This window comes from Lycium barbarum, chromosome 1, assembly GCF_019175385.1.
Source record: "Lycium barbarum isolate Lr01 chromosome 1, ASM1917538v2, whole genome shotgun sequence".
Taxonomy (NCBI): Eukaryota; Viridiplantae; Streptophyta; class Magnoliopsida; order Solanales; family Solanaceae; genus Lycium; species Lycium barbarum.
Window position 1 is genome coordinate 60940716 of NC_083337.1, and position 72089 is coordinate 61012804.

A 72089-nucleotide genomic window follows, 5' to 3' on the forward strand; every position below is an offset into this window, starting at 1 on the left:
TCCTTCTGGAAGTGTTAGAACAGGCGCTGAAGTCAACTTGTCCTTCAACTCTTAGAAACTATGCTCACAAGCATCTGTCCATTGAAACTTAGCTGCTTTCTGAGTCAGCTTCGTCAGTGATGCTGAGAGGGAGGAAAAGGCCTCTACGAATCTTCTATAATTGTCACGACCCAACCCCGTGGGCCGTGACCAGTGCCCTAGCTGGGCACCTATACGTACCCGATACCCAAATTAGCATATTATCAGAATAATAATATAATAATATTAGTGGATGCTACAGAATTTATCAGAAAAAGCAGACTTGGCACACATAGGCCGATAAGGCCATCATAGAACAAAGTATCCCAAACATGTGTACAGAAGAACCCACACAGATGTATCCACAGACCTCTACAGAACATATCATAATCATAAGACGGGACAGGGCCCCGTCATACCCTGAACAAAGTACATATCCAGATAGCAGTGACAGACTGTACCAAAAGATGGGCTCTGTAGAAGAGAGCGCCCCAAAATAGCAGAAATGGGATCCTAAACGTGCGGATCAGCAAACCTGTCGTCCGTACCTGCGCGGCATGAAAACGCAGCCCCCGAAGAAAGGGGGGTCAGTACGAAATATGTACTGAATATGTAAAGCGGAATCACAAAAGTCAAATCATAATGGTTACAGAAAATGAGTACAGAATCCAGAGTGTCAAATGCATATTTCCAAAATAGACAGAATGCGTACAGAAACATATGTCATATCATATCATATCATATCCGGTTCCTGCCACGAGACTCGGCAGACAGAATGTAGCCACCCTCCCGACGCTGGTGCCACTATACAGAGGAATCAGAAAAAGGGGCGTGGCCCCGTATCATATAATGTCATATCAAAATTGCCATAACAGATCAGAACAGAATAGGCGGACATGGAACATCATACTCCACAGACCCATGTACGCGTATACCTGCCCCCTCACATCGGGACGCGACGAACAATGCAGAGAATTACGCTTGACAACATATCCTGGCCCGGGCTCAGTGTGGGAAACATTGGGACATCCACGAATGGAGTAGTGAGAGACTAATGCAATTTAAAAATATAATAAATGTTTTCAAAGACTCGATGAAGCGTATCAAAGACAAACAAATCCAATAGGGTCGGACGGAATCATAATAAATGTATTTCGGATATCATAATAAATTACAGAAGTATAACTTTCCCGAAGTCATTCCAAGTGTCAAAATAATTTATAATATTTAAGAGAATATTTAAAATAATATTCGTTAAGCGATTAGTAGGGTAATTAAAACATTTCTTTCAAAAATCGCTTAAAAAGGAAGCTTTAACACATTAGGGGCAAAACCGTAAATAGTGGGCCCGCCACAGAACAAATAAGGCGGCGGGCTCAAATTGTGCCCTCTAAACATATAATATCATCTACGAAGGTTATACAGACATTCTATGACTCTCTGAGTAATTTAGAGCACAATTGCATAATTTCAGAAAAAGCGTATCAAAATGGTTCAATTCTACTGAAGGAAAAACTGAAATTTTGTCTTGCGGATTCCGAGGGCCAAGAGGTCCTTCGAGGCCCGGATCCGACCCTAATACACTAAGGGCATGCCAAGGGAAGAATTGGGTTTGCTTTACATACCTTTCGCGCTCCTTAAGCCTTTCCAAACTCACTTCCCGATTCGTCGAAAAACTGCAGTTGGTCAAGTTTACCAATTGTGAATTATTAATGCCATTATTTCAACTTTAAGCATATTTGGCTACCGAAATTTCGGCAGCACTTCCCCTATACATATGACACCCCGAGAATTCAACTCGGCTATAAATCATCAACAACAACCCAAACGACAACAACAATATCAACAAAGAACATTAAGAACACAAATATCCTTCAACTAGACATTTTTCTCACAAGTTGACATAACCTTCATTTCAATCCAAACTTTCACTAATATCAATAATTTCACATTCATCAACAATCAAGATCATCACCATATAGTTCTAGATACATTTCATATCGTTTGCCTTAAGATATACACTCAATATACATAATATACAACTTTCCGACAAAATCATAACTTATGCAAAACATCAAATCTTTGGCATCCAACTTCATAACAAGTTTCCAACTTCCAAATTCATCTATGGTCATCACAACTAACAACCAAACAACTTCATTTCCTTAATGTCGGAAAAATCATACTAAAACAACATAAGTTTCTACATTCCAATTCAATACAAACTTATATCATTCTAACTTCATTTACATTACAAACATCACAACAACACTCTAACACATTAAACAAACTTAATCCATCCCATTCCATACCACTCCATACCACACGGCCAAATGCTATTTTCATCAATTCATCCAATTTTATTCAACTTTCATTCTCAATATGAATTCCACCATACTTACAACTAGAATACAACATAATTTCAATTCTTCATTAGCATACAATGCATGCATATACACGGCCATACATATATACTACATACCCACTTTGCAAACTTCCATTTTTCCATACAATCAACACATTTCTACATACTACAACACAAACAAAACTCAACAACACAATAAAAAGGTAGAAATTCTTACCTTTTCCTCAAGTCTTCTTCACTTGGAGATGTAATCACTTTGGTGATTCTAATGCTCCCCACTCCAATCCAACTATACCAAGTTACAAAGGAACCTTGACTTAGTAGGAAATCAACAAGAAATGAATTTTTGAAGCAATATTTTTGGTACCTATTTTTTCCTCCCAAACCCGAAACCCCCTATCTCTTTTGCTCTTGCTCTTGATTTTTTTCTAAGTCTCTTAATGTCTTGAACCTTCTAATATGATTAATATAAAGACTTGGTCACATGACTAAGCACATGACCAAGGAAATTGGGCTTGGATCAAGGCCTTGGTGGCCGGCCATGACCCCTATTTTGGGCCTCCATTCCAATTAAATTTTTGAGCCCAATTACTTATGAATCATATTTTGTAATTCCCGAAACTAATTTCCAAAATTCCAAAATTTCCCTTAGCCTTGTCCCACACTTTCATGACTTTATTCTTTCATGCATAACTTCTATGTTCAACAAAATATCAAATTTGACCTTATATCTCAGAAATCCAATATATGACAAGTTTTTCCAAACGTGTGAAAACACGGGATATAACATCCTCCCCCTCTTTAGAACATTCGTCCTCGAATGTAAAATTAATCTTATAGGGTTGGAAAATACTGTGGGGGAGTTTTGTGATTGTAGACAACACATAGGACATACGATTGATATTGAAATAAAATTAAGCAAGAATTTAAGGTTACTTGTGGGCATAGGGAACAGATGAGGATATTTCTTCTTCATTTCCTCTTCGGCCTCCCATGTCATTTCCTCTCTATTATCGTTCCGCCACAGTACCTTAACAGAGGCTACATCTTTATTCCGGAGCCTCCTTACCTGACGATCCAAAATAGATACGGGCTGCTCCTCGTACGATAACTGCTCCGTCACCTGAATATCATCTGCAGGGAATATTCTGGAAGGGTCACCGATGCACTTACGAAGCATAGAGACGTGAAACACCGGATGAACCGCTTCCAAATCAGATGGCAAATCTAACTCATAGGCGACATTTCCAACCTTCCGAACAATCTGATAAGGCCCAATATAACGCGGACTGAGCTTACCCTTTCTGCTGAACCGCATCACGCCTTTCATAGGCGATACCTTCAGAAATACCCAATCGCCTACCTGAAACTCCAACGGTCGACGCCGTTTATCCGCGTATGACTTCTGTCGACTCTGGGCTACCAACAGTCGCTCTCGAATAAGTTTTACCTTGTCCACGGCCTGCTGGACCATATCTGGGCCAATCAACTCTAACTCGCCAATATCAAACCAGCCAATCGGCGATCTGCATTTCCTGCCATATAGAGCCTCGTACGGAGCCATCTGGATGCTGGAATGGAAACTGTTATTATATGCAAACTCAATCAACGGCAGGTGATCATCCCAGCTGCCACCGAAATCAATAACGCAGGCCCGCAACATATCCCCCAGCGTCTGTATAGTGCGCTCGGCCTGCCCGTCGCTCTGAGGATGAAATGCGGTGCTCAGACTCACCTGAGTCCCTAGTCCCTCCTGAAAAGATCTCCAGAAATGCGCCGTAAACTGGGCGCCTCTGTCAGAAATAATAGATATAGGAACTCCGTGAAGCTTCACAATCTCCTTAATATAGAGCCTGGCATAATCCTCGGCGGAATAGGTAGTCCTGACGGGAAGAAAATGGGCTGATTTCGTCAGCCTATCAACGACGACCCAGATGGAATCATACTTCCGTGGAGTGCGAGGCAATCCTGTAATGAAGTCTATATTAATAACCTCCCACTTCCAAGTCGGGATTTCCATCTCCTGCAACAGTCCACCCGGCTTCTGATGCTCAATCTTGACCTGCTGACAATTAGGGCACTGGGCGACGAACTCTGCAACATCTCGCTTCATACCGTCCCACCAGTATAAGCATCGGAGATCATGGTACATCTTCGTAGACCCAGGATGGACCGAGTATCGAGCATAATGTGCCTCGCTCATAACCTGATGCCGAAGGCATGCAATATCCGGTACACACAACCTGCCTTTGTATAACATAGTGCCGTCCGGTGAAAACCCGAACGGAGTCCTCTCCTTATCATAGGCTGTGTCCCTGTACCGAGCTAAGACAGGATCCTCGAACTGATGCCGCTTAATATCGTCCCTGAGGGATGACTCAGAAACCCCTCGAACAGAAATCTGTGTATCTCCAGAATCGGCCAGACGAACCCCGAGACTAGCCAACTGCTGAATATCACGGGCTATCTCTCTCCTGTCTGGCTGTAAATCGGCCAAACTGCCCATAGACTTCCGACTGAGCGCATCGGCAACAACATTAGCCTTACCCGGATGATACAGAATATCCACGTCATAATCTTTCAGAAGCTCCAGCCACCTCCTCTGCCGCAAATTAAGCTCTCTCTGCCTGAAAATATACTGGAGACTCTTATGATCAGTATAGATATCCACATGAACGCCATATAAATAGTGTCTCCATATATTCAGAGCATGAATTACCGCTGCGAGCTCCAGATCGTGGGTAGGATAATTCTTCTCATGCTTTTTGAGCTGCCGGGAAGCATACGCTATAACTCTGCCGTGCTGCATCAATACACAGCCTAACCCCATGCCAGAAGCGTCACAATAAATAACATACCCGTCCGGTCCCTCTGGAAGAGTCAGAACTGGGGCTGTAGTCAGCTTCTCCTTCAGCAACTGGAAGCTCCGTTCACAAGCGTCAGACCACTGGAACTTAGCTCCCTTCTGAGTCAGCCTTGTCAAAGGCGCTGAAATCGAAGCAAACGTCTCCACAAACCTCCTGTAATAACCTGCTAACCCCAGGAAACTGCGTACCTCTGTGGGCGTCGTAGGTCTGGGACAATTCTTCACGGCCTCAATCTTCTGTGTGTCCACCCGGACACCATCAGCTGCAATAATATGCCCCAAGAAGGCCACTGAAGACAGCCAGAATTCGCACTTAGAAAATTTCGCATATAACTTCTGATGCCGGAGTACCCCTAATACCAATCTCAGATGATCTGCGTGCTCCGCCTCAGCCCGAGAATAAACCAGGATATCATCAATGAATACAATTACAAACATATCCAAGAATGGCCTGAATACCCGGTTCATCAAATCCATGAATACTGCGGGAGCATTTGTCAGCCCAAAAGACATAACCCTGAACTCGTAATGCCCATATCGGGTCCGGAAAGTTGTCTTAGGGATATCAGCCTCTCGTACTCGCACCTGGTGGTAACCGGATCGAAGATCTATCTTCGAAAAACACTTAGCGCCCTGCAGCTGATCAAACAAATCATCAATCCTGGGGAGGGGGTATTTATTCTTTATAGTTACCTTATTCAGCTGCCGATAATCAATACACATATGCAGCGACCCGTCCTTCTTACGCACAAATAATACCGGGGCTCCCCAAGGCGAAGTACTGGGTCTGATGAAGCCCTTATCCAACAAATCTTTCAGCTGCTCCTTCAACTCCTTTAACTCTGCAGGCGCCATTCTATACGGAGGAATAGAGATAGGCTGAGTGTCTGGGAGTAAGTCAATAGAGAAGTCTATCTCCCGCTCTGGAGGAAGACCTGGAAGCTCGTCGGGAAAAACATCTGGAAACTCATTAATCACGGGGACTGACTGAAGTGTCGGCGTCTCGGCGTCCAAGTCTTGCACCCGAACCAGATGATAGATATAACCCTTTCTGATCATTTTCTTTGCCTTAAGGTATGAAATAAACTTACCTTTTGGCGATGCTGTATTACCAGCCCAATTTATAACTGGCTCCCCGGGAAACTGGAAGTGAACTACCTTATTCTGGCAGTCAACATTAGCGTAACAGGAAGCTAGCCAATCCATACCCATAATAACATCAAATTCAGTCATATCTAACTCTACCAGATCTGCCTTAGTGTCACGGTCACAAACGATCACAGAACAGTCTTTATAAACCTGTTTCGCTACAACAAAATCCCCTATCGGTGTGGCTACCTCAAATGGCTCTATAGGTTCAGACATAATACCAATTTTACCGGCAACAAGGGGTGAAATATATGATAAAGTCGAACCTGGATCAATTAGTGCATACACAGATCGAGAGAAGACCAATAAAGTACCTGTGACGACATTAGGAGATGCCTCCTGATCCTGGCGGCTGGCCAAAGCATAAATGCGGTTCGAAGGACCGCTAATACCAGAAGCTCCACCACGGCCTCTGCTGCGACCCGCTGGTGCCGAAATACCCTGCCCCGTAGGGCGCATAGCCACTGACGAAGATGAAGACCCAGCGGCTGATCCGGTAGGCTGCGCTGCACCACCCGAACTACCCTTATACGAGCAATCTCTCACAGAATGGCCCTGACGGCCACAAGAAAAGCATACACCGGTGGCTCTGTGGCACTCTCCCGTATGGTATCTGCCGCAAAAAGAACACTGAACCCTGGGTGGTCTCATCTGACCAGAACCCCTATCTGTCCGTGAACCTGAAGCCCTGGAGCTCTGGCCTGCTCCTGAATACCCTGGGCTATCAAATCTGCGACCGGTAGGCTGGGGAGGCGCGCTCTGCACCGGCTGAGATGAAAATCTGCTAGGCTGCTGCGGCTGTTGGGGCTGTCTGCCCCGAAAATCTCCAGATGACCTGGCCCTCTTGGGCTGTCTCCGATCCTGGCCCCTGTCAGGCTGGTGTCCTCCTCTGCCCCGATCCTCCATGCCCTGGGCATGGGCCTGGATACGGGCAATGTCCATACCGGGCTGAGCAGCCAATACTAAGCAGCTATCAACAAAATACCGATCCAGCCCCATAATATATCTGTGCATCCAATCCGCCATAGTAGCCACCACAGTAGGTGCATATCGGGCCAAGGAATCAAACTCCAAACTGTAGTCCCGGATACTGCGGCCCTTCTGCCTCAATAATAATAATCTATCAGATCTGGCTCGTCGCAACTCTGGGGGCAGAAAATGTCCAAGAAATGCCTGAGAAAAATCGCCCCAAACTGCTGGAGGAGCGTCGTCCCCCCTGGATAGCCCCCATGACTCGTACCAGTTTGCCGCCACATCATATAACCGGTACGAAGCTAACGCGACTGACTCTGTCTCGGAAGCATTAATCAAATCTAGAGTGCGTCGCATCTTCCTGATAAACTCCTCAGGATCCTCCTCGGGCTTTGTCCCAAAGAACTCTGGAGGGTTACAAGTCAAAAACTCACGGGCTCTCGAACTATCACGCCTGACTGCCCGGTCACCTGCCAGTCCATGCCCCTGAACCTGCCCTGCCACAAGTCTCGTCAGCAACTGGACTGCCTCCCTCATAGACTGATCCTCAGTGCCTGGCCGTGGAGCTGGAGGCTCAGGTACTGGAACTGCGGGAGCTGGCGGTGGAGCCGCCCCCCGATCTGCGGCTGCGGCCGCCCCAATCTCCTCCACGAGTGGCGGTGTAGAATAACCCTCTGTCTGGGGCAAAGTCTCCGGAGCAATATTTGCCTGGGCCTTGGTAATCCTCTGGACCCGGCTAGTCTCTCCCAAGGCTGCTGACTTGGCCTTTTGGGCCGCTGTTGCCTTTTTTGGAGGCATATCTGCAAATATAGCCACTCGTTAGGGAGGGGTCATCCTGATAACACAGCTCTATCGCACGATCTAAGACAGAAAGAAGGGTAGTATCCTAAATGCCCTGTAGACTCCTGTCTATAGGTGTGGTGCACAACACACCGATAAACAAGACTCTACTAGACACGGTCTGTGGACAATCCGAGGACGAACCGCTCTGATACCACTTTTGTCACGACCCAACCCCGTGGGCCGCGACCAGTGCCCTAGCTGGGCACCTATACGTACTCGATACCCAAATTAGCATATTATCAGAATAATAATATAATAATATTAGTGGATGCTACAGAATTTATCAGAAAAAGCAGACTTGGCACACATAGGCCGATAAGGCCATCATAGAACAAAGTATCCCAAACATGTGTACAGAACCCACACAGATGTATCCACAGACCTCTACAGAACATATCATAATCATAAGACGGGACAGGGCCCCGTCATACCCTGAACAAAGTACATATCCAGATAGCAGTGACAGACTGTACCAAAAGATGGGCTCTGTAGAAGAGAGCGCCCCAAAATAGCAGAAATGGGATCCTAAACGTGCGGATCAGCAAACCTGTCGTCCGTACCTGCGCGGCATGAAAACGCAGCCCCCGAAGAAAGGGGGGTCAGTACGAAATATGTACTGAATATGTAAAGCGGAATCAGAAGTCAAATCATAATGGTTACAGAAAATGAGTACAGAATCCAGAGTGTCAAATGCATATTTCCAAAACAGACAGAATGCGTACAGAAACATATGTCATATCATATCATATCATATCCGGTCCCTGCCACGAGACTCGGCAGACAGAATGTGGCCACCCTCCCGACGCTGGTGCCACTATATAGAGGAATCAGAAAAAGGGGCGTGGCCCCGTATCATATAATGTCATATCAAAATGGCCATAACAGATCAGAACAGAATAGGCGGACATGGCACATCATACTCCACAGACCCATGTACGCATATACCTGCCCTCTCACATCGGGACGCGACGAACAATGCAGAGAATTACGCTTGACAACATATCCTGGCCCGGGCTCAGTGTGGGAAATATTGGGACATCCACGAATGGAGTAGTGAGAGACTAATGAAATTTAAAAATATAATAAATGTTTTCAAAGACTCGATGAAGCGTATCAAAGACAAACAAATCCAATGGGGTCGGACGGAATCATAATAAATGTATTTCGGATATCATAATAAATTACAGAAGTATAACTTTCCCGAAGTCATTCCGAGTGTCAAAATAATTTATAATATTTAAGAGAATATTTAAAATAATATTCGTTAAGCGATTAGTAGGGTAATTAAAACATTTCTTTCAAAAATCGCTTAAAAAGGAAGCTTTAACACATTAGGGGCAAAACCGTAAATAGTGGGCCCGCCTCAGAACAAATAAGGCGGCGGGCTCAAATTGTGCCCTCTAAACATATAATATCATCTACGAAGGTTATACAGACATTCTATGACTCTCTGAGTAATTTAGAGCACAATTGCATAATTTCAGAAAAAGCGTATCAAAATGGTTCAATTCTACTGAAGGAAAAACTGAAATTTTGTCTTGCGGATTCCGAGGGCCAAGAGGTCCTTCGAGGCCCGGATCCGACCCTAATACACTAAGGGCATGCCAAGGGAAGAATTGGGTTTGCTTTACATACCTTTCGCGCTCCTTAAGCCTTTCCAAACTCACTTCCCGATTCGTCGAAAAACTGCAATTGGTCAAGTTTACCAATTGTGAATTATTAATGCCATTATTTCAACTTTAAGCATATTTGGCTACCGAAATTTCGGCAGCACTTCCCCTATACATATGACACCCCGAGAATTCAACTCGGCTATAAATCATCAACAACAACCCAAACGACAACAACAATATCAACAAAGAACATTAAGAACACAAATATCCTTCAACTAGACATTTTTCTCACAAGTTGACATAACCTTCATTTCAATCCAAACTTTCACTAATATCAATAATTTCACATTCATCAACAATCAAGATCATCACCATATAGTTCTAGATACATTTCATATCGTTTGCCTTAAGATATACACTCGATATACATAATATACAACTTTCCGCCAAAATCATAACTTATGCAAAACATCAAATCTTTGGCATCCAACTTCATAACAAGTTTCCAACTTCCAAATTCATCAATGGTCATCACAACTAACAACCAAACAACTTCAGTTCCTTAATGTCGGAAAAATCATACTAAAACAACATAAGTTTCTACATTCCAATTCAATACAAACTTATATCATTCTAACTTCATTTACATTACAAACATCACAACAACACTCTAACACATTAAACAAACTTAATCCATCCCATTCCACACCACTCCATACCACACGGCCAAATGCTATTTTCATCAATTCATCCAATTTTATTCAACTTTCATTCTCAATATGAATTCCACCATACTTACAACTAGAATACAACATAATTTCAATTCTTCATTAGCATACAATGCATGCATATACACGGCCATACATATATACTACATACCCACTTTGCAAACTTCCATTTTTCCATACAATCAACACATTTCTACATACTACAACACAAACAAAACTCAACAACACAATAAAAAGGTAGAAATTCTTACCTTTTCCTCAAGTCTTCTTCACTTGGAGATGTAATCACTTTGGTGATTCTAATGCTCCCCACTCCAATCCAACTATACCAAGTTACAAAGGAACCTTGACTTAGTAGGAAATCAACAAGAAATGAATTTTTGAAGCAATATTTTTGGTACCTATTTTTTCCTCCCAAACCCGAAACCCCCTATCTCTTTTGCTCTTGCTCTTGATTTTTTTCTAAGTCTCTTAATGTCTTGAACCTTCTAATATGATTAATATAAAGACTTGGTCACATGACTAAGCACATGACCAAGTAAATTGGGCTTGGATCAAGGCCTTGGTGGCCGGCCATGACCCCTATTTTGGGCCTCCATTCCAATTAAATTTTTGAGCCCAATAACTTATGAATCATATTTTGTAATTCCCGAAACTAATTTCCAAAATTCCAAAATTGCCCTTAGCCTTGTCCCACACTTTCATGACTCTATTCTTTCATGCATAACTCCTATGTTCAACAAAATATCAAATTTGACCTTATATCTCAGAAATCCAATATATGACAAGTTTTTCCAAACGTGTGAAAACACGGGATATAACAATAATAACCTACCAAGCCCAGAAAACTACGAACCTCGGTGGGTGTTGTGGGTCTAGGACAAGTCTTCACGGCCTCTATCTTCTGCGTATCAACCCTGATGCTCTCATCTGAAATGAGGTGACAAAGAAAAGCCACAAAGTTCAACCAGAACTCATATTTAGAGAATTTGGCATACAACTTTCGAGCCTGAAGAACTCTAAGTACAGCACACAAATCATCCACATGTTTAGTCTCTGATCGAGAATACACTAGAATATCATCGATAAACACGATCATGAACAAATCTAGGAAGGGCCTGAATACAGTGTTCATTAAATCCGTAAATGCTGCCGGGGCATTAGTCAAACCGAAAGACATCACCCGAAACTCTAAATGACCATATCTCGTTCTGAAAGTTATCTTCAGAATATTTTTCTCTCTAACCCTCACCTGGTGATATCCTAATCTTAAATCTATTTTTGAGGAACAACTGGCACCCTGTAACTTATCAAATAAATCATCAATCCTCCAAGGCGGATACTTATTCTTTATTGTTACTTCATTCAGTTGTCTGTAGTTAATACACATTCGCAAGGAGTCGTCTTTCTTTCTTACAAACAACACAGGTGCTCCCCATGGTGACATACTAGGCCTGATAAAGCCTTTCTCAAGAAAATCCTTCAACTGCTCCTTCAACTCCCTTAAATCAGCCGGTGCCATCCTATAAGGAGGAATAGATATTTGTTGGGTATCTGGTAAGACATTGATAGCAAAGTCAATCTCCCGCTCTGGTGGGAGATCCGGAAGTTCATCTAGAAAAACATATGGGAACTCATTAACTATTGGGACAGACTGAAGAGTTGGTGACTTTGCTTCTGCATCCTCAACTCGGACTATATAATAGATACAATCTTTGGCGATCATCTTCCTTGCCTTGAGTTACGAAATACACCTACCTCTCGATAAGGCTGTTTTACCCGTACCTTATAAAACTGTCTCTCCTAGAAAATGAAATCGAACCATCTTTGTTCTATGAATAACATTAGCATAACAAGAGGCCAACCAATCTATACATCGAAGTCTACAATATCTAACTCGATTAAATCTGCTACAGTATGATTATTACAAACTACAACTACACAATTCCTATATACCCGTATAGCTATCACTGGGTCCCAATGTGTGTAGACACTTCAAATGGCTTAATCAACACAGGCTCTGCCCCAAACTTACCAGCAATAAAATGAGTAACATAGGACTACGTAGAACCTGGATCTATCAATGCATATATATTATAGGAGGAGACTGATAGTATACCTATCACAACATCAAGCGAAGACTCAAGATCCTATCAACCAGCCAATGCATAAATGAAGTTTTAAGGATCGCTCGAGCTAGATGCTCCGCCCCTACGCCTACTACGACGAGCTGATGTCTAAAAACCCTGCCCAGGAGGGCGTACAGATGATAACGAACTAGCTACAGATCCTGTGGGCTGAACTATACCTCTACCACCTCTCGACGAGACACTCCCGCATAATGTAGTCTGGTTGGCCATAAGCATACCAAGCATTTGAACCCACGCTGTACTGTCCAGCGTACATCTTACCACACTGGGTACATCGTGGCAAAGGCGGCCTCATCTAGCCTGACTCACCCCTATACTGAGAACCTGAGGCTCTGGAACCCTGACCTGGTCTTGAATACGTAGATCGATCAAACCTTTGGCCTGTGAACTACGGAGGTGCCCTAGCCACTGAATGGGCTGAATGCCTATGATACTGTTACCTCTGACCACCGCTAAACTTACTAAAAGGCCCTAAATATCTAGCTCTCTTACCCTGGCCTCTATCATGCTCATGCTCAGCCCTCCACTGTTGCTTACCCTCCTCGAGGCCCTGAGTGTACGCATGAATACTAGAAATGTCCATACCTGTCTGAAAGGCGGCTGTCATACAATCATCAATCAGTTGTGGTCCCAACCCAATCACGAACCGATGAACCCGATCCTTCATCTCAGCTACAACAGTAGGTGCATACCTAGCTAATGAATCAAAGTGAAGACTAAACTCCCGAACAATCATATTCCCCTGTCTAAGGATTAGGAATCTATTGCCTCGAGGCTGTCATATCTCTGGTGGTAAATAATGACGGATAAAGGCCTCGGTAAACTCCTGCCATACTTCTGGAGGGGCATTTTCTCCCCTAGACAACTTCCAAGTCTCATACTATTGAATCACAACATCCCGCAGTCTATGAGAAGTCAACTCTACCGACTCAATATCAGTAGCATGCATCACCCTCAGGGTTCACTGCATCCGATCTATAAAATTCTGCGGGTCCTCCTTAGAGCTCTAGAGGGTCTAAATTAAAAAAATCCCTGACCCTCTCCCTATCAGTAAAATCAACACCTGTGCCCTTGCGTAGGGCCCGAGCAGCCACTAACCGAGTCAACAACTAAATAACATCTCATATCTCCTGACCAAGTGCATCAAGTGGAGGAACTGGAGGTGTTGGAGCTAGAGCTGGAGCTCCTCTACGCTCCTCTGGATAGGGCGAAGTATGAGAGGTGTTACACCTCAAAAAAATTTGGTTCATTTGCATTGTGATTAAAGTAACGTAAGCCGGAGAGGTCATGAAACCCTTATAAGGTTAAAAAATACTTTAAACAAGTGTATAAAGGTTTCGGGATCAAGCGAATCGAAAAAAATTAAGTTTGTAGAAATTTTGGAAAACTTGGCAAAATTTTGGAAAGGAAATTCTGGTCCAATTTGAGGGAGGTGTATCTCCTAGAATATGAGGAGTTATGGAATGTATAACTGATGTAAATTGAATTTCATTGAGTCTAGTTTCCAATGCAACAAACCGTTTGTCGATACGACATTGGAGTAGAATTGAAGTTCATCTTGACTTTGATATTGAGTTGTTTTTGAAGGATTTTAATGGTTTAAAGTGAAGGAAAACATAGTATAAAGGTCGTAGTTTGATATGTTGATGTTGTTGGCTAATGGGATGATTGTCGAAGGAAGTTTTGGATGGATTTGTATATGTTGTTCATGTTGCATCATGATTATGTTATTGTTGATGTTTTTATTAATGTTTAGCAGCTGTTTTGGAATCGGTTGGAGTAGAAAATATATGGGAAATGCTGGCCGAATTTTGTTAACTTATTAACTAGCTAAGTTTGAGTGTGAAAGTGTTCCTATAGTCTGATTGTTGTATAAATCATCTTGGATGTAGATTTGCAAGGTCAAAAGGTAGATTTTGAGTGGCTAAGTAAGCAACAAGGTATGTTAAGGTCGTTCCTTCTTTTCTTGGCATTATTCCATTTATAGTAAGAGCGTAACGAACCTTATGACTAGAGAATTGTCAATGTAGAGCTCGTTCTATTCTGTCATAGCTTCTGAATGTTATGTTATTCTTTCGGAGGGCTCATATTCCCTCCCTATGTCCTTGAGTTTATAGAGACACAAAAGAGATATGTTACAGTATCAGTATTTTTCAGCATATGCATGATATATATACATATATTTTCTTTAGCCTGGCCACTTGGTTAGAGAGACGGATATGCCTGGCCTACGGGTCAGTGAGACAGATTTGCCTGGCCTTATGATCAGTGAGATTTTTTAAAGTAAGAGCTTAACGAACTTCATAAAGAGAGATTATAGATTAGAGCTTGTCTTAGAAGCGTATAGACTCCCTAGTGTTATGTCGTATTTCCAAGAGACTCTTATCAACTTTTTGTGTTCCTGATCCTACAGAAAGGTATAAAGAGACATGTCGTCATCTTCATACTTGACATGTTCCGAATCAGAAACGACTAGCAAAAGAACTTGTTTTCCAAAAGAATTCCACTTCCATTTCATTAGAATTATATTGCCATTATCAAATTGGTCCCTAGTCAGGAATATTTTCAGTATTAGCTCTCGTGATTGTGTAATGGAATTATGATAGTTTGGTATAGATGTTGTTCATAACATGTTGGGTTGTCATTAAATAATGGCACCGAGCCTCCGACGGCCAGGTAGAGATTGCACCGAGCCATCTATGGCCGGCTAGAGATGCATCAAGCCTCCGACTGTTACACCTCATAGTTTTGGACGTTGAGGTTCGTTAGGTGTTAGTTGTTTTAATTGCAATCCAGAGTGATATGCGCCTATATTACGGTTATGATTGTTTAAGACCATGTATGAGAGGCATCAAAAGGATTTGAGGTTGATCGAGCAAAAAAAGAAAATTTGGATGAACTGGCTGAAATTGCCATACGCGTTCGCGATAGAGCCATCGCGAACACGAAGGCCAATTATTAAGTTGGTTCCAGCGACTTTGACCCCCTATATAAAGGGTAAAACCCCTTTATTTTCATCAGTTATTTCCCAAAAAAACAGAGAAAACAGATGAGGGGGGCTTGAGGATATCAGAAAATTGAGTGATTTTGAAGTGGCGGAGTGTTAGTTTAGGTTTGGATAGCGCAGTTGTGATTGTCGTATTGTTTTGCGGTGGATTTTGGTTTGGATTCTGGGCGAACACTGAAGATATTGCTTTTTTAGTAAGAACAAAGTATGAATCTCTCCCTATTGATATCAATCTTGGTTTCTTTACCGACATAGAGTTGTTAAATAGTTACAAAATAATTTTGTTGGTGGAAATAAGAAATAAGCACCATATGGGGTGTTTATGAAGTACTTTGGTATTGAGAATATTATGATTGATGTTGATGTTATTCTTATTGTTGGTTACTGAATTGAGATTTCGGGCCAGGCATATAAACAAGGAAGATGCTACCCTATTTTTGGCAGGATATAAAATAATTTGATTTGAAACCTGTCACGACCCAAACCGATGAGCCGTGACGGGAGTCTGACCTCTAGCGACCAAACACCCCTAAACACGTATCTGAAACATACAGACATCAAAGGCTCATAAATGGCATAAACTGATCTCATAAGAAGAAAACATCAGAACTCTGTACAATCAGCATATATATACACAACATGCAGAAGAACAATGCAAGCCAGCTAGGCTGCTTCATATACTGTACACAAAAGAATAGAAGTCGACAAGGCTACATCGTCTAACTACTACATACAACTGTTTACAGACCTCTACTGGAAAAAAAGTTATAGAAAGGACGGGACAGGGCCCCGTCATACCCATATGTATACACATCTCAAAAGGGGGCATACCAAAACTAACTGTACCCCTGGATCAAATGGAGCGTACTGACCACTGCTAGATCTAGAGGTCCTATTAAGCTGGACCACCTGTCTGTCTCCCTGTAACAGTGGGCATGAACGCAGCCCCCCGAGCAACGGGGAGTCAGTACAGTAATGTACCGAGTATGTAAGGTATAAGAATAACATATATACATAAGAATCATAGATAAGATTTGGACTCATAAACTGAAATGACTGACTGCATGTACTAGTATGAACTAGTATCTGCCTAAATCTGCATAAATCTGTATAACTGACATTGCCTCTGTGGGCACATAATATGCATGCTCATACCTATCAATGATGGTCGTGCATCTATAAGTGCACGTATATAACGCCTGATATGTGTGTGTGCGTATATAATGCCTGATGTATGTGTGTATATAACGCCTGTAAAGCCTTTATGGCATCTCATCATATCACATCAGCTCCTTTGCGTCCATAATCAATAAAATCAACATAGTGGTAGTGCGTATATAACGCCTATATCTCTTCTCATACTTTACATATATCTAATATTCGTGTATATAACGCCTTCTAGTCACGAGTCAATGTACATAATTATATGATGAATGTAATGCATGAACGAACTATATGCACGGAGCTGACTACAAAATACTAGACCCATGAACGGAAGGATCACTTATAAATGAGGTACATGACATCAAATACTGAAGTACTTCTAATGCTTCTAAGAGTAGAGTAATGTGGAAGCTCGCTTACTCGCTTGTTGGATCATATCATAAGAGCATGGCAAAAGAAAGAAAGAATGGCCTTAACATACCTTGAAGTATACTCAATCGTCCCACTTCTACCTCTCGAACTTGCAAGTCTACAATTAAGAGACCGTAGGGCTTAGTTAGACTATTTACTTCACTTACTAACCTCCTTTAGATGCATATAGAACTTAACGATTTGTAGACAATATTTTCCTTATAAGCTTACAACTTTCCAACTTCTCATTCGATCCAATGTCAACCACAATATCCATAACACGATGACAACACATACATATATATGAAATCCATTCCCAATCATCTCTTATAATAACCCTAAGTCGCTATCTTGTCTTTCATCAAATTACCATCCCCACAAATACCCCCTCTTTACATAGAATCACTAAAACTCTTGATACTCAACTTAAATATAAAGGTAGAAATCATTTACATACCTTGAAGTGTCAAGGATCCCAAGAATCACTTCAACTTCAACTCCCTAACTTCACAACCTTGAAAAAACCCTAGAAGCAACCTTCTTCTTCACCATCTTGGGTTTACGGGGTCCGGGTCTTGTCAAATCTCTACTAATATGAAGAAAAATATTGGGAGAGAATATGTTAGGGTTTTGAAATAGGGTCGTGAACCACCTACTTATACTTGGAAGCCAAAAAGGCAACAACGGTCCGGTTTGACGAGCGTTTCCACGGCACGTCGACGTGTCGACGGTCCGTAGACTTGCTCCGTGGACCTGCTCCTGCAGATGCAAGGATGCGGGATTCTGTTGGCGCCGCACATCGACGGTCCGTCGACTATGTCGATGACCGGCCAACGATGGCTGGTGTCCTGCATATTTTTCTGATTCTTTTCAGATCGCGTCGATTCGATTCGCTCAACTTCTAACTCTATAAATTTCCAGGAATATCTGCTGGTACCCTCGTACACGGGGTAAGGCATTTTCTACCACCAAACTGGGGCTCGGGTCTCTAATCTAAGGGCACCCGACGAGGAAACCATAGGTTCTACCACTACGAACACGAGGGGTGTAACATTCTCCCCCCCCCCCCCCCTTAGGAACATTCATCCTCGAATATTCGAATAATCCAGGGTTATAAAATTTTCGGCAGAGTTTCCCCTGTACTTATATCAACCCATCCTGCACGCAGCAACCCAAAATAATGCAACACAGGGCCACATACTATAACACACAATACCATGGCCTCACATGATCAATCACGATAACTGAAATGAAATAATACCTGGGGGTGCTGATGCCTAAGACCGAACCTCCTGTACAGCTGGGAAACAATGTGGGTACTCAGTCTTCATTTCCACTTCCGCTTCCCAAGTCACTTCCTCAACATTCTTATTCCTCCACAAGAGTTTAACGGAGGCTACATCCTTGGTCCGCAACCGACATACCTGTCTGTCCAATATAGCCACTGGACCTTCTTCGTATGATAACTGCTCGATCACCTGGATATCATTCACTGGTACCACTTTCGAAGGATCTCTGATACACTTACGAAGCGTTGATACATGAAATACTGGATGTACCGACTCTAACTCAGAAGTCCATCCTAGCTCATATGCCACTGTACCCACTAAACAAATGATCTTATATGGCCCGATATATCGGGGGCTCAACCTACCCTTCTTTCCAAACCTCATCACTCCCTTCATAGGCTAAACTTTTAGGAACACCCAGTCGCCTATCTCGAACTCTAGCTTACGTCGCCGATTATCCGCATAGGATTTCTATCGGCTCTGAGCTGTTAGCAACCTCTCTCTAATCACCTTCACCTTATCAACTGCTTGCTGAATTAAATCAGGGCCTACTAACTTATTTTCTCCGACATCGAACCGTCCTATAGGCGATCTGCATCTCCGCCCATATAAGGCCTCATAAGGAGCCATCTGAATACTGGAATGGTAACTGTTGTTATATGCAAACTCGATAAGTGGCAAATGATCACCCAACTGTCTTAAAAGTCAAGTACACAAGCTCTAAGAATATCCTCAAGGGTCTGCATAGTACGCTCTGCTTGTCCATCTATCTGGGGGTGAAACACAGTACTAAGACTCACCTGAGTCCCCAATCCCTGCTGAAAGGACTTCCAGAATTTGGCTGTGAACTGTGTTCCCCCTATCTGAAATAATGGTTGTAGGCACACCATGAAGTCGTACAATCTCCTTAAGATAAAGTCTTGCATAATCCTCGGCTGCATAAGTAGTTGTGACAGGCATAATGTGAGTTGACTTTGCAAGCCTATCAACTATGACCTATATCGAATCACACTTTGTCTTAGTATGGGGAAACCCTGTAATAAAGTCCATATTAATTACTTCCCACCTCCATGTCGGAATCTCTATAGCCTGCAATAGACCTCTAGGCTTCTGGTGCTCTATTTTGACCTGCTGACAATTTGGATACTGAGTGACAAATTCTGCTATATCTCTCTTCATACCATCCCACCAATAAACTTCCGTGAGATCATGGTACATTTTCGTTGAGCCTGGATGAATAGAATAGCGGGAGTAATGTGCCTCTCCCATAACCTGTTGACGAAGCCTTGCAACATTAGGGACATATAATCTGCCTCGATACCTGAGTACTCCATCACCTATGATCACAAAAGGTTTCTTTTCTTTCTGAGGTGTTGTATCTCGGTAATGAACTAAAACAGGATCCTCATACTGATGCTCCTTTATCTCTACTACCAAGGATGATACCGTTGTGTCTTGAACAGTAACTCCTGCATCCCCCGAATCTATCAATCGAACTCCGAGGCTAGCTAATCTATGAACCTCACAAACCATTTCTCTTCTCTCTGGCGGCACGTGAGACAAGCTACCCATAGATTTACGACTGAAGTCATCGGTTACTACGTTAGCCATCCCGGGATGGTATAGAATATCCACATCATAGTCTTTTAACCACTCCTACCATCGCCTATGACGCAAGTTCAAGTCCTTCTGCTTAAAGATGTACTGGAGACTCTTATGATCAGTATAGATATCAACATGGACACCATATAAGTAGTGCCTCCATATCTTCAAGGCATGAATCACTGCCGCTAACTCAAGGTCATGGGTTGGATAATTCTTCTTGTGCTTCTTCAACTTCTAGAAGCATAAACGACAACTTTACCGTGCTGCCTCAACACATAGCCCAATCCAACACCTGAGCATCACAATATACCATATAGCCATCTGCTCCTTCTGGAAGAGTCAAAACTGGTGCTGAAGTTAACTTATCCTTCAACGTCTGAAAACTCTGCTCAAGAGCATTTGTCCATTGGAACTTAGCTGATTTCTGAGTCAATTTGGTCAATAGGGATGAAAGAGAGGAAAATCCTTCTACAAACCTTCAATAATAACCTGCCAAGCCCAAGAAACTACGTATTTCTGTTGGTGCCGTGGGCCTTGGGCAATTCTTCAAAACCTCAATCTTCTGGGCATCCACTCTAATGCCTTCCTCTGAAATAATGTGAGCCAGAAAAGCAACAGAGTTCAACCAGAACTCACACTTAGAAAACTTGGCATACCACTCTTTACCTCGAAGAATTCCAAGCAATATCCGTAGATGCTCTGCAGGATCAGCCTCTGACAGCGAATATACAAGAATATCATCTATGAACACGATCACGAACAAATCTAAAAAGGGCATGAATACATGATTCATAAAATCCATGAATACAGTTGGGGCATTAGTTAGCCCGAACGACATAACACGAAACTGATAGTGGCCATATCTAGTCCGGAATGCCGTCTTCGGAATGTCCTCTTCCTTGACCCTGACCTGGTGATACCCTGATCTCAAGTCCATCTTCGAGAAATATTTAGCACCTTGCAAATTATTGAATAAATCATTGAGCCTCGGAGCGGATACATATTCTTTACAGTCACCCTATTCAGTTGCCTATAGTAAATACACATTCGCAAAGATCCATCCTTTTTTCTTGCAAATAGCACAGGCGCTCCCCACGGTGATGTACTAGGCCTGATAAAGCCCTTCCTGATTAAATCTTTCAACTGCTCCTTCAATTCTTTGAACTCCGTAGGTGCCATCCTATAAGGAGAGATAGATATTGGTTGAGTGTTTGGCAATATGTCGATAGTGAAATCAATCTCCCTCTCTGGGGGAATGCCTGGAAGCTCATCTGGAAATACTTCTGGGAACTCATTAACCACAGGAACAGACTGAAGAGTCGGCGAATCTGCTTGAACATCTTGAACTCAACTAGATGAAAAATATACCTTTTTCTGATCATTCTTTCTGCCTTAAGGTAGGAAATCAACCTACCCCTCGGCGAAGCGGCATTGCCCTTCCACTTTAGGACTGGGTCACCTGGAAACTTGAATCGAACCATCTTTGCTCTACAATCAACATTAGCATAACAAGAAGCCAACCAGTCCATGTACATAATAACATCAAAATCACCATACCTAACTCAATTAGATCTGCTATGGTATGGTTGTCACAAACTATAACAACACAGTCTCGGTATACCCACCTAGCTATAACCGGATCACCAACTGGCGTAGATACCTCAAAAGGTTTAATCAACTCAGGCTTTATTCCAAACTTGCCGGCAACAAAGGGCGTAACATATGATAACCTGGAACCTGGATCAATCAATCCATAAACATCATGGGAGGAAACTGGTAATATACCTGTAACAACATCAGGAGATGTCTCACGGTCCTGTATACCAGTCAATGCATACATGCGGTGCTGAGGACCACTCGAGCTGGATGCTCCACTCCTCCCCCTACCTCGCCCTGCTGGCGTCTGGAAAACGTGCCCTGAAGGGCGCACTGCAGAAGAAGAGCCAGCCACAGACCCTGTAGGCTGAACCACACCTGTACCAACCCCCATCGGGCACTCCCTCATCCTGTGGCCTGACTGGCCACAAGTATAGCAACCATCCGAACCCAGCCGATACTGACCTGCATGTAACTTGCCATACTGGGTACATCCCGGCAAAGGGGGCCTCATCTGACTTGAATTTGGTCGGTACTGAGAGCCTGATGCTCTAGAACTCTTGCCGGCTACGGAATAAGAAGATCGATCAAACCTCGGACCTGGAAACCGTAAATGGTACACCCTGCCGGCCGATAAGAATATCTGGAATGCTGCTGTCTCTGTCCTCCCCTGAACTTGCCAACCATATCAAAAGATCTAGCCCTCTCACCACGGCTCCTGTCACGCTCACGCTCTATCCTCCGCTGGCGTTTATGAACCTTCAAATTCGGTGCAGACGCCTATATACGGGAGATGTCCATGCCAGGCTGTATTGCAGCATTCATGCACTCATCTATTATACCTTTGAAATTTTTTGTCGTCGTGTATTAAATGAACCAATGCGAGCTTAAGGGTAACAGGAAGTTCTTAAGACTATACGACAGATATTTAGTGGTCTTAGAATGCATACGTTAAGGCTTTGAAGTTATGAGAATTGATGAAATAAGGATTGATAAGGACAAGTGGAGTACAAGTGGGGTTTAGGAAAGGTTTCGTCAATTATTGCGTTAAGAATTGTTTGTTAAGGCCTTGATGGCGAGTTATAGGGATGTTTAGATCATTAATGAAGTACTAAACAAGTGTTAAGAAGGTTGTGTAAGGATTGGATATCAAATGAAATGACGAGGACAACTTCGGAAAAACTGTGAGTTACACGACCACATTATACGGACCGTGAAATTTTATACGAACCGTATAATGGTCAGTATAACCCAACAACAACAATGTTTTCCATGGTGGTGAACCACAGACACTTATACGGACCGTATAAGTGGTCCGTATAAGTCCCGACAGACTGATTAAGTTGTAATTATAAATACATGTTCCCACTTTATTTTCTCATTCTTTCCACTTCTCCACTTCTCTCTAAACTTCTAGAATATTCCATACATATCATTTTCAAGAATACAAGGGGAAATCAAAGGTTAATACCATAAATTCAAGTGAATAGAGTGCAAGCAATCTCTTTGGAAGTGTGGCACGTAGAATCCTTAGAACTCATCTCTCTCTTCTCTCTCCTCAAAGTTCATGCAAACCCTAATACTACAAACCCTATCCTAACCGTAATATGGCTATTCCGGCCACTGGTCAGCTGTCGTCGGCGGCTGACCAGCCACTCCCTCTAACCTCCTCAATCATATTCCCACCCCTACCTCAATCCAACATACCACCTTCATCTTCATCTCAACCAAACCCTAATGCTTCAAACCCTAACGTAAACTCTTCTAAATACCCTTCTTCTTCAAAAAGCTTTGCCAATACATTAACAGGTAGAGAGGAAATATGTACAGCAATAAAGCAGCAATGTGAGCCTATACCTAGGAAGAATCTAACATATATTGATGGTATTCCAATGGTGAAATGAACCGAGGCTGAAATTAAACGAATGGAGATATTGGAAGACTTTCAACATGCAGTCATAGGCAAATATTCTAATGGGTGTCCTAAGTTGGAAGAACTCTGCAACATTATACCATCACAATGTGGTTTAAAAGGTGACTGTAAGGTTGGTTTATTTAGGCCAAGACATGTATTGCTCAGATGCTCACTGATGGAAGACTTTATCAATCTTACGTCTAGAGGACCATATTATTTGAAGGCTAAAGATGGTGTTACTTATCAGATGAGGCCCCTTATTTATGATTCTAAGTTCAAAGTTGATGAAGAAACATCCCAGGCAATGGCGTGGATTTCTTTTCCAAACTTATTACCTACTTTATTTGTCAAAGAATCTTTGTTTACTATGGCTTTTGCTGTTGGAAAGCCTTTACAGTTGGACTTGGCAACCATAAACAAGACTCGACCAAGTTGTGCTCGTGTCAAGGTCCAAGTTGATCTTCTTGCTGAATTACCTCAGTTTCTGATGTTGGAAATAGAGAATGAGGATACAAAGGACATCAGGAAGATGAAAGTCAAAATTCAATATGATTTCTTACCAAAATATTGTACTGAATGTAAGATTCAAGGCCATTCTAGAGATGAGTGTAGAATCCTTCATCTTGAATTGAAGAAAACAGCAGATGTTGAGGTTACAGGCTCAGATAAAGGGGTGAAGGATACAGAAAATCAAGAGGCACAAGCTGTTAAGGATAAAGGCAAGCAGGAGGCACGTAGATGGTATCATGGCAGAAATTATCATATGGTGAAGTATGTCCCAAAAACTAACGCTTCTGATAAGGGGAATGAAAGCAAAGTTGAGAATGCTGAGGCAAAGAATAATGCTGATTCAGAAGTACAAGTGATGGTGCAAAACAAATTTGATGTGCTAAACACTATGGAGGAAGGTGAGATACCAAGTACAAGTACATCCAAAGCTGGGGGGGGGGGGGGGAGAACTATAATGCAAACGGCAACAAGGATGGTCAAAGTAATTAGGTGGAGACTAGGCTGAATAATGCAGATACTACTCAAGTTTCCACACAAGGTCAGCTATGTGTCAGGAAGTTATGCCATGCATTATTCACGAAAAAGAAGTTCATAGCTCATGGGCTAATGAGGTGGAGGCAAAGGAATTGAATACAGGAGAAAGGCAATATGAAGATGGAGAACAAATTAATACTGATGGAGACTCTAGTAAAACGGACAGTGTGGAAGATTCATATCATGGTGGCACCAATACAGCAAAACAGGAATTGAATACAGGAGAAAACCAACAAGAAGATGGAGAACAAGGTAAAACTGATGGAGAATCTAGTAAAAAGGATAGTGTGGAAGAAGGCACTAATACAGCAGAAAAGGGAACAAGTTTGAGGCAAGTAGAGATTCCAGACAAAGAGGAGGTGGAAAAACAAACTACTCATCTAGATCATGATGAACATGTGGATTTTGATGATACAGGATTAGATGGAGTAAAAGAGGCTACAGAGGGTTCTCCCTCAGTGATAATTCATAATCCTAAGCAAAGAGAAGGAAAAGTGCAGGAAAATGTGCAATCAATAGAGTCAGCAGTAGTGGATGTCACAAGTGACAAGATGAAGAAGCAGGTGTATGTGGAGAAAGATGGTGATCCACCAGATCATTCTTCCTCAGAAAAGGCAATGGTTATTTCACATACTGACCATCAACAGGTGACATTTTGTAGAAAGTCTTCCCCAGTCAAAGAACTACATGACCTGATCTCTCATAATATAGATGGCTTGGAAGTAGAGGAGGATGTCACAGATCTCCTTAAAGAAGACAAGGAGGAGAATATTAAGCAAAATAAGGAAAACATTCTTAAGCAGGCTGATATATCTCCTAATAGCAAGTCTAACAATAAGGGTCATAAGAAAGGCAAGAAGAATGCCATTGATAAGCAAATTCCACTCAGGGTGGTACCAAATAGGAATGCTACTAAATCTAATGTTAAATGATGCTGAAGTCATTCATTTGGAACATTAGGTCAGTAAAGACACAAAAAGCCTTTCATAGGGTACAAATGTTAAACAGACATCACAAATTCTTTTTGATTGCTCTCATGGGACCATTTCAAAAGGTCAGGATAATAAACTATTATAGAAGGAGGTTGGGCATGTGCTTAGCCAATGCCAACAGTAATGGTAAAATTTGGTACTTTATGGTTGATATTATAGATGTAGAAGTTATAATGGATTCCCCTCAGCAGATTACTTTGAAGCTGTTTTTACAAGATTTGAATCAGCACCTTATTACTACTTTAGTATATTCTAAATGTAGTGCTTCTGAAAGGCTAGAGTTGTGGGAGGATATCTATCATCTCTCCAATACCTTATCTTGTTCTTGGTTAATAGGAGGAGACTTCAATGTGGTTCTGAATGATGAAGAAAAGATAGGGGGTAATCCTATTCAACCTCAGGATATAGAAGACTTTGCTTTTTGCATAAACTCCTGTGATCTTGAAGAGGTAAACTTTAAGGGTAGTCCCTTCACTTGGTGGAATGGTAGAGCAGATGAAGCACGTATTTTTGAGAGAATGGATAGGATGTTGGTGAATTCATTGCTTCTTGACAACTTTGGAAATATTGAAGTGGAACATCTTGCAAGAACTGGATCAGATCATGCTCCACTTATGCGTTCCTATGGTGATAAGCATCAGAATCTGGTCAGACCTTTTAAATTTCTATCATTCTAGATAGAACATGCAACTTTCTTGGATACAGTCAGGCTGAATTGGTCCACTTGGGAGCATGATGATCCTATCATAAATTTCAAAAGCAAGATGAAAAAGCTGAAAGGAGTGTTATCTAAATGGAGCAGGGAAGTGTTTGGTGATATATTCAAGAAGCTGATCATAAGGGAGGAAATAGTGAGATTAAAGGAAGAGTTGTTTGAACAAAATCCAAGCCAAGTAAATAGAGTGGTTTTGCAGAAAGCTCAGGCTGAGACTAAGAGATATTTGCATTATGAAGAAGAGTACTGGGGACAAAAATCAGGCCTGGATTGGTTTGTAGATGGAGACAAAAATACTAGATTTTTCCATAATCTAGTAAAGGGTAGAAGGAAGAAACTGCATATCAAAAGAATTCAAAACTCAGATGGTTCATGGATTGAGGATGATGATCAAATGGCAGATAAGGCGGTGCTCTTTTACTCTCAATAATTTTCACAAGAAGAGTTAATTGGAGATGAAAATTTGTTTTCACTCATTCCTGTTTTGATTGACCAAAACAGAAATGATCTTCTTTGTCAAATGCCTAGTGTTGATGAAGTCAAAAAGGTTGTTTTCAACCTTAGTGGATCAAGTGCTAGTGGACCTGATGGTTTTCCTGGAATTTTCTATCAGACATATTGGGACATTATTAGCTTGGATGTATACAAGATGGTGGTGGCTTTCTTTCCGGGTCATACTCTTCCAAAGTCAGTCACTCACACAAATCTTGTTTTACTACCAAAGAAAGAGTTGGTTCAAAGTTACTCAGACTTAAGGCCTATAAGTTTAAGTTCATGATAGATTGGAGACTGTGCTACCTCAGTTGATTTCTATTAATCAAGCAAGTTTTGTTCAAGGGAGCAGCATTATTGAGAATGTGCTATTGGCACAAGGAATAGTGACAGACATCAGAAAAAGGGGCAAACCAGCAAATGTAGTGATCAAATTGGACATGGCAAAAGCCTATGATAGAGTATCTTGGTCATATTTGATAAAGGTACTTAGCAGAATGGGATTTGCTAGTCAATTCATTGACATGATTTGGAGGTTGATTGCAAATAACTGGTATTCCATCCTGTTCAATGGTCAGGCCAAAGGATTTTTCCATTCAACCAGGGGTGTGAAACAAGGTGATACACTTTCACCTGTATTGTTCATCTTATCAGCAGAGGTGTTATCAAGAGCTCTAAATGCAGAATTTGACAATGCTGAGTATGTGGGCTATGGCATGCCTGAATGGAGTCAAAATATCAATCGTCTGGCTTATGCAGATGATACTATAATATTTGCATCTGCAGAAGGGGAGTCATTGAAGAGAATTATGAAGATACTGCAGGAGTATGAGGCAATTTCAGGTCAGCTGATCAATAAAGGCAAGAGTGCCTTTTATATGCATCACAACATTTCTGGTGCATTGTCTCAGCAGGTGGAGCAGATTATAGGCTTTAAAAGGGATTAATTTCCATTAAACTACTTGGGATGTCCTATATTTCATTGAAGGAGGAAAAAGGTATATTACAATGACCTTATCAAGAAGGTGAAAAACAAGCTGCAAAATTGGAAAGGAAAATTGCTCTCCTTTGGTGGAAAAGCAGTTCGTATCAATAGTGTGCTTCAGAGTATTCCAATATACATGCTGTCAGCTGTTGTTCCAACAAAATATACCATTAATGAGCTTCATAAAATCTTTGAAAGTTTTTACTGGAGCACTAATGAAGAAGGTAAAAGCAGGCACTGGTCCTCTTGGGACAAGGTTTGTTTACCAAAAGAAGAAGGAGGATTAGGATTCAGATCTCTAGATGATGTGTCTAAGGCCTTTTTTTCAAAATTATGGTGGAAATTTAGAACATCAAATACATTATGGTCAGCCTTTATGTGGAATAAATATTGCAAGAAGAAGAAGCCTACAGAAGTGCAGTGGAAAGGTTGATCACAAGTGCGGAAAAGAATGATAGAAGCAAGGGATCAGGTAGATCAACAGAGATGGTGGGAACCTAGAAATGGATCATGTGATGTACGGGAAGATAATTGGACTAAAATTGGTTCACTCAAACAGGTAATACCACCAGATTTTCAGATTGACACCAGCATTGAAGAAGTATCACACTTTATGAATGCAGAAGGCTGGGATGTACAGAAATTGCATGACAAACAGCCAAGTAATGTGTGTGATCATATCCTACAAGAGTTGAGTATAGTGGAGCATTCAGAGGAGAAAGATAAAGCCTGGTGGATGGCTAGTACTACATGAGATTTCACTGTAGGGAGTGCTTGGAATTTGCTCAGGAAAAAGGCTCAAACATCAGTTCACTTCTCAAAGTTGTGGTTCAAAGGAGTTCTATTCAAAATATCATTCTTCCTTTGGAGATTGTGGAAGTTCAAAATACCAGTGGATGATGTACTAAAGAGAATGAATATCAGCATTGTATCTAGATGTAGATGTTGTCTGAACCCTCATCAGGAGGAGACAGTTCAACATCTATTCCTAACAGGTGAATTTGCAGCAGAAATTTGGCAATATTACAATGCTGCTGTGGGGATAATTATGCCAAGGATTCAGATTCATCAGACAATAGTGCAATGGTGGTATATGCAAGGTCCTACAAAACTCAATTTAGTGATGCAGGCTGCACCAGCATTCATATGCTGGCAATTATGGAAGAGAAGAAATACTATCATGCATGGGGGTAAGATGAATAAACTAAAGGTGATAAATGGGATCAACTATAATCTGCAACAACTGGTGAAGACATTATATCCTTGGCTAAGAAATATTCCACATGATTGGCCTCACATGGTGAAATATTTAGAGGATTACAGGCCTAGAATAGGATATAAGATGGTGCAATGGAAATTTCCTGATGCTGGCTAGTTCAAGTGCAATACAGATGGGGCATCTAGGGGTAATCCAGGGTTGAGTTCAGCTGCTTTCTGCATTAGAGATGAGGTTGGAAACCTGATATATGCTGGGGTAAGAAGAATATCTGATACAACTAACATCACAGCAGAATCTATAGCTATATTGGATGGAATTGAGTTCTGTATTAAAAATGATCTGGTGCCTGTAATGATTGAATCAGATTATCTGTCTATGATAAACATTATTCAAGGAATATGGGAGATTCCATGGAAGATCAGTATGGAAGTTAAGAAGATCAACTTCTGGAGGAATAAGGGACAAGTGCAGTTTGCTCATATCCTTAGGGAAGGAAATGCACTTGCTGATTTTTTAGCTAACCTAGTTTTTGATTTTGCAGGTACAGTTCAGTTTCATTCATTTGCTGAGTTGCCAGCAGGTGCAAAGAAGATTCTCAATGTTGATAAGATGATGATTCCTAATTTCAGAAGCAAGATCTATAGAAATAGAGAACCAGACTGATCATATGCATATGATCTCTATATACATGCCAACAAGTGATTACACAAGATTCAGTTACACAAGGCAGTAAAGGTTCATGATAACAGTTTCATAGGATTGTTGTAGTCCTGGTTGGATGACTAAGGTTATCCTTGTTAGTGTGTGGTATTAACAGAAATGTTCAGCCTATTAACAGGATCTCCTTAGTTACCTAGTCCAGCAACAAACATTCAACATAGTTTCATGTGTAAGATTGATCAGAGACATTGGACAGCAAAGGACAACAACTATGAGGAGCTTTATACCACACTTCTTTTTGAAATATTTTCAGTGAGATTAGATACCATAGCACCTGGTGAGAGCTTGAGGTGACTGATAATGGCATCAATCCAAAGAAGGAGTGCTCTTGTTTGCAGTTTTTCATTGTTTCTCTTGGCTGTTCAAACAAGGCTTAGACTTTATTATCATCTCCAAGGATAGTGTAGTATAGCTTTTTACATCTTTCTTTCACTTCTTTTCATTTTATTTCTTTTTGTTCTGTAAATACCTTTATTTATTTTAATAAAATCCAACAGCATCAGGCTGTTTAAAAAAAAAGCTCTTTGGAGTTGCTAGAGTCAAGAAATCCCTTGGAAGTTGAAGCTAGGGTTTTCTTCAAGTGAGGTATTGCCACCCAAAACCCGTTTCTACGCATTCAAAGGTGAGTTTCATGATTATTCCATGTTTTTTAAGGTATTGAAAGGTTGAAACACTTGGATTATGGAAGAAGATGGAAAATGGATTACAAAAGATGAGATTAGTGGCAATTGTGAATAGGAGATTAATATGAATCATGAATATTGATATATTGTGATTGTAAGTATGTTATGAACGACAGTTAGAACATGGAATAAGTATTATATGTGAGAAAATGCAATAATGAATTATGACCAAGATTATGGAGAAATTAGAGTGAAATTGTGAAATATGGGTAATATAGAAGAATGATGATTGTTGCTTGTGATATTGTGAATGTTGTTATCGATGTTTGGGAGTTGATATGGAATACGGGAAAATTTGTATAAATAAAGGAAATACTGCCCAATTTTCTTTAGCTTTAGTAAGCACGTTTAAGTAATCGATTAACTAATGTTGATGCGAATTCTCTTGAAGGTAGAGACGCGAGCATCAAAGGAGAACAAGCAAGCGACAGATTAGTTAAACGAAAAAGGTTTGTGAGGCTAGTCCTTTCTTTCTATGGTATGAATCCTATGGCATAATTTTTCCTTCTTCTCCATGAATCCTCTACATCCCGGAAAGCTAAGAGTCGATGTTCATGAATAGCCACATGAGATAAGAGATACATTATGAGCCCAATAATGATTATGATGAGCTTAAGTCTAAAGATTATAGAGTTGATGATATGATGTTCCTATAAAGTTAATGATGTTGTTTATTGTACACACTCACCTTATATACTATTTCCTTCAAGGTGAGGCAGAATACTTATAAAGGCTTCATAATGGAATCGGGGGTTCACGACCTTATGTCACCTCGATGAAGTATAGCTATCTTTTAGTTTCTATGCATGCATTATGATGAGTACATGTTGATGATATTACACGCGCCTATATAGTCGGGCAGACACCGCTAAGGCGGGCAGCGTATACACAATGTCTAGGTGACATGGGCAGACACCACTAGTGGGCAGCATGAGATGGTACCCCGGACGCGGGAGGCCTGGACGCAGGCTAATGATTATCATACCTGTTATATCCCGTATTTTGTACGTTCGGATATTTCAAGGTAGTCGTGGTAAGTTAAGGGAATGACCATTTCCAAAATTATTTTAATGTACAATTTGGTTATGAATATTATTTATGAACATTAGTAGTATGGAAATATTGAGAGAGGCTAAGGGAAATTCACAAAATGGCTCATGGTAATATTGTGGAAGGCTAGGGGAAAAATGGGAATTTCACAAAATATTCAAGAAAGTTCATGAAAAAGCCAAGATGGCCGTGTGGCATGTGTGTGGCATGTGCCCACATTTTTATTTGATGGGGCAAATTATGCATATGGACAAAGCTTGCATGGCAAGACATTAGTCTTCTTTGTTTTAACTTAAGAAATTTCAAGAAAGGTGGAGAAGGGACATGTGTCCCTTTGGTATTGGAAGGAGCTAGATATATATATATAGAGAGAGAGAGAGATGACCAAATAAGATATATTCATCTTCCAAATCAAGGAGCTTAGAGAGAAAAGAAAAATAAAAGGGAGAGAGAGGGGGGTTCGGCCATGGTGGCCGAACATGGAGCCATGGAAAGTTGATCCGAAAAAAAATTATTTCTTCTAGATTTTCTACTAAATGGAAGGCCCTTATTAACATGGAGTAGTTGTTGGAACAAGCAAAGCATTCATTTGGGCAATTCATAAGCTTAGTCGAATGAAGGAGTTAAGTGAAGAAGGTATGTGTTCAATCTCCCTTCCCATGTTTTATGGATGATTTGTGAGTGTTGTAGCATGTAGAAATGGATGAAAATCATGAATTTGGTATGTTGAGGTGTTGGCCGAATATAGTTGCATTGTGTAGAACAAATGAATTGATTTTATTTAGTACTTTGATTGTTGTGTTGTGGATTCCATGATGTAAAATGAGGATTTAATGGCTTGAAATGACGTTGTAATCGTTGTGGAAGTTAATGTGACACTAGCATGAATTCTTATATTTGTATGAATGAAGTTGTTAATGTAAAATGTTGGTGGGATTCACGAATTTGGAAGTGAGACATTTGTTTGGAAGATTGTAAGTTGGGTTGTTGTGAAGATTGTAAGTTGGGTTGTTGTGATTGAATTTGAAAAAAGGAAATAGGTTGTTATTGTTCTTGTTGAATTTGGAAGGTGTCGGGTGAAGTAGTATGTTGAGTGAGTCGCTTTGAATGTTATGTGAATTGAATTGAATATAAATGAAATGTCGTTAAATTGTATGACAAAGGTTGTTAATGTTAGAATGCGTCTTGAATTGATTGTTAATGTTGTTGGTATGATTGTTGGTATTGTTGTTGATAGTTTGGCCGAGTTGAATTCTAGGATTGTTGATTGATGATTTGGGCCGAGTTAGATTCTCGGGGATGGTGTATTTACAGGGGAGATGCTGCCGAAATTTTGGCAGGTCATAAGTGAATTTATTTGAAAGACTAAGACAAGTGTATGTGACAATGAATCTAACGATTGTGTCAATCTTCTTGAATGTAGACTAGCGATAGCGAGCTTGGACAATTAAGCGTAGCTAATAGGACGTGGAGCAGGTATGTTAAGGCTCGTCCCTTTCTCTCAAAGGCATGATTTCTACGTTACGAAATTTATAAATGTTTCCATATCTTCCTTGTCTTCAAAATTTAGAAGTCTATGGTCCCAAGGAAATGATTGTGTTCCCGATAACCCGTCAATGTTTTCCAAAATGTCCGTATGTTTTCAAAACAAAGGTTTATGGTATTGTAAGCTTTTACGACAAAAACGATGGATATGTTTTACAATGACATTGATGATGTCGAGCATGAGAATATTTCTATGATGACTATGATAAGAATGATTTCATGTTCGAAAGGTACTTGATGTGATTATTGCTTTGATTTTCCAAAAATAGCTTCTGAAACGTTCGTGGAAGGTTCTGTACTTCAAACGCTCATAACTTTCTTATACTAAATCGGATTGACCCGAAACTTGTTTCTGAGTCTTCAGGTGTCGGTTTATGTACGTTGTTATTTGTTGCCAGTCTCATCTTATAATTATCGTTCCTTCAAGGTGGGACAAAGAGACCATGGTTATTCCATAATGTAATCGGAGGTTTCCGACCTTATGTCACTCCGACGGATACATGACTTTCTTTGGGCTCTCCTGCATGCTGCTTAAATGATATATGTATATGTATATGTCTATGGGGAAGATGGGGAACAGGGAGATATGTTGCGCTATAGACGCATTACCACCTGGTCAGCTGGCGTAACTTATCATCCCGAACGCGGGATGCCCGGACGCGGGACATATGTGGGGGAGCCGACGTTGCTCGGCGCTATGACATGTTCTATTTTCTATATATATGAAGAAGAAATGTTTTCAAAGAAAGCCAAGCATGCATGGCATCCGTCTAAGAGGCACTCAGATGTACAGGTTACTCTTTTATCTCATGATATGCCCTATATCTCTATTTTGTTGTTGTTCATAATTACATCTCTTGCTATGTTACTATTCATGCCTTACATACTCAGTACATTGCTCGTACTGACCCCTTTTCTTCGGGGGCTGCGTTTCATGTCGCGCAGGTACACCCAGATGAGTAGAAGCTATTATATAAGATGTTCCAGCGGAGTTGGCAAGCTCCATTTGCTCTGGAGTGTTGCCGGGTCAGAGCGCTATGCTATGATGTCTGGTTCGAAGTTAGAGACTTTGCAGACAGAGTCGTGGGTGCCCATCACACCCTAGTAAGGTTGGGGTGTGACAACACCGTACCTATATGGACGGGCAGCTTATACATTTATGCATACATGATATGATGATGATTATGAAGTAAGCCAGCATGCATTGTTACTTTATAATTGACAGTCAGTTACAGTTGATCCTTATTTGATGTTTCCTTTATCTCACTGACGTATTATTGTTACTTATGCCTCTTATACTCAGTACAATGTTCGTACTGACGTCCGTTTTATTTTGACGATGTGTTCATGCCCAAAAGTAGACAGGGAGGCGATCTTGATCCAGACTCGTAGGAGCAATTAGATGACCTGAGAGCACTCCATTGTTCCGGAGGTGCCTTTGATTACTCTTTTGTGTATATATGTGTATGTTGGGCACGACGGGGTCCTGTCCGGTCCTTATGTCTAGCACTCTAGTAGAGGCTCGTAGATACGCATGTGTGGGTAGTATGGTCTCACGGTGTTCTTATTGTATATATATTATTTTGATAGCCGAAGGGCTTATGTATATAAAAGTAATTTCGTTTCTAAATGAAAAATGTTTTTCCTATGATTATGAGCACAAAGGTAATGAAGAATCGTATAGTAAGTATGATGAGTAGTAGAAGGAGTGGTGCTCGGTGGTTAGCCCCGAGTACCCGTCATGGCCCCTAGCCGGGTCGTGACAAAAGTGGTATCAGAGTAGTTCAGTCCTAGGAAGTGTCTACGAGCCGCGTCTAGTAGAGTCTTGTTTATGGTTTGTTGCGCACCACGCTAATAAACAAGAGGCTACAAGGCATTTAGGAAAAATGACCATCTTTCATCTTAAGAGATCGTGCGATAGAGCTGTATTATACGATTTTCTCCTCCCTAATAGTGTGCTATGATTTCAGAAATGCCGCCAAAGGGAAAAGCTACAGCTGCCCAGAAGGGTAAGACTAAGATGAAAAGGCGGATCGAAAGAGAGCCGCCAATGAATGTAGAAGAAGGCGAGTCGTATAATGAGGCCCCATCTAATGCTTCCTCCACCTCGCCTAATATAGAGGAACAAGGAGGAGCTTCAGCTCCAGTTCCCCCACCGGCTACTTCGGGTCAACAAATGACCGAGGCCATCCATTTATTAAAGCAGTTAGTTTCCTCCCAGGCACAGCGGCAGACTGCGGGTTCAAGTGATCGGGCAGCTAGTACTAGAGCCCGTGATTTTATGAGTTTGAATCCTCCGGAGTTTTTCTGGTCAAAGACGAATGAAGACCCGCAAGGTTTTATTGATGAGATGCAGAGAACATTGAGGAGTATTCATGCCTCCGAAACTGAATCTGTGGAGTTGTCATCTTATAGACTCCGAGATGTGGCGTTATTGTGGTACAACAATTGGCTAGCACCAAGAAAAGAAAATGCGCCTCCTCCCGTGTGGCAAGAATTTCTACATGCTTTCATCCACCACTATTTGCCACCCGAGGTCCGTCGAGCTAGAGCGGATAGGTTATTCAATCTAAAGCAAGGAAATATGAGTGCCCGGGAATATAGCCTTCAGTTTAATTCATTGGCTAGATATGCCCCGACTATGGTGGCCGATATGGGAGATAGGGTGCACAGGTTTGTGAGTGGCTTGGGGCCACATTTATTTAAGGATTGTTTGACGGCTTTGTTACAAGATGGGATGGATATTTCCCGAATACAAGACCATGCCCATAATTTAGAAGGAAAACAACCTCCGCAAAGGGGTGATCGTGATAACGACAGAAGACAAAGCAAGAGGGCCAGATCTATGGGGGCAGGAAGTGATTATAGAGGGGGATCGAGGTAGACACATTCTAGACACTCAGGCCAGTCAGTGACTAGTGCACCTCCTCGATTTACGGGTAGGAGATTTGATCGCTCCTTTCGTTCAGGACGGGGTCAGAGTTCGAGGGCCTGAGATAATCAGTCTGGGGGAGATTATAGCCAGAAGAGACCCCTAGTACCGCAATGCTGCCAGTGCGGTAGACTACATTCCAGATAGTGTCGCCAAGGTTCAGATGCTTCTATGCCTGTGGCCAGGTTGGGCATATGATGCGAGATTGCCCATCGGTGAGTGGTAGAGGTGGGGCTCAGCCCACCGGATCAGCAGTTGGTTCTTTTTCAGTGCGCCTGGTAGGGCAGACTCCCCAGATTCCAGCAGGTCGAGGTAGAGGCAGAGGGGGAACATGTACTTCAGGTGCCACTCATCCCTGTGTGTATGCTTTAGCCAGACGACAGGATCTTGAGTCCTCCCCGGATGTGGTTACAGGTACATTATCCATATTTTCCCATGATGTGTATGCATTGATAGATATGGGTTCTACCTTGTCTTATATTACTCCGTATGTTAATGGTTGTATTGGGGTGAAACCTGAGCCAATTAAACCTTTTGAGGTAGCTACTCCGGTTGGTGATCCCGTGATAGCTATACAAGCGTATAAAAATTATGTAATTGTGATATGCGACCGCCAGACTAAAGCTGATTTAATTGAGCTGGAAATGTTAGATTTCGATGTGATTATGGGTATGGATTGGTTGGCCTCATGTTATGCTAATGTTGACTGCCGAATGAAAGTAGTTCGATTTCAATTTCCGGGAAAGTCTGTGCTTGAATGGAAGGGTAAGATAGCCTCCCCAAAAGGTAGGTTTATTTCCTACCTTAAGGCGAGAAAGATGATAGCTAAGGGCTACATTTATCACTTAGTCCGAGTACATGACACTGAAGCAAAGTCGCCAACTTTCCAATCCGTCCTGGTAGTGAATGAATTTCTGGATTATTTCCAGATGAACTTCCAGGTCTTCCACCGGAAAGGGAGATTGATTTCGCCATCGATGTGTTGCTGTACACCAAGCCTATTTCTATTCCTCCTTACCGAATGGCTCCGGAAGAGCTGAAAGAGCTAAAGGCGCAGTTGAAAGATTTTCTTGAGAAGGGGTTTATTAGACCCATTTCATAACCGTGTAGAGCACCAGTCCTATTCATGAGAAAGAAAGATGGTTCCCTACGAATGTCCATCGATTATAGGCAGTTGAATGAGGTTACAATAAAGAACAAATATCCCCTTCCGAGGATTGATGATTTGATTGATCAACTACAGGGAGCCAAACGGTTCTCTAAAATAGACTTGCGGTCGGGTTATCATCAGGGGAGAGTTAGAGAAGAAGATATTCCCAAAACTGCTTTCAGAATGCGATATGGCCATTATGAATTCCGTGTGATGTCGTTTGGGTTGACCAATGCTCCGGCAGTGTTCATGAATTTGATGAATAATGTATTCAGGCCACTCTTTGATTTATTCGTGATAGTATTCATTGATGATATTCTGGTATACTCTCGTACAAAATCAGAACATGCCGATCATTTACGTATTGTTCTTGGCACTCTCCGAACCCGAAAATTATATGCAAAATTTTCAAAGTGCGAGTTTTGGTTTGAATTCTGTGACATTTTTGGGCCATGTTATTGCAGATGATGGCATTCGAGTTGATACTCAGAAAATTGAAGGTGTGAAGACTTGGCCAAGGCCTGGGATGCCAACAGAAGTCCGTAGTTTTTTGGGATTGGCAGGGTACTATAGAAGGTTCGTAGAGGGATTTTCCTCTATTTCAGCCCCATTGACGAAGCTAACCCAGAAGTCAGTTAAATTTCAGTGGAATGATGCATGTGAACGCAGCTTCCAAGAGTTGAAGGAAAGATTAACCTCAGCTCCAGTCTTAACACTTCCAGAAGGGCTAGTTGGTTATGTTGTGTACTGTGATGCTTCCGGTGTTAGGTTAGGATGTGTGTTAATGCAGCATGGTAGAGTCATTGCTTATGCTTTGAGGCAGCTGCGGAAACATGAAAAGAACTATCCAACTCATGATCTCGAATTAGCTGCAGTCATTCATGCATTAAAAATGTGGAGACATTACTTGTATGGAGTGCATGTCGAAATTTATACAGATCACAAGAGTCTTCAATACATTTTCAAACAGAAGGAGTTAAATCTGCGGTAGAGACTGTGGTTAGAGTTATTGAAAGATTATGATGTGAGCATTTTATACCACCCCCGAAAAGCAAATGTAGTAGCTGATGCGCTTAGCCGCCGATCAATGGGCAGCCTATGCGAAGTTCCTCCGGAAAAGAAAGAATTGATTCATGCTAATCTTGGAGTACGTGTAATTGATTCGGGTAGTGCAGGAATTGGTATAAATGATCCCACAATTTTGTCCCTGAATATGGAAGTGAAAGAGCGACAATATGAAGATCCTCAGTTAAGCTATTATAGAGACGTATTTCATGAAAAAGAGAAGTCTCCATTTGAAATTTCCACGAATGGAATTCTTAGATACCGAGGCAGGCTATGTGTGCCGAATGTTGCAGAGTTGTGCCGTCAGATTCTAGAAGAAGCCCATCACTCTCGGTATTCTATTCACCCTGGTGCAACCAAGATATATCATGATCTCAAGTTGATATATTGGTGGGATGGCATGAAGAGAGACATAGCAGAATTTGTAGCTCAATGTCCAAATTGCCAGCAAGTGAAAATCGAACATCAAAAGCTAGGAGGATTATTGCAAGCAATGGAAATCCCTACTTGGAAATGGGAAGTGATCAACATGGATTTTATTGTGGGGTTACCTCATTCCTGAGGCAAGTATGATTCCATATGGGTGATTGTGGACAGATTGACGAAAGCAGCTCATTTTCTTCCAGTCAGAACCACATACTCGGCTGAAGATTATGCAAGGTTGTATCTCAAAGAAATTGTCCGAGTCCATGGTATACCAATATCCATTATAACAGATAGAGGAGCGCAATTTACAGCCAAGTTCTGGAAATCTTTCTAAGAAGGTCTAGGTACTCAAGTGAAGCTTAACATGACATTTTATCCGCAGACTGATGGGCAAGCTGAACGTACCATTTAGACTTTGGAGGATATGCTACGGGCATGTGTACTACATTTCGGTGGTAGTTGGGATGACCACTTACCTCTAATCGAGTTTGCATACAACAATAGCTACCATTTCAGTATTCAAATGGCTTCGTACGAAGATCTAGATGGAAGGAAGTGAAGATCTCCAATTGGATGGTTTGAAATAGGAGAAGTACAACTAATAGGCGCTGAGTTGATTCAACAAGCAGTAGAAAAAGTCAGGGTGATCCGAGATAGATTGTTGACAGCCCAAAGTCGCCAAAAATCTTATACGGACAACCGCCGACGAGACTTAGATTTTCAAATTGATGACTGGGTATATTTGAAGGTGTCACCAATGAAGAGTGTGATGAGATTCGGCAAGAAAGGAAAGTTAAGTCCTCGATACGTTGAGCCCTATAAGATTATCCGCAAAGTGGGTCAAGTAGCTTATGAATTAGACTTGCCTTCAGAGCTTGAATTAGTCCATCTAGTTTTTCATGTCTCAATGCTCCGCAAGTGTGTTGGAGATCCTACGAGAATTGTCCCAATAGATGATGTCCAAGTGACAGAGAAGCTAGCATATGAAGAAGTGCCCATTGCCATATTAGACAGGTCAGTACGGAAACTTCGAAATAAGGAAGTAGCTTCAGTCAAAGTCTTGTGGCGAAATAATAACCGAGAAGAAAGGGCTTGGGAAGCGGAAGAGAGTATGAAATCCAAGTACCCGCACTTATTCCGACCCCCAGAAGAGATTCAAGATGAAACATTAACATTATGAGGTATGTATGCTTTCTTTTCATGCTTTTGGTCGTGTGTGGCCAATTTATATTGTTATTGTGCTGTGGCCCTGTGAGGCAGTGTTATTATAAGCTGTTGTGATAGGATGGTAGTACCATATTACAAGGAAAACTCTGGCAAAATTTTCGTAGAATTCCGAGTGTTTAACATTCGAGGACGAATGTTCCGAAAAGGGGGGAAGAGTGTTATACCTTGGAAATTTCATGTCGTTGTGTTGCAAATGAACCAATGCGAGCTTAAGGGTAACAAGAAGTTCTTAAGACTATAAGACGGATATTTAGTGGTCTTAGAATGCATTCGTTAAGGTTTTTAAGTTATGCAAATTGATGAAATAAGGATTGATAAGGACAACTGGAGTACAAGTGGGGTTTAGGAAAGGTTTCATAAATTATTGCGTTAAGAATTGTTTGGTAAGGCCTTGAAGGCGAGTGTTACACCCTAGAAAATTTCGCGTTACTAAGTCTGTAGACGGCTTAATGTGAGCGCAAGGAGGAGCAAATATTACAAGTATAAAGGATGAAATTCTACTGTATTAACATGAGGATGGCATGAGTATGATATTTGGAATTCGTACAATATGATTGGAATGATACGTTAAAAGATATATAGCCCTCGTAACCGTAAGCTGAGGTGGGGCCCACATGATGGGTTTTTTATAAAGGACATATGAAAAGTTATATGAACGGTATATGTGAAGTTAAACACAACTCAAGAAGGACCCTTGAGCCAAATCCAAGTGTAAGCCCTCCAAAAAGATGTTTTTAAGTTACGTTTTCGGGTGATCTGACTTCGGGAGGCCATAACCCCATCATTTTTTGGGAATTGAGGAAAATTCCAAATATGAAAGTTGCAGATAATTGAATTAGCTTTCCAACCATATGTCGTGGGCCTTCATGAGACATAGGGATAAAAAGTTATGGACGTTTTAAGGCAAAAAGGTCAAGCTGGGCAGTGGGCTTGGCCCAACCCGACTCCAAGTCGGGTCAGGCCCACTTCCCTTGCTATTTAAGGAAAATTTCACCCTTATCTGCCTCATTTTCATAAAAAAAGATCCAGAATATTTTAGAGAGAGGAAAGAGAGCCCTTAGAGAGAGAAACCAAGTTTTGATCAAGTTCGAGGTTCCGAATTCCGAGGCTCGTGAAGAGTAAAGTGTAGTACAAGTTGTTGTCGTCTTTTTAAGCTAAAAGTTGAACTTGGGGGATGTTGGTTTCGTGGTGGCTGCTCATATAAGGTATTTTGAAAATGTTAATGATGTTCTTATCATGAGCATTGATAGATTTGACGGGTTACAATAGAGAAAATGACGTTGAAAGTTCGGTTATCATTTTTGGATCGCTAATAACTTGGGGGATGTTTTGGTATGATTAAATGGATAGAATTAGTTGGATATTGAAATAAAATGATTCTTGATATTGTTTTTGATATTGTTGATAAATTGTTGTTCTTGAATTTGGGAGAATAAAGTGTATGAAGATATCGTATATAAAGCATATACCGGGCTGTTTTTGTGTATATCTTTGGGAGTTTATGCTTTGAGTTTAAAGAGGCTTATATGAGATGGTTCTTGTTGTTGTTGATTGCTGATTGTGTTGTTAAATTGAATTGGAATTAAAGGGAAGCGAAGATTACAGGGAAAATGCTGCCCTAATTTACGGAAGTTAATTACGAGCTTAGAGAAGTATATGAACCTTTTTCAAGTTTTCTATGGTTTTGCTTACCTTGATTGTAGATTGGCTAGTGTTTGGAAGCATAAGTTAAGCGACAAGGTATGTAAGGCAAACCTTTCTTCCTTTGGCATGATTCTTGTTGTTATTCATTCTATATGTACTTCATATGATTCCATTCTTAGACAAGTAAGGTCTATATGTTTCTTGTGATGGCTTATTGATATTGTACTCCTATTTTGTTCCGAAGGGAACACCCATAGGGTGCCAAGTTGAGTTGTGTATATGGTTAGTTCACGATTTCGAGGAAATGAGTTTTATACTAAAGGAAACATAAAGTTTGATTTTTCAAAACCACTCCGAAAGGGGTGCGAGATTTTACAACTTCATTTCATTTACGAATTATGTTTACATTCCATAATATCATCCCTTTCTATTGATGTGATCATTTATTCTTTGGGTAGGGCAATAAGATGAAATTGAGTAGAATATAAGTAGTAAGAATTTCATAACAATTCTACCCTCAAACCTGGAAGAATGTCCTACAAAGTCTAGTGAGATACAAATTTGATAACTTGTTATGAAATACTAAGGCTAATAACTGGATTGTGATGAATTGATTAGTGACTTATGATATGAATTGAAATTGATATTTGTTGATTGAGTTTGTGTTGATATGATGGTGATATTCAGCCGGAAGCAGCTGCCCGAAGGGGCCATTATTATTAAGCCGGAACCGGCTGCTCGAAGGGGCCATTATTATTATTAAGCCGGAGGCGGCTTCCCGAAAGGGCCATTATTATTAGGCCGGAAGCGGCTGCCCGAAGTGGCCATCATTATTATGCCAAAAGCGGTCGTCCGAAGGGACTATTGTAATACTAGCCGGAAGCGGCTGTCCGAAGGGACCATTCTTTTAACATGTCGGAAGCGGCATGTGTGTTGAATTGCATTATTTACTTAAAGATTGTTTTGAGACTTCATGTGCACATTTATGTTTCTTCCAGCGAAGGCTGCCGGTATTGAGTTAGATTGTCATTTCTTCTCTCCTGAGTCAAATTATGATTATGATTTGTTACCACCTTACATACTAAGTACATTGTCCGTACTGGCGTCCTTTTGCCTGGGGACGTTGCGTTCATGCCCGCAGCCCCAGATTGTTTGGCAGGTTAAGTGTATAGCTAGAATGCTTGGACGTCAGCTGGGATTGGCAAGTTCAACCTCATTCTGGAGTTGTGCTGAGTCATGTATAGATATGCATGATTATGGGTATGTCAGGGCCCTGTCCTGAATCATAATGTTCAGTTCACTTCTTAGAGACTTCTGCAGACAGTGTCCTGTGGTATATTTGTCGAGATGTCGACAAAGTGATGTCAGTTTGAGTCATTTGTGGATTTTAAAAGAGTATGTATTTTAGATGATTTCAATTGGTTTAAAGTACTTATTTGATTGAAAGTTTTCATAATCGTTATAAAGATAATGATTTCCATTTGGAAAATTTCATGTTTTTAAATGTTTTTGAAATGACAAGTTTTGATAGAGCGAATGTCTAAGGGTTCGCTCGACTCTGATGAGAGTCGGGTGGCCGTCATGCCCTACCATTGTTAGGGTGTGACAGCGAGTTATAGGGATGTTTAGATCATTAATGAAGTACTAAACAAGTGTTAAGAAGATTGTGTAAGGATTGGAGATCAAATGAAACGACGAGGACAACTTCGGAAAACTGTGAGTTACACGACCACATTATACGGACCGTGGAATTTTATACGGACCGTATAATGGCCTGTATAACCCGACAACAACAATGTTTTCCATGGTGGTGAACCACGGACACTTATACTGACCGTATAAGTGGTCCGTATAAGTCCCGACGGACTGATTAAGTTGCAATTATAAATACATGTTCCCACTTTATTTTCTCATTCTTTCCACTTCTCCACTTCTCTCCAAACTTCTAGAATATTCCATAAATATAATTTTCAAGAATACAAGGGGAAATCAAAGGTTAATACCATAAATTCAAGTGAATAGAGTGAAAGGAAGCTCTTTGGAGTTGCTAGAGTCAAGAAATCCCTTGGAAGTTGAAGCTAGGGTTTTCTTCAAGTGAAGTATTGCCACCCAAAACCCGTTCCTACGCATTCAAAGGCGAGTTTCATGATTATTCCATGTTTTTTAAGGTATTGAAAAGTTGAAACACTTGGATTATGGAAGAAGATGGAAAATAGATTACAAAAGATGAGATTAGTGGCAATTGTGAATAGGAGATTAATATGAATCATGAATATTGATATGTTGTGATTGTAAGTATGTTATGAACAACAGCTAGAACATGGAATAAGTATTATATGTGAGAAAATGCAATAGTGAATTATGACCATGATTATGGAGAAATTGGAGTGAAATTGTGAAATGTGGGTAATATAGATGAATGATGAATGATGATTGTTGCTTGTGATGTGAATGTTGTTATCGGTGTTTGGGAGTTGATATGGAATACGGGGAAAGTTGTATAAACAAAGGAAATGCTGCCCAATTTTCTTTAGCTTTAGTAAGCACGTTTAAGTAATCGATTAACTAATGTTGATACGAATTCCCTTGAAGGTAGAGACGCGAGCATCAAAGGAGAGCAAGCAAGCGAAAGATTAGTTAAACGAAAAAGGTATGTGAGGCTAGTCCTTTCTTTCTATGGCATGAATCCTATGGCATGATTTTTCCTTCTTCTCCATGAATCCTCTACATCCCGAAAAGCTAAGAGTCTATGTTCATGAATAGCCACATGAGATAAGGGGTACATTACGAGCCCGATAATGATGATAATGAGCTTAAGTCTAAAGATTCTAGAGTTCATGATGTTGTTTATTGTATACACTCACCTTATATACTATTTCCTTCAAGGTGAGGCAGAATACTTATAAAGGCTCCATAATGGAATCGGGGGTTCACGACCTTATGTCACCTAGATGAAGTATAGCTATCTTTGAGTTTCTATGCTTGCATTATGATGAGTACATGTTGATGATATTACACCGTTACTATATGGCCGAGCAGACACCGCTAAGGCGGGTAGCGTATACACCATGTCTAGGTGACATGGGCAGACACCACTAGTGGGCGGCATGAGATGGTACCCCAGACGCGGGAGGCCTAGACGCAGGCTAATGATTATCACACCGTACCTATATAGACGGGCAACTTATACATTTATGCATACATGATATGATGATGATTATTAAGTAAGCCAACATGCATTGTTTCTTTATAATTGACTGTCAGTTACAATTGTTCCTTATTTTATATTTCCTTTATCTCACTGACGTATTATTGTTACTTATGCCTCTCATACTCAGTACAATGTTCGTACTGACGTCCGTTTTCTTTGGACGCTGTGTTCATGCCCACAGGTAGACAGGGAGGCAATCTTGATCCAGACTCGTTGGAGCTATTAGCTGACCTGAGAGCACTCCATTGTTCCGAAGGTGTCTTTGATTACTCTTTTATGTATATATGTATATTTTGGGCACGACGGGGTCCTGTCCCGTCCTTATGTCTAGCACTCTAGTAGAGGCTCGTAGATACGCATGTGTGGGTAGTATGGTCTCACGGTGTTCTTATTGTATATGTATTATTTTGATAGCCGAATGGCTTATGTATATAAAAGTAATTTCGTTTCTAAATGAAAAATGGTTTTCCTATGATTATGAGCACAAAGGTAATGAAAAATCGTATAGTAAGTATGATGAGTAGTAGAAGGAGTGGTGCTCGGTGGTTAGCCCCGAGTACCCGTCATGGCCCCTAGCCCGGTCGTGACATCATCTATTAATTGTGGCCCTAGACCGGCCACAAAGTGATGAACTCTATCCTCCATCTCAACCACCATGGCTGGGGCATATCTTGCCAAGGAATCGAAATGTACACAATACTCTTGCACATTCATACTGCCCTGCTCAATACGTAGGAACCTATCTGCTCGAGCTCGTCAGACATCTAGTGGTAAATAATGGCTAAGAAATGCATCTGAGAACTCTCGCCACACAGCTGGAGGGGCATTCTCTCCCCTAGATAACTCCCATGCCTGATACCACTGTATCGAAATATCCCGGAGCCTATATGAAGCCAACTCCACTGACTCAACCTAATCAGCGTGCATAACCCTCAAGGTCCTCTTCATACCATCAATGAAATCTTGGGGCTCCATATTTTTCTTTACCACAAAAAACTCGGGGGTACCTAACCCAAGGAAGGTCTTAACCCTCGAACTACTAGCCCTGTCTACAGGGTCAACACCAACTCCCTGCTGCTGTGCTTGGTCGGCTACTAATCTTGTCAATAAACGTATGACATCCCATACATCCTGGCCCTCTATATCCGGCTGAGGAATTGGGCAGGTCCTGGAGACGGGGTATGCGATGTCTCAGACGGCTCCTTACTCTGAATCTCATCCTGGGCCCTTGTGGCCTGCCGGGTAAGGCTAGTGGCCTCACCTGTCGCTCTCTTGCCCTTCTGGGCAGCTGTAGCTTTCTTTCAGGGCATCACTGAAATCAGAACAATTCATCAGAAGAGAACACTTAACACAGTGCACTATCGCACAATCTAAGAGGGAAAGAATGACATCATCCTAAATGTCATGTAGCCTCCTGTTTATAATTGTGGTGCACAACATGCCCATAAAAAAGACTCTACTAGACACGGTCTATAGGCAACCCTTAGACGAAACTGCTCTGATACCACTTCTGTCACGACCCAAATGGATGAACCGTGACGGTAGTCTAACCTCTAGTTACCAAACACCCCTAAACACGTATCTGAAAAATACTGACATCAAAGGCTTATAAATGGCATAAACTGATTTCATAAGATTGAAACGTCAGAACGCTGTACAATATGCATATATATACAAAACATGCGGAAGAACAGTGCAAGGCGGCTAGGCTGCTACATATACTGTACACAAAAGAATAGAAGCCGACAAGGCTACATCGTCTGACCACTACATACAACTATCTACAGACCTCTACTGGAATAAAAGTTTTAGAAAGGACGGGACAGGACCCCGTCATACCCATATGTATACACATCTCAAAAGGGGGCATACCAAAACTGACAGTAGCTCTGGATCAAATAGAGCGTACTGACCACTGCTAGATCTAGAGGTCCTACTGAGCCGGACCACCTGTTAGTCTTCCTGTACCTGCGGGCATGAACGCAGCCCCCCGAGCAACGGGGAGTTAGTACGGATAATGTGCCCAGTAAGTACGGTATAAGAACAACATATATACATAAGAATCATGGATAAGATCTGGACTCATAAACTGAAATGACTAACTGTATGTACTTGTATGAACTAGTATCTGCCTAAATTTGTATAACTGACAATGCCTCTGTGGGCACATAATATGCATGCTCATACCTATCAATGATGGTCGTGCATCTATATGTGTGTGCGTATAAAACGCCTGATATGTGTGTGCGTATATAACGCCTGATATATGTGCCTATATATCGCCTGTAAAGCCTCTATCGTATCTCATCATATCATATCGGCTCCTCTGCGGCCATAATCAATATAATCATCATAGTGGTAGTGCGTATATAATTCCTATATCTCTTCTCATACTTTACATATATCTAATATTCGCGTTTATAATGCCTTCTAGTCATGGGTCAATGTACATAATTGTCACGACCCAACCCCGTAGGCCGTGACTAGTGCCCGAACTGGGCACCCGAACACACTCATCAATTCCGAATCGCATACAAAGAGCGTATACGGGCACAAATATCACGCGCTGCCACAAATCATATCAAACTGTCTCAGACACATTTCAAACACAACCATATATGTACATATATATCAGAAGCCGACAAAGCTATCAAATGGCGCAACGGCCCAAAACATATACAAACGCACGCCGACAAGGCTGCCATGGCAAGTGGGATCATACAAACGCAGCCGTACAGAAGTAGGCACAAAACCCACATATACGTCTACAGACCTCTAAACAGACAGACCGAATCATATGGCGGGACAGGGCCCCGCCGTACCCCTGAACAAATACATATATATGCAACGAACGAAGATTAATACCAAAATGTAGGCTCCGGAATAAGAGGAGCACTCCAAACAGCAGAAGAGGGTATCCTAAACTGGTGGATCACCAAACTGTGCATCTGCACCTGCGGGCATGAAACGCAGCCCCCCGAAGAAACGGGGTCAGTACGAAATATGTATTGAGTATGCAAAGCAGAAGATACATAAAACAAATTTGAGGCACAAACGAAATTGAAGTACAAAACATAAGTGCAAACCCAAAATATCAAAATGTTTACTCTCAAAATATAAGTCATGCATAGGGCATAGAGAATATGGTCGCCCGCCCGTCGATGGCGCCATAACACAGCATAACACCAGAAGGTTCAAATCTCCGTATCCCCATCACACATCATAACACAGCATAACGCCATACACAGCATAACGCCAAATATAAGTGGAACCCGGCCCTCTAGCGAGTGGCTCGGTGAACCATCAACGCAGCATAACACCAGAATATATCAAAGTGCTTACGACAACAGAACCGACTCGGGATCCGGCGAAAGATATAACAGAACGCACGAGCAGAGTCGTGAGTAACCATATGCATAAAATCATTATCATGGACTCAAATACAAGTAAAATGACCATACTTGAAAATCGAAATAATAGTCATACCAAATTATTTCAAAAGTCTTCCGAATTACATAAAGGAAAGTCGCGGGACCCACGGACGGGTATCGACCCGAGCCGGGCCCGCCTATGGAGAACATACTCATCATACGCCATACAAACTCCTACGAAGATATCGAAGCAATCCGAGCCTTTATGTGAAAGATACGACATCTATAATTACGGAATTCTTTAAAACAAAACTTTTTGTGAAACATTTGGAAATCAGTTATTTCGAAGACAAAAGGATTCATATTTGATCACATCAAACATACGAGTGCCAAGAAATATATAAGAGTCATAACGTACTCGGATTGCGAATTTAGAATTTCCTCGAGGCTCGTGATATAACCTATGTATAACTAAGGCATGCCAAAAGAAGGAAGGTTTGAGCTTTACATACCTCGTACGCACTCAAAGCTAGCCCAACTCAAGCTAATCCCAACCTACGCCTCGGGCTCCCCAAGGTCTACAAATACGTCAATGAATATCAAACATTAGACATAGGCACTTAGGCGATTTATTCCAAACTAACACTCAATTCTACAGAAATTTGGGCAGCATTTCCCCTGTAAATAGGCCAACCCCGAGAATTTAACTCGGCCAAATCAACAATCACAACAACAATAACCAACCTAACAACCCCAATGACCAATCCGAAAGGCAATATAACATTAATACCTCTCTTTTACATCATTCAACAACATTCATAATATTCAATTCGACTGCTTACATTCAAGCCACATCACCGCTCATACATTCAATATCCAACCCGAACCCATACCAACAATATTCAAGTACATTTTAAACAACTTACACAACATTTCCAACAATCCAACAATTGCTCCAATTTTCCCGAAAACAGTCCCAAACCCGAGAACCTCGCTATACACACTTCCGACTTTCGAATCATGATTTGCACCAACAATCCACATTCTAACAATGCTATTCTCATGAAAATAAAAGTTGCATTAATTGCACATAATTCTCCAAATCAGTCCGCAACACTTACCATATCAACTTGCGACATTAAACTCTTATTTCCAACATAAAAGTCATCACAACAACCACTAAAACATTAAGCGACATTAATGCGTTCTTTGGCATATAGTATGACCCACATTCGGCTATCACCACACATGCATATATTAGTGATTCTTAGCCATCCTACACACTACAACAATCAAACATGCTACATAAGATCAATTCATCACCTCCACACCACACAACATACACACACCTCACACGGCTAACACACCAAGCACACGACCCACTTCCAACATACCCTATCTCATGATTTTCATCCATTTTAGCATACTACAACATGCATACAACATTTATAACCCATAAAACAAGATCAAATCTTACCTTTCTTCTTCAACTCCACACTTTGCCTAGGGTTTGCGATCTACTAAACGGATGGCTTGATCGCTCCAACAACACTTCCACGTTACTTAGGGACCTCCAATTAGTGGATTTGCACCAAAGAAATATTTTTGGAATGGCTCAAATTGGATTTGGTTTTCCCTTGGCTTGGCCGAATGGTTGTTGTTGAAGTTCTTCAACTTCTTTGTTTATTTTGCTAAGTGTGGAAGTGCTAGAAGATGACTTAGAAGTCATCTTTTAAGCCCCAAGATGAACCCTCCAAGTGTCCATGGTCCACCCATGAGTTGGACCATTTAAAATTGGCCACAAAGTGTGGGACTACTTGCATGATTTTCAACTTCCAATTATGTGACTTTTGGTCCCAACTTTTCCTAAGTGTTCCATGCCAACAACTTATGTCTCAAAATAAAATCGAAGGTCAAAAGTCTCGACTTCAAGTCCCGGAATGGTCTTGGCCCTAACTTATCATAGTTAATCCGGATTGTCCCAATGTATAAAATATGGGACATAACAATAATTATATGATGAATGTAATGCATGAATGAACTGTATGCACGGAGCTGACCAGAAAAGACTAGACCCATGAACGGAAGGATCACTCATAAATGGGGTACATGAATATCAAAGAATGAAGTACTTCTAATGCTTCTAAGAGTAGAGTGATGTGGAAGCTCGCTTACTCGCTTGTTGGATCATATCATAGGAGCATGCCAAAATAAAGAAAGAATGGCCTTAACATACCTTGAAGTATACTCAATCGTCCCACTTCTACCTCTCGAACTTGCAAGTCTATAATTAAGAGAACGTAGGGCTTAGTTAGACTATTTATTTCACTTACTAACCTCCTTTAGATGCATATAGAGCTTAACGATTTGTAGACAATATTTTCCTTATAAGCTTACAACTCTTCAACTTCTCATTTGATCCAATGTCAACCACAATATCCACAACACGATGAAAACACATACATATATATCAAATCCATTCCCAATCATCTCTTAAAATAACCTTAAGTCACTATCTTGTCTTTCATCAACTTACCATCCCAACAAATACCCCCTTTTTACTTAGAATCACAAAACTTTTGATACTCAACTTAAATATAAAGGTAGAAATCATTTACATACCTTGAAGGGTCAAGGATCCTAAGAATCACTTCAAGTTCAACTCCCTAACTTCACAACCTTGAAGAAACCCTAGAAGCAACCTTTTTCTTCACCATCTCGGGTTTACGGGGTCCGGGTCTTGTCAAATCTCCACTAATATGAAGAAAAATATTGGGAGAGAATATGTTAGGGTTTTTCTGATTTGGAAAGGAGTAAAATATGAAATAGGGTTGTGAACCACCTATTTATACTTGGAAGCCAAAAAGGCTACAGTGGTCCGGTTTGATGAGTGGGTCGACGGCCCGTCGACGTGTCGACAGTCCGTCGACTTGCTTCGCTGACCTGCGCCTACTGATGCAAGGCTGCGGGATCCTGTCGGCGCCGCACATCGATGATCCGTCGTCTATGTCGACGACCCGTCGACGATGACTGGTGTCCTGCAGATTTTTCTGATTTAGTTCAGATCGGGTCGATTCGATTCGCTCAACTTCTAACTTTATAAATTGCCAGGAATATCTGCTGGTACCCTCATACACGGGGTAGGGCATTTTCTACCTCCTAACTCGGGCTCAGGTCTTTATTCTAAGGGCATACCCGACTATGAAACCATTGGTTCTACCACTACGAACACGAGGGGTGTATTATAAACTTAGCATAAGTATACAACAATGAGTCTAACGATAGTTTGAATCCCCTTAAATGTAGACTTACGAGCTCGGTCGGATAAGCGTAGGTAGTTGGAGGCTGAACAGGTATATTAAGGCTAGTCCCTTTCTTTCAAAGGCATGACTCCTATATTATGATTTTCTCTCTATATTTCCATGACCTTGTTACACCCTAAAAGTTGAAAGTCAAAGATTCTTAAGAGCTTCTTATGAGAAAGAGGTAAGATGTGTTATATGACAATGATGAAGATGAGATGTTTTTCATAATGTCCTTACCCTTAAAAGTTAGAGATTCATAATTCTAAGAGTTACTTATGAAGTTAAAGAAGCGAATGTTTTATAAAGATAAGGATGGTGATGATTCTATTTTTAGAAGTTCCAAAGCTATGATTTTAAATCTATTATGAGAGTATCGAGTTTATTCCATGATTTTATGGAGTTGCTCATTGTTGTTGATCTCACCACATGAATTGTTCCTTCGAGGCGAGATATAGCGATGATGATTATTCCATAATATAAATCGGAGGTTTCTGACCTTACGTCACTCTGATAGAGTTGTAGCTTTCACTTGGGCTCTCATGCATACTTTTATAATTATGTATGTATTTTAATAACACCGTGCCTACATGTCCGGGAAATATAACACCGCGCTGCCCTATAGGCGACCGGGCAGACACACCACAGCAGTGGGCAGCTTATGATTACCCCGGATGCAGGAGGCCTGGACGCGGGCTAATGATGATAACACCGTGCCTAAATGACCGGGCAGCATAACACTGTACCTATATAGTCGAACAGTTTACTTATATATATATTTATAATGTTGTTTCAAAAAGTTAAAGTTAGCATGCATGATATTCGCCTTATAAGGAAATTGGATGTACAAGTTATCTCTCTTCTTTATGTTATATTTCATGTCCCTTACTATGATATTATTCATGCCTTACATACTCAGTACATTGTTCGTACTGATGTCCTTTCTTGTGGACCCTGCGTTCATGCCCTGAGGATCAGGTAGCCAGCCGGACAATCAAAATCAGTAGGACCTCCCCTCAGCAGCAGTCAATGCACTCCATTGATCCGGAGCTGCAGCCCTTTTGGTATGCTATTTTGATATATAGAAATATGGGTATGGCAGGGCCTCATCATGTCTTTTCTACAGTATGTATTCCATAGAGTTTTGTAGACAGTGATATGTAGCTGTGACATTATGCTACCTCATCGGTGCTTGATTTGTTGTACAGTATATGTAGCGGCCTAATCGGCCTGCGCTGCTACTCTCAGTATTTATGCTTATATGTATGCGTTGGCCGTGAGTTCTCGAGATGGTGTTTCTTGTGTTGATTGTTCAGGAGACAGTATAGCTCAGTTATAGATTATGTATGGGCCCAGGTTAATCCGTTAGAAGTAAATGCAAGCATAGGAGTGCTTGTCTAGTAGTGGTCAGGCGCTCGTCACAGCTCATCGGTTTGGGTTGTGACACCGATGGTAGGGTAGAGATTGCACCGAGCCATCTTGTCACGACCCAGCTAGGGGCCACGACGAGTACCCGGGGCTAACCACCGAGCACCGCTCTCTCTATTACTCACCTTACTCGATTAATGCCCTTTTTATTTCTTTTAACTCAAAGCATGGAAAAGTCATAGTTTATAGGGAAACATAAATGCTTTTACATGTATATAGATCTTTAGTATATCAAAATAATAAGTAAACATATACATTAAAAATGTGAGACCATACTACCCACACTGCGCATCTACGAGCCTCTACTGACATATTGTACATGTAGACGGAACAAGACTCCGTCGTGCCCAAAATGTATATACACCAAAGGAATAATCATAAGCACCTCCGAACAATGGAGTGCTTTCAGTCCGCTGTCAGCTCCTAAGAATCTGGATCAACCTCACCTCCCTGTCTACCTGTGGGCATGAACACAGCGTCCAAAGAAAATGGACGTCAGTACAAATATTGTACTGAGTATGAGAGGCATAAATAATGAAGAAAGACATTAATAGAATAATGAGAACATCAATGTGAAACATCTGGACCCGACTGACATTCATAAATGAAATAATGCATGCTGTCTTACTCATACTTATCATCATAACTTGTATGCATCATATGCAAGTTGCCCGTCCATATCGGAACGATGTGATAATCAATAACATTAGCCCGCGTCCAGGCCTCCCGCGTCCGGGGTACCATCTCATGCCGCCCACTAGTGGTGCCTGCCCATGCCAGAAGGTCATGGTGTATCCGTATAGCTGCCCGCCTCAGCGGTGACTGCCCGGCCAACTAGGCCCGGTGTGAAATGCTCATGCCATGCTTATCATAAAATAATCATAATAATGTGCTCATTATAAAATACTTATCTTATCATAGTACCTGTATAAGACTCGAGATTGACTTTACTCTATCGGGATGATGTAAGGTCGTGATCCCCCGATTACATTATGGAGCTATCATGGACATTCTGCCTCACCTTGAAAGAACTAGCACATAAGGTGAGTGTAGGCAATGAATAACATCATCATCATTCTAGCATCATCATATCGTGTCTCTTATCTCATATAAGCATTTATGGAAGTAGGCTTTTAACTTTTCGGAATATAGGAACTCATGAAGAAGATAGGGATTCGAGTTATAAGATTCATGCTGGTAGAAGGAAAGGACTAGCCTCACATACCTTTTCGCCTAGCTACGTTATCAATCCCTTGTCTTCCTTCAAGGTCACGTCGTTACCTTCACGAGAGAATTGGACTATCATTAGTTAATCGACTTAAGAGAATACGTCACTATTTCTAGAGAAAATTGGGCAGCACTTCCTTTATTTGTACTACTTTTCCCATCGTCTATATCAATTCCCAATGTTCACCACAACATCCACAATATTACAACCAACAACCATCATTTATATCTATTCACCATATTTCACCATTTCCCTCCAATTTATCCGTATAGCTCATTATTGTGTTCTCGCACCTTTAATACTTGTTTCATGATATAAACATCATTAATATCATATTCGTAATCCTAACACTTAAACATTTATGATTCAATCCCACTATCATCCAATGATGACACTATTCATCCATTCAAGACCCATTTTCCATATCTTTCTACCATTCAAGCTTCCTAGCCTCCTAATACCTTAAATAACATGATAAATTCATGAAACATACCTTAGATAATAGTCGAACAAGTCTTGAGTTGGAATGCTTCACTTTGGCCAAACCCTAGTTCCACCTTCTATGGAATTTCTTGCCTTAAATGATCCTTTTGATGTGTTCTTACACTAGGTTGTTGTGGATTGATGATATTGATCCTAAATTTCTACTTGAAGTCTTGTTTTGGAAGAGTATGGAATGTTCTAGAGAGAGAGTGTCCTGGAGTGAGAAGAGGAAATGAGAAAATGAAACTTGGATCATATTTTTATAAAATGCAAATCAATCCCGATGCCATTTTACGGTCCATTATATGGTCCGTATAAATTTATACGATCCATATAATTGACCGTAAAACTGATACAGTGGCCACTCTTCTCTGTGTCAACTTGACGGTTCATTTTACGGACCGTCAAACTATTATACGGTCCGTATAACCTACCGTAAAACTCACCCTTCAACAGTCTCTTCTGTGACACTTCTGCGGTTCATTATACGGCCGTAAAACCCTTTTACGGTCCGTATAGTTGACCGTATGACCCACCAGTTCACTGAATCTCATTTTCTTCACTTCGTTTCATCTCCGATCCTTATGGAACCTTCTTAACAACTGTTCAACACTTCGATAGCAATCTACAGGACGTTATCACTCGTCTCCAAAACACCGCATACGCTATGTCCTTTGCTAGCCTACTCACTGTACACTAATGGAATGTTTTTCGAGGTGTAACATTCCCCCCCCCCCCCTTTTGGAACATTCGTCCTCGAATGTTAAACACTCGAGATTCTACAAAAATTTCGCCAGAGTTTCCCTTGTAATCTGGCACTACTAACCTGTCACAGCAACCCAAAATATCATTGCCTCACAGGGATACATCACAATATCAATACATCTATGGCCACACACGACCAAAAACATATAAAAAAAATAAAGCATACATACCTTATCTCGTCGACGTTTCATCTTTAATCTCTTCCGGGGATTGGAACAAATGGGGTACATAGATTTTATCTTCTCCTCTGCTTCCCAAGTCATTTCTTCCCGATTGTTGTTCCGCCATAGAATTTTGACTAAAGCAACCGCTTTATTCCGAATCCTTCGTACTTGTCTATCTAAAATAGCAATAGGCACTTCTTCGTATGTTAGCTTCTATGTCACTTGCACATCGTCAACTGGAACTATTCTTGTTGGGTCTCCGATACACTTGCGGAGCATAGAAACATGAAAGACTGGGTGAACTGCTTCAAGCTCTGAGGGTAAGTCCAGTTCATATACCATGTGACCCACTTTACGAACAACCCTATAAGGTCCAATATACCTTGGGCTCAACTTTCCTTTCTTGCCAAATCTCAACACTCCCTTCATCGGTGATACTTTCAGGAACACCCAATCGCCAACTTGAAATTCCAAGTCTCGTCGGAAATTGTCTGCATAAGACTTTTGGCGGCTTTGGGCTGTTAGCAATCGATCTCGAATCACCTTAACTTTTTCTACCGCTTGCTGAATCAATTCGGGGACTATCAATTGTGATTCTCCTGTTTCAAACCATCCAACTGGAGATCTACATTTCCTTCCATATAAGGTGTTATATCCCGCATTTTGTACATTTAGATAATTCAAGATAATTGCGGGAAGTTAAGAGCAAGGCTATGTTTTAATTTTGTTTAGCACACAAGTTGTTATGAAATTTTTTGAAGTGGTGATATTAAGAGAGGCTAAGGGTAAAAAGGAAAATTCGCAAGATGACTCATAGAAATATGGAGGAAGGCTAAGGGCAAATTTGGAATTTGGAAAATAAATTTTCATGAATTACAACACAAAAAAAAAAGAGAAAAGAAATTAGGCTTAAGTAAAAAAGAGCCAAGGTATAGGCCAAGGCCCATATGGAGGCTTAAAATAAGTGGTATTGGATCATTTTGTTATTTTCATCTTAAGAGAGAGTTCAAGAAGCTTTGAGAAAAAAAAAAAAAAAAAAAGACCACCATATTCGGCCAAGCATAGCCAAAATTGACCCCTCGAAATCTTGATCAAAAGGTTATGTTATTCTAGCAAACCAACCAATTGGAAGGTCCTCTTTAACGTGGGATAATTGTTGGAGCAAGAAAACCATCTATTCTTGCAAGGAGCAATCCTAGCCAAGTGAGAAGTTGAAGGAAAAAGGTAAGGTTTAATGTTCTTTTTATATGTTATAGATGGTTATGTATGTTGTAGTATGTTGAGGGTGAGCCGTGTTGGTGTGGTGTGTGTGGCCGTGTGTGTTGTGTAGGAATAAGGGACCAATTTTACTTAGCCTTTTGGTTGTTGTTGTTATGGATTCCATGTTGATAATGAAAGCTTAATGATCCTAGTGAAGTTGTAATGGTTGAAGACTTGTCTTAGAAGTTAATGTGAATTGAAAATAGTGTTCTTGTATTTATGGAAGATAATGTTGTTAGTGTGTGAATTGTTGGTGTAGTTCATGAATTTGATGGAAGGAAATGTGTTGTTGTTGTTGTTATTGCATTTGGGAAGTTTAGGGTGGAATGGCATATTGGTTGGATTATTTTGAATATAGTACGGATTGTTTAAAGTATTCTTGAATATTTTTTGAATGGTTTCGGATTAATACTTGAATATGTGAGCAATTATGAATTGAACGTAAATGGAAAGTTGTCAAAGTTTGTAGAAAGAAGTTGCTAATGTTAGCATGCGTTTTGAATCGATTGTGGATATTGCTAGAATAATTGTTGGTATTGTTGTTGAAATTTTGGCCGAGTTGAATTCTCGGGTTTGTTGTTGTTAAATTAGCCGAGTTAGATTATCGGGGATGTTGTATTTACAGGGGAGATGCTGCCGAAATTTCGGCAGATTATGAGTGAATTCATTTAAAAAAAAAAAACTAAAGCAAGTGTATGACGACGAATCTAATGATTGTGTGAATTCTTTTGAATGTAGACTAGCAAGCTTGGATAAATAAACGTAGCTAATAGGACGTGGAACAGGTATGTAAGGCTTACCCTTTATTTTTTTTGGCATGTCCTAGAGCCAAATAAGATATGGTATGCATCTTGGGGTTACTCTATTCTGTGATTCCGAGTTTGTTTATGATTCGTATTCACCTTTGATATGTATCTATGATTTCCGAAGCTCGATTTGATATGTTTCCGAGTCTGTCTATGATTCTTATTCACTTCTGACATGAGAACGTTCGATATAGTTGAACTTATTGTATGGTTGAATAACGAGATGAGCAAAAAGAGTTTTGTTCTTAAAAGAGTTCTGTAAGTTTTAATGTCCCTAACTTTCGAAAAAGATCTCGGATTTTCTTTGAAACGTTCGTAAAAGTTCTGTATGTTTCCGAATTGCATTCGAAAGATAATTGATATGACTAAAGTTTTGATTTCCAAATGATAGCACGTTTGATTATTCCGTCGAGTCTTTGATGTATTTTGATACGTACATATGGTTCCTAAAGCTCTATTTGATTTGATGCATAACGATGTCCGAAATGTACTTGATATGATTGCTGCCTTGATTTTTCAAAAATGGCTTCTGAAACGCTCGTAGAAGGTTCTATACTTCAAACGCTCATAACTTTCTTATACTAAGTCGGATTGATCTGAAACTTGTTTCTGAGCCTTCAGATGTCGGTAAGTGTACGTATCTATCGAGTTTTGAATCATGTGCATATAGTTTCTCACTACTCTACTCGTGCATGTGTCATGACCTCTTTCACCGAGTCCCGGGCCGGTATGTATCGTGCGTATGGTTCGCCGAGTCCCTTGCTGAGGGCCGGGTTCCATATATATAATTCTGGAGTATGATGTGTCCGGTTCCGGGGTACCGTGTATATATGTCCAGTCCCCGAGTACCGTATATATGTTATGGAGTATGATGTGTCCGGTTCCCGGGTTCTCGTGTATATATGTCTGGTTCCCGGGTACCGTGTATATGTTATGAAGTGTTATGTGTGACGGAGATTACGGAGCAAATCTTCTGGAGTATGATGTGTGTGGCGCCAAAGGCAGGGTGGCGCCACGTTCCCCGGGTCCCGCAAGGGACCGGATACCGTTCCTGGCATGCATGATTCGTGTTTCCCGTAAGTTGTTTTTACTAATCTTCATATCGAGCTTATTGTCTGTACTGACCTTCTGCACGTTCCGCCGCAATATAAAATATGTATATGGATCGGGCTTCCCGTTCCGCAGCAATATATTTGTGGATCGGGCCGAACGTTCCTCGACACTAATATATGATGTATATATATATGGATCGGGTTGTATGTTCCTCGGCACTATTATGTTACATATGAATCAGTTATATGTATATATATATGATGACATTTGAGGTAAGCACGCATGATCTGTGTTTGGAGAGTAAGTATTCTGATCTCTGGACGATTTACTCATTTTCTGTACTTCTTCTGACATATGACATCGGTATGTATGATTTACGCTCGGGAAATAAGCGCCTTGGTATTCTGGCTAATGTACTTAATTTTGTATCGTTGTTCCAGTTATGTTGCTGTTTTCTGTATTTCATGCCTTACATACTCAGTACATATTCCGTACTGACCCCCTTTCTTCGAGGGCTGCGTTTCATGCAGCGCAGGTACATCCAGATTAGTTGAAGCTATTATAGAAGATGTTCCAGCGGAGATGGAAAGCTCCACTTGCTCCTGGAGTGTTGCCGAGTTAGAATATATGTGCTACGATTTCTGATTGACGTTAGAGACTTTGCAGACAGAGTCGTGGGTATAGAGTGTCAGTTTTGTAAGCAGCTCCATCAGCCGATATGTCATTATGTGTTATGTGATAAATTTTATATAATTACAGATTTTGTTTGATTTGAGAACGATAAAAAGAAAGTTTCTGAAAGCTTTGTTATATATGTCATCCTTATTTGATTTAAAAGTTCAAAGAAACTATGTATGTACTAAGATTCGGAGGATTCGCTCGGCCCTAAGTAAGGGTCGGGTGCCCATCACACCCTTGTAAGATTAGGGTGTGACAAAGTTGTATCAGAGCAGGTTGTCCTAGGGGTTGTCTGCAAAGTCGTGTCCGGTAGAGTCCTGTTTATTGTGTGAAGCGCGCCACATTTATAAACAGGAGGCTGCGGGGCATCTAGGGATTGTTGACCTTCTTTCTGTCTTAGATCGTGCGATAGAGCCAAGTCATAGGGAATGAGATTCCTTATATAAGCCTTACATACGGCGGAAGAAGATGAGTAATGATATGGAAAGTCATAAAGGTAAGTTTTGATATATTTGTTCTGTCATCTGGAATTGGAAGCTCTGGGTGGTCGGAATATGCCGTATGACTGTATGCTCGGTAAGGTATTGTCGATGTTTGCTGCGTACAGATTTTGAATAGTAAGAATGGTAAAGGGGATTCTGCCAGAACTGTTGGGTACACCTAACAGGAAGAAGCGTGGAAAGGAAATATCGTAAATAGATAATAACTGGGATGTCATATTTTAGAGGAGCTACGGATTTGGGCATGGCGTGAAAGATAATTGTGAGAAAGACGGTTAGCAGTCTGAAGGATTAAAATGGATGACATTCGAGGTTTAGTAAGAACAAGGTTTGCTGGAGGATTCAGAGAAAGCTGACAATCGATTTTGCTGTAGATTATCATGTAAGGATGGTGAGTGGAAATCCGAACAGACTGATACCTGAAGTATTCATAAGTAAAGGCGACGAAGATATATTCGCTACCATCGGGAATTTAGGACGAAGGGTAGTTATGCATATAAGTGAAAGGTGAATATTGAGGGTCGAAAAGGGCAAAACAGTAATTGTAAAAGAAAGGACGTGTTACAAAAATGTCTCGGAATCTGTAAGACCTCGACTCGCTCCAAATCATGTAATAACGGTCATGCGAGGAAGCGGATGCGATTATATCAGCATTAAGGCACTGGATTCCATCAAAGTTTCGAGGTTAAGCGTGCTAAGGTGGGAGAAATTTCAGGATGGGTGACCCCCTGGGAAGTGTGCAAGAAACCCTATAGATTTAGATGTAAGAGGCAAATGGGAAGCTAGAGTGGCCTAATGGAAACTAGAGTATACGGGATGGTTGGAGACCATAAGAGGCCACATAGGATGAGACAGACTAGATCGGTGAAGAAACAGAAAGTGTATCACAGCTCTGGAAATTTGGATAGGCTTGAATAGCGTTTGGAAGTATTTTGTGGGCTAGTTGATAGTAATTATATATATATATATATAAATGCGTAGATATCCCACATATGTGATCATATCGGTGGGCATGTGTGTCCCAGTGAGCGGTGCTGCGGTATGGAAGACAACAATTGAGTAAGGGTACCGAGGCTTAAGTGACAACAAAAATGAATGGTGGAAGTGTTATAAGATAAACTGATGTTATTTTCGCTACAAGTTAAGAATGGAAAAGTCTTAACACAACGATATTTGGAAAAGAAGGAAAGAGTGTAGATGGAAGATAAAGAGATCAAAGTGTCAGAAAAAGGTGAAAGGTAAGAAACCTTAATGAGTGAAGCCCCGAGAGAAATTACCGGTAAAGTACGAGACTATTTGGATAAAGATTGAAAGGTAGGTACGTGGAAAGGATAAACTATGGTAATATGGAACAAAAGGGGAGTGTATGAGGTTCGAGAACCAATTTCAATAAGTGAGGCTAAAGGAATAGTGACTAGGGCAGGGGATGTGAAGTAAGAGAAAGAATGATCAAGCCTGGTGACGATGTTAGGAGATTTAGGCCTTGCGATGATGTTAAGGTGAAAGGTATATAAGGGAATAAAAGTATAGCTATATTAATATGGTTATCTCGGACATGGAAGTACTTTCCTAAAAGGATGACTTAGGAATGAAATGGATTTGCGAGCTTAAAGAGAAAATTTTACGACCCTCCGAGCCGATGCCACAAATGGCAAAAGAAGAAAAGTACTCGAGGAGAAAGGAACCTAGGGAAGGTTAAGAATGAAAGTAGAAAAGGTACACTAACGGATTAGTCGAAGGAAGAGGAGAACATTTGAGAATGTTGACAAGAATGATGATATAGGCGCAAAATGAAAGAAAAACTTATGGTGAGAAGTTTTGATATGCTATGCACAGAGTTGGAAAGATATTTCACAAAAGGACTATTGGCATATGAGGAGCCCCTAAAAAAGGGGGGGGGGGGGGGGGGGGGGGAGAGCATATTATGTTAGACTTAAAAGGGAATCGCAACAATTTCAGACTTCAGAGGAGGAAAATTTATTAGCTCGGGGCCGGAGTTCAAAATATATCGGCATACCAAGGGAATACATGAAAGAAATAGAAACGAATTGACGATGAGTATACCGTGAGGCCGACATAAAGGGAAAGGATGAAAGATACCTTAAGAGAAAAAGGCTACAAGCTAAGTTCACAAAGGATAATGGAGAAAATGATAAGATTCAAAAGGTATTTCGGACGACAACGACTATTATAATAAAAGTATCAACAATTGGTAGTTCGGAAACTTTTGAAAGAAAGAAAGAACGCGGTGCCTACGAATGAAATAAAAGAGTTCATTGGATACTAGAAAATAGTTCATGGACCATTAATTATACGGAATATGAGAATACACGCTGTGAAATTATATGAGTCATCGATGTGAAGTGATGCGCGATCATATTCGTAAGGAATCTGCACCAAAGAGCCAACAAGGAACAACAATGGACGAAACGATTGCCAATACAAAGAGGTCAAAAACAAGTATACTTGTGTCGAGAAATGTGAGAGTAGGAAATAAAGAAAAAGTTGCGGCAAGAATCCAGAGATGTTGCGAGTTAAGAAATTAACTGAATTGGAATCATAAGTTGTCATGAGTATAGTTGGACTGCGAAGGATTAGAAATGGCAAAGCAATATTATGTATATACGTTTTGGATACTGATAAACTGGCCTTGGAAAGGGACATAATCATTATGCTCGTTAGCGACAAAGTCATGATTAGATAAACACTTAGAATGTAAAATTAAAAGGGAAAGCTACCATATAAGGAATAGATTGTGTCTATAACGTATGGTCAGGTGAGAAAGTTATATGCCAAAGACGTGGTTCCGATTAAAGTATTGCGGCCAAACAATAATAAAGAGGAGGCGATTTGGGAAGCCGAAAAAAGAAATGAAGAAAAAGCATCCCTAATTGTTTTCTACGCCACATGCAATCTAAGCTTCTAAAACGGAAATGTTAATTGATTATATGTGACAATTATAGAGGCGACCTCCCCGAAGTATTATAATACGCCATGAGGCCAGTTCAACATTCGAGGACGAATGTTCTAAAAGGGGGGGAGGATGTTATATCCCACATTTTGTACATTCGGATAATTCAAGATAATTGTGGGAAGTTAAGAGCAAGGCTATGTTTTAATTTTTTTTAGCACACAAGTTGTTATGAAATTTTTTGAAGTGGAGATATTAAGAGAGGCTAAGGGTAAAAAGGAAAATACGCAAGATGACTCATAGAAATATGGAGGAAGGCTAAGGGCAAATTTGGAATTTGGAAAATAAATTTTCATGAATTACAACACAAAAAAAAAGAAAAGAAAAGAAATTGGGCTTAAGTAAAAAAGGGCCAAGGTATGGGCCAAGGCCCATATGGAGGCTTAAAATAAGTGGTATTGGATCATTTTGTTATTTTCATCTTAAGAGAGAGTTCAAGAAGCTTTGAGAAAAAAAAAAAAAAAAAAGAGAAAGACCACCATATTCGGCCAAGCATAGCAAAAATTGACCCCTTGAAATCTTGATCAAAAAGTTATGTTCTTCTAGCAAACCAACCAATTGGAAGGTCCTCTTTAACGTGGGATAATTGTTGGAGCAAGAAAACCATCTATTCTTGCAAGGAGCAATCCTAGCCAAATGAGAAGTTGAAGGAAAAAAGTAAGGTTTAATCTTCTTTTTATATGTTATAGATGGTTATGTATGTTGTAGTATGTAGAAGATGAATGAAATTCATGAAACTTTATGTGTTGAGGTTGAGCCGTGCGGGTGTGGTGTGTGTGGCCGTGTGTGTTGTGTACGAATAAGGGACCAATTTTACTTAGCATTTTGGTTGTTGTTGTTATGGATTCCATGTTGATAATGAAAGTTTAATGATCCTAGTGAAGTTGTAATGGTTAGAGACTTGTCTTAGAAGTTAATGTGAATTGAAAATAGTGTTCTTGTATTTATGGAAGATAATGTTGTTAGTGTGTGAATTGTTGGTGTAGTTCATGAATTTGAAGGAAGGAAATGTGTTGTTGTTGTTGTTATTGCATTTGGGAAGTTTCGGGTGGAATGGCATATTGGTTGGATTATTTTGAATATAGTACGGATTGTTTAAAGTATTCTTGAATATTTTTTGAATGGTTTCGGATTAATACTTGAATATGTGAGCAATTATGAATTGAACGTAAATGGAAAGTCGTCAAAGTTTGTAGAAAGAAGTTGCTAATGTTAGCATGCGTTTTGAATCGATTGTGGATATTGCTAGAATAATTGTTGGTATTGTTGTTGATATTTTGGCCGAGTTGAATTCTTGGGTTTGTTGTTGTTAAATTGGCCGAGTTAGATTCTCGGGAATGTTGTATTTACAGAGGAGATGCTGCCGAAATTTCGACAGATTATGAGTGAATTCATTTGAAAAAAAAAACTAAAGCAAATGTATGACGACAAATCTAATGATTGTGTGAATTCTTTTGAATGTAGACTAGCACGCTTGGATAAATAAACGTAGCTAATAGGACGTGGAACAGGTATGTAAGGCTTACCCTTTCTTTCTTTTGACATGTCCTAGAGCCAAATAAGATATGGTACGCATCTTGGGGTTACTCTATTCTGTGATTCCGAGTTTGTTTATGATTCGTATTCACCTTTTTGATATGTATCTATGATTTCCGAAGCTCTATTTGATATGTTTCCAAGTCTGTCTATGATTCTTATTCACTTCTGACATGAGTACGTTCGATATAGTTGAACTTATTGTATGGTTGAATAACGAGAGGAGCAAAAAGGGTTTTGTTCTTAAAAGAGTTCTGTAAGTTTTAATGTCCCTAACTTTCGAAAAAGATCTCGGATTTTCTTTGAAACGTTCGTAAAAGTTCTGTATGTTTCCGAATGGCATTCGAAAGATAATTGATATGACTAGAGTTTTGATTTTCAAATGATAGCACGTTTGATTATTCCGTCGAGTCTTTGATGTATTTTGATACGTACATATGGTTCCTAAAGCTCTATTTGATTTGATCCATAACGATGTACGAAAGGTACTTGATATGATTGTTGCCTTGATTTTTCAAAAATGGCTTCTGAAACGCTCGTAGAAGGTTTTGTACTTCAAACGCTCATAACTTTCTCATACTAAGTCGGATTGATCCGAAACTTGTTTCTGAGCCTTCAGATGTCGGTAAGTGTACGTATCTATCGAGTTTTGATTCATGTGCATATAGTTTCTCACTACTCTACTCGTGCATGTGTCATGACCTCTTTCACCGAGTCCCGGGCTGGTATGTATCGTGTGTATGGTTCGCCGAGTCCCTTGCTGAGGGCCGGGTTCCATATATATAATTTCGGAGTATGATGTGTCCGGTTCTGGGGTACCGTGTATATATGTCCAGTCCCCGGGTACCGTGTATATGTTATGGAGTATGATGTGTCCGGTTCCCGAGTTCTCGTGTATATATGTCCGGTTCCCGGGTACCGGGTACCGTGTATATGTTATGATGTGTTATGTGTGACGGAGATTACGGAGCAAATCTTTTGGAGTATGATGTGTGTGGCGCCAAAGGCAGGGTGGCGCCACGTTCCTCGGGTCCCGCAAGGGACCGGATACCGTTCCTGGCATGCATGATTCGTGTTTCCCGTAAGTTGTTTTTACTAATCTGCATATCGAGCTTATTGTCTGTACTGACCTTCTGCACGTTCCGCCGCAATATAAAATATGTATATGGATCGGGCTGCGCGTTCCGCAGCAATATATTTGTGGATCGGGCCGAACGTTCCTCGGCACTAATATATGATGTATATATATATGGATCGGGCCGTACGTTCCTCGGCACTATTGTGTTACATATGAATCAGTTATATGTATATATATATATGATGACATTTGAGGTCAGCACGCATGATCTGTGTTTGGAGAGTAAGTATTCTGATACTCTGGACGATTTACTCATTTTTTGTACTTCTTCTGACATATGACATCGGTATGTATGATTTACGCTCGGGAAATAAGCGCCTTGGTATTCTGGCTAATGTACTTAATTGTGTACCGTTGTTCCGGTTATGTTGCTGTTTTCTGTATTTCATGCCTTACATACTCAGTACATATTCCGTACTGACCCCCTTTCTTCGGGGGCTGCGTTTCATGCCGTGCAGGTACATCCAGATGAGTTGAAGCTGTTATAGAAGATGTTCCAGCGGAGATGGCAAGCTCCACTTGCTCCTGGAGTGTTGCCGAGTCAGAATATATGTGCTACGATTTCTGATTGACGTTAGAGACTTTGCAGACAGAGTCGTGGGTATAGAGTGTCAGTTTTGTAAGCGGCTCCATCAGCCGATATGTCATTCTCTGTTATGTGATAAATTTTATATAATTACAGATTTTGTTTGATTTGAGAACGATAAAATGAAAGTTTCTGAAATCTTTGTTATGTATGTCATCCTTATATTATTTAAAAGTTCAAAGAAACTATGTATGTACTAAGAGTTAGATGGTTCGCTCGGCCCTAAGTAAAGGTCGGGTGCCCATCACACCCTAGTAAGATTAGGGTGTGACATAAGGCCTCGTATGGAGCGATTTGAAGGCTGCAATGATAGCTATTGTTGTACGCAAATTCAATTAGCGGTAAGTGATCATCCCAGCTTCCACCGAAATCTAGCACACATGCTCGCAGCATATCCTCTAAGGTCTGAATAGTGCGTTCGGCTTATCCATCAGTCTGTGGGTGAAATGCCATACTAAGCTTTACTTGAGTGCCTAGACCTTCTTGAAAAGACTTCCAAAACTTGGATGTAAACTGTGCCCCTCTGTCTGTGATAATGGCCAAAGGAATTCCATGAAGTCGCACAATTTCCTTGAGATATAACCTCGCATAATCTTCGGCTGAGTAGGTAATCCTAACTGGGAGAAAATGGGCTGCTTTTGTCAATGTTACATCCCGGAAAATTCCGCGCTACAAAATCGTAGACGGCGTGGTACGAGCTCGAAAAGGAGTTAAGTTACACAAGGATTAAGGATGAAGATTGGGTGATCTAAGTCTAAGAATATATATACATACGACATTTGGAGACAATATGGTATGAATTGGTTCATAAGTTATTTAATGAAAAACCCTCATTACAGTAAGTTAAGGTGGGACCCACACGTCGTGACTTTATAAAAGATATATGGAGAGATATATGGGTAGTACATGTGGAGTTGAGCAAGTTCTAAGAAGGACCCATAAGCCAAAAGTGAGTATAAGCCCTCCAAAAGGACGATTTAAGAAAATATTTTCGGATGACCTGACTTGGAGGGGTAAATACGGCATTATACGTTTGGAATTTGGAAAAACACCGAGAAATAAAAGTTGTAGATAATTGAATTATCTTTCCAACTGTAGGTCGTGGGCCTACAGGTGACATCAGGATAAGGAGATATGAACGTTTTAAGGCAAGAGGGTCGAGTTGAACAGTAAGTACGGCCCAACCCGAATCCAAATCGGGTCAGGCCCATTACCCATGCTTTTTAACTAAAATTTTCGGTCTCTCTCCCTCATTTTCAGACCAAGAGCACCTAGAAAACTCTAGAGAAAAAAAGAGAGGAGAGCCTAGAGAGAAAACCAATTTTTGACCAAAATCGGAGCCCCGAATCCCGAAGCCCATGAAGAGAAAAGTGTTCTACGTCGCGTTGCCTTCGATTTGAGCTAAAAATCAACTAAAGAGAAGAGGGTGGACGTGGTGGCTGCACACTTGAGGTAAGATTAAGGTTCCTTTTCATTGCCAACAAGTTTATTTAGAGTTTTAACGAACTAGAACGGAGAAAATAGTGAGATAAGTTCGTTTATTGGTGTGGGAAATATGAATCAATTTCTATGTAGTAATTTAGTTGTTGTTGATATGTATTCTATGATGCAAATGAGAATATGATGATTTTAGTGAAGTTGTAATAGTTAGAGAGTTGTTTTAAAATTTAATATGATTTGAATGCAGACTTTTTGCATTGATGGAAGATAATGTTGTTTGTACATGGATTGTTGATGTTGTTGGTATTGTTGTTGGTGTTGTTGTTGGTATTTTAGCCGAGTTAAATTCTCGGGGATGTTGAATTTGTAGGGGAAATGCTGCCCAAATTTTTGTAGACAAGTGTCGATTTAAGATTGAATTCTTAAAAGCTTATAATCAATGTTTGGTATTGGTGATCAATTGTAGATTTTGGGGCATTCGGGACTTGAAATTGGAGAAGCGTAAGAAGCCGAAAAGGTATGTGAAGCCTTACCTTTCTTTCTTTTGGCATGCCTTAGACATAATAGGTTATGATACAAGCCTCGGGGGAAACTAAAAATTCATATGAATCACATATGAGAAGTTAAACACGACTCAAGAAGGATCCTTGGGCCAAATCAAAGTGGAAGTCCTCCAAACGAATATTTTTAAGAAAACGTTTTCGGGTGATCTGACTTCAAGGGGCAAAAATGGTATTATAAGTTTGGAATTTGGAAAAGTATCAAGATATAGAAGTTGTAGATAATTGAATTATCTTTCCAACCATAGGTCGTGGGTCCCCAGGTGAGATCGGTACAAGGAGATATGAACGTTTTAAGGTCGAAAGGTCAGTGGGCTAGGCCCAACTCGGGATCAAACCGAGTTGGCCCAAAAAAATAAAAAACAAAATAATAAGGCCCAAATTTGTGAGGCCCAACCGGCCATGGTTATGGCCCAAGCCCATATTAAATAAATTTTGGTCAATAAATAAGATGACTAAGTCATCTTATTCCACATAATGTTCTAGAAATTTCAAGAAAAGCAAGAACAAGAGAGAGAGGAGAAAAACTTAAGGCCATTTCGGCCAAGAGCAATTTTCACAAGAAAAATTTGCAAAAATTCTCCAAAACTCATTTTCTACCAAGTAAAGGGTGCTTAACAAGGTGGAGTTGTTGTTGGAGCAAGAAAGATTCAAAATCATACAACTTGTCAAGTTGTAGTCAAGTGAGAAGTTGAAGAAGAAAGGTGAGTTTTGATCTTGTTTTATGTGTTATATATGGTTTATATGTGTTGTAGTATGCTAAATTGGATGAAATTCATGAAGGAGAGAAATATAGTATATGGACGTGTATATATATATGTGTGTAGGAGTCATGCTTCAATTATTTTAATTAGTGTTTAGTTGTTATTGTTGTGAATGATATGTGGAAAATGGAAGTTGAATGAGTTTGGAGAGATTGTAGTGGTGTATTCATGTTGGAGCCGTGTGAGTGTGCATGGTATATGTGGCCGTGTATACTTGATGTATAGTCGTGTATATTGGTGAGTTGTGAAAGAATAATGAGCGAGTTGTAATTAATATCTTAATTGTTGTGTTGTAAATGTTATATCGCAAATAAAGACTTGATAAGTTTGGTGAAGTATTGGCAATTGGAAGTTTGTGTAAATTGAAAATAATGTTTTTGTATGGAAGACATGTAATGGTATTACTATGATGTTGTTGGAATATATGTATTATAAGGTTATTGTTGTTTCATTGGAATTGGAGAGTATTGAAGGAGGTAGAATGTTAATTGAAGTGTTGGAATGCACCTTGAATGGAATATGTGAATTTTTAGTGTGATTGTTGAATTATGTTAATAGTTTGGCCCGGTTTGAATTCCCGGATTGTGATTGATGAGAATTTGGCTATGTTGAATGTTGAGGATGGTATATTTACAGAGGAAGTGCTGCCGAAATTTCGGTAACCAAGTGGTTCCTTAAGATTCTAACTCTAAGTATACTAATGAGAGTTTTGGTAAAAATGACCAATTTGCAGATTTTGACGAGATTGCGACGTGAATTTGGAATAGCAAAAGGAGCGGAAAGAGGTATGTAAGGCTTCACTCTTCTTTCTATGGCATGTCTTAGATGTAATAAGTCGGGTACGAGCCTCGGGGACAACCCTAGTCCCCGGAATCCGCACCTAAAGTTTTCCACTTTTTGTTCAATAGAATTGAACTAGAAAGTGTACAAATGATGGAAAAACCTCTTAAAACCTTAGAACTTGCATAAGTGGGACTCGATTACCCTAGAACTCTCACAAGTAATGACATGACACGTAATATATGTAAATAATATACGTCACCACATCCGGCCCGAGGTGGGCCCGCTACTCTCGGATTTTTCCTTACAGTCTTGCTTGACTTACTTAAGTGAATCCAAAGGGAACTTTTATCCCGATTTCGTTACCAAATGATAAGTACTGTGACTCCTCTAACGAGGGCACTTCCATGACGATAATGATAACAATGATGTTAGATAAGAGAATATGCCTATGATACGTACTACCGGAATGACTCTATGACTAAGATGACTAAGCTAAGTATCTTATGTAAACATGAAAATGATAAACTAATTTTTGAATATTATTTATATTTCCTAGCTATGACTTTATTTTCTAAAAGATTTCAAAGTCTATGAACTGTCATCTATGATGCCCCGATTTCATTCTATGTTTACTTTAATATTATTCCCCGTTGATAGTCTCACTTTAAAATACTCGTTCCTTCAAGGTGAGACAAAGCGATCACGAGTATTCTATAATGTAATCGGAGGTTACCGACTTTACGTCACTCCGATAACTACATGATGCTTCTTTGGGCTCTCCTGCGTGCATATGAGATATATGTTTATAGGATACGTAAATGCATATAAGACATGTAAATGTATGTAGGATATGCGTATATATTTTTAAAATATGCACATGACGACAGAGCTAGAGCGCTATAGACGCTGATGTACCTACATGACACACGTATATGTATATGATAAAAGAGCTAGAGCGCTATAGACGTTGATATATGTACATGATATATGCATATGTATACGGGGAAAATGGAGGTAAGGGCAGAGCGTTATGAACGCATATCCACCTGATCAGTTGGCATTACATGATATGATATCGTCCCGGACGCGGGATGCCCGGACGCGGGATGTGTATATTTATGGTTAAATGGATCGGCTGCCGACGCCTCGGCAATATGAGATGTCCTATTTTATATGTATATGTATATGAACAAGGAAAGATTCTTAAAGGAAAGCTAAGTACGCATAGCACCTGCCAAGGGTATATATATATACAGGTTATGTTTCTACCTCAGGACATGTGCTATTATTCTCTTATGTCGTTATTTCCGTTTTATACTTTCCGTATGCTACTATTCATGCCTTACATACTCGGTACACTATTCATACTGATGTCCCTTCTTGTGGACGCTGCGTTTCATGCCACGCAGGTCAGCAGACAGGCGGATTTGATACTTAGAAGCTCTACCAGCAGTGTTGACAGTGCTCCAGTTATTCCGGAGCCTCACTTCTGCGGTACTATTTTGTGTATGTATATTCGGGCACGGCAGCACCCGGCCCTTTCTATGTATAAGTGTACTATGTCTAGAGGCTCGTAGACAGTTATGTACAGTCAGTTAAGTAACGTTAGATATATGGTGTTTTGGCATGTTAATGTTTATGTATAAGTGATAACGAAGTTTATTAGTCTATGTTCAGAATGACGCCGCTAATGTTAATGTTCAAAAAAAAAATGGCTCTGTTTACATGGCTTGCTAAGAGGTAAAGGTAAAACGATAGACAAGGGGTGCTCGGTACAAGTATCGGGTACTCGTCACGGCCCCTAGACGGGTCGTGACAGAAGTGGTATCAGAGCAGTTCGGTCCTAGGAGTTTGTCTACGAGCCGTGTCCAGTAGAGTCTTGTTTATGGGTGTGTTGCGCGCCACACTTATAAACAGGAGGCTACAGGGCATTTAGGAAATGTGACCTTCTTTGCATTCTGAAATCGTGCGATAGAGCTAAGTTGCCAGGCTTCCATATTCCTTTTCCTAAACCTGTGTTATGGTTTCAGTAATGTCGCCGAAGAAAAAGGCTACGATGGCCGAGAAAGCCAAGGGGGTGGCGGCCAGCAGAGTTGAACGGGAGCTAGAAGAAGAAGAATCTCATAATGAGGCTCCCCCTCAGACTGTTCCTGCTCCCCCTGCACCAGCAGAGCAGGAAAGAGTTCCAGCTCCAGCCCCCGCACCTCCAGTTCCACCGCCAGCAGTTCCGGGCCAGCAGATGGCAGAGGCCATCCAGTTATTAACCCAGCTCGTTGCCGCACAGGCTCAGCGGCAAGATGTAGACCTGGGAGGCAGAGCGGTAAGTGCAAGGGCCCGCGACTTTATCACCCTGAAGCCTCCAGAGTTTTATGGATCAAAACCAGAGGAGGACCCGTAGAGTTTTATAGATGAGATGCTGAGGACTCTGGGGATCATACATGCTTCGGATACGGAGTCCGTAGAGTTGGCTTCATACAGGCTG

The 72089-nt window shown here is 40.7% G+C and overlaps 3 protein-coding genes across 3 annotated transcripts; all 3 read left to right on the plus strand.

Annotated features, from left to right (window-relative positions):
- The first annotated feature begins 25732 nt into the window (after positions 1–25732).
- On the plus strand, positions 25733–26872 carry LOC132611975 (uncharacterized). Its single transcript, XM_060326330.1, has 2 exons — positions 25733–26374; positions 26405–26872. The coding sequence occupies exons 1-2, from the start codon at positions 25733–25735 to the stop codon at positions 26870–26872; spliced, it is 1110 nt and encodes a 369-aa protein (XP_060182313.1).
- Positions 26873–26962: 90 nt separating this feature from the next.
- Positions 26963–28352, plus strand: LOC132611981 (uncharacterized). Its single transcript, XM_060326337.1, has 4 exons — positions 26963–27129; positions 27224–27320; positions 27513–27838; positions 27923–28352. Exons 1-4 carry the CDS (start codon positions 26963–26965, stop codon positions 28350–28352), a joined length of 1020 nt encoding a protein of 339 aa, XP_060182320.1.
- An 18-nt stretch (positions 28353–28370) lies between these two features.
- LOC132611987 (uncharacterized) lies at positions 28371–29801 on the plus strand. The gene is made up of 3 exons (XM_060326342.1): positions 28371–28581; positions 28687–29165; positions 29295–29801. Exons 1-3 carry the CDS (start codon positions 28371–28373, stop codon positions 29799–29801), a joined length of 1197 nt encoding a protein of 398 aa, XP_060182325.1.
- The last annotated feature ends 42288 nt before the right edge of the window (positions 29802–72089 follow it).

What these genes read in the sequence shown, in the direction of transcription:
- LOC132611975 (XM_060326330.1), top strand. Translation starts at nt 25,733, where the DNA reads ATGTTAAACAGACATCACAAATTCTTTTTGATTGCTCTCATGGGACCA. An exon ending in GTGATAAGCATCAGAATCTG is followed by an intron (nt 26,375 to 26,404) that starts GTCAGACCTTTT and finishes CTATCATTCTAG; the next exon opens with ATAGAACATGCAACTTTCTT.
- LOC132611981 (XM_060326337.1), top strand. Translation starts at nt 26,963, where the DNA reads ATGCCTAGTGTTGATGAAGTCAAAAAGGTTGTTTTCAACCTTAGTGGA. An exon ending in CCGGGTCATACTCTTCCAAA is followed by an intron (nt 27,130 to 27,223) that starts GTCAGTCACTCA and finishes AGTTCATGATAG; the next exon opens with ATTGGAGACTGTGCTACCTC. An exon ending in CACAACATTTCTGGTGCATT is followed by an intron (nt 27,839 to 27,922) that starts GTCTCAGCAGGT and finishes ATTTCATTGAAG; the next exon opens with GAGGAAAAAGGTATATTACA.
- LOC132611987 (XM_060326342.1), top strand. Translation starts at nt 28,371, where the DNA reads ATGATAGAAGCAAGGGATCAGGTAGATCAACAGAGATGGTGGGAACCT. An exon ending in ATTGCATGACAAACAGCCAA is followed by an intron (nt 28,582 to 28,686) that starts GTAATGTGTGTG and finishes ATTTCACTGTAG; the next exon opens with GGAGTGCTTGGAATTTGCTC. An exon ending in ACTATAATCTGCAACAACTG is followed by an intron (nt 29,166 to 29,294) that starts GTGAAGACATTA and finishes GATGCTGGCTAG; the next exon opens with TTCAAGTGCAATACAGATGG.